This window comes from Argiope bruennichi, chromosome 9 (assembly GCF_947563725.1).
Source record: "Argiope bruennichi chromosome 9, qqArgBrue1.1, whole genome shotgun sequence".
NCBI classification, from domain to species: Eukaryota; Metazoa; Arthropoda; class Arachnida; order Araneae; family Araneidae; genus Argiope; species Argiope bruennichi.
In genome coordinates, this window is record NC_079159.1 from 27,191,990 (window position 1) to 27,264,078 (window position 72,089).

General features: G+C 26.0%; 3 protein-coding genes across 3 annotated transcripts in view; 1 reads left to right on the plus strand and 2 right to left on the minus strand.

Annotated features, from left to right (window-relative positions):
• Positions 1-4,741: 4,741 nt before the first annotated feature.
• Positions 4,742-26,270, minus strand: LOC129983802 (transcriptional activator protein Pur-beta-like). The gene is made up of 7 exons (XM_056093438.1): positions 26,164-26,270; positions 17,550-17,671; positions 13,928-14,030; positions 12,241-12,359; positions 11,558-11,678; positions 9,721-9,827; positions 4,742-8,852 (listed from the first exon to the last, which is right to left on the minus strand). Exons 1-7 carry the CDS (start codon positions 26,204-26,206, stop codon positions 8,724-8,726), a joined length of 744 nt encoding a protein of 247 aa, XP_055949413.1. The 5' UTR covers positions 26,207-26,270; the 3' UTR covers positions 4,742-8,723.
• Positions 26,271-26,914: 644 nt separating this feature from the next.
• Positions 26,915-55,002, plus strand: LOC129984317 (UDP-N-acetylglucosamine/UDP-glucose/GDP-mannose transporter-like). Its single transcript, XM_056094178.1, has 12 exons — positions 26,915-27,317; positions 28,898-28,931; positions 34,024-34,110; positions 35,072-35,139; positions 44,453-44,524; positions 44,901-44,969; positions 45,817-45,919; positions 46,131-46,223; positions 46,813-46,959; positions 47,402-47,484; positions 50,833-50,932; positions 54,821-55,002. The coding sequence occupies exons 1-11, from the start codon at positions 27,109-27,111 to the stop codon at positions 50,921-50,923; spliced, it is 1,056 nt and encodes a 351-aa protein (XP_055950153.1). The 5' UTR covers positions 26,915-27,108; the 3' UTR covers positions 50,924-50,932; positions 54,821-55,002.
• Positions 55,003-66,370: 11,368 nt separating this feature from the next.
• LOC129984682 (glutamate receptor ionotropic, NMDA 3A-like) overlaps positions 66,371-72,089 on the minus strand; it is a 332,243-nt gene continuing 326,524 nt past the window's right edge. The window contains exon 14 of the mRNA XM_056094615.1: positions 66,371-71,187. Within this exon, the coding sequence (XP_055950590.1) occupies positions 70,443-71,187 (745 nt within the window). The 3' untranslated portion in view covers positions 66,371-70,442. The remainder of the gene's footprint in view (positions 71,188-72,089) is intronic.

Consider the following 72,089-nt stretch of genomic DNA (forward strand, 5'->3'; position numbering starts at 1 on the left):
AGTCCAGAAATATAGAAATTCATATAAATCTCGAAGTCAAAATTTGTGAAATAAGAAAACGTTCTCTGTAGACGGGGCGGAACCAGTAGGAGTGGTTCAATCCATAGGCACTATCCACCCTTTCCCCGTATAAAAGTTGGTCAAGTCTGTGAAAGGTACAAGTGCTCATATTTTCATTTCCAGACTTCCACACATCAGCGTTTTGTACTTTGTAATATAAATATGGAAAACGGATATGCCTTTTGGAAGCTTCTCTCCCAAGCTGACTTAAATCAAATTTTTTTAGAACGGCAATTTTAGTAAAAATAACACTAAACTACTTTCGTTTGTGTTTTCGAATTTACATGCTCGCAAAAACCCGAGAGACGGTCAACCCTCGTATAGATATGATTGTAACTTAGATATAAAAAAAAATTATACTTTAGACGCTAAAACTATATACCAAAGTTCATTTAAACAAGATGTCGCGTTTACATCTATAATGAAGTGCAGATCGACCACTGGATGAGTTAAGCTCAAAACTGCACCATTAAGATGCTAAATCTGTACCAAATTTGACTCATCTAACCCCTTTATGTTTAGTAGTAATTATTCTTTTCTGTTTGCATAGCTAGACTTCCTATGAATGGCTTTCGCTCGAAATAAGCCAACTTGGTGTAAAGATCGTGCCTCAAATTCCGTCAGTTTAATTGAAAGTGAGTAATAAGACAATGTGTTTTAGACAATTTAAGAGATATGCATTTCGGACTGAGAGAGGCTTGAAGCGTGGAGATTCGTCAAAATCTCCAGTTCGAATTTCCTGACGCCTGCGATACATTTCTTTGTAAGCGAGAAACTGTACAGGAGGAAAGGACTATCCGAAATTTTCTTGAATATCCTCCAATACATCTTATTTCTTCATAAAACCGCGAGTTTTAAGAAAGTCGCTGGGCTAATAATAATTGCGAAATATAGATCTTTGAGTAATAATGCCAATCGATACCGCGAATACGTATTCTGGATGCCGTTTTTTTCCTGGCCGATCACAAAACTATATGCCGAATTTCACTGGTTTATGTCATTGCGTTTGCATACAGGCGAAAGTATAGTCTATCAAAACCTTTCACAGATTTAATTCAAAATCTGTTAAGAATGTACATTTTAGATGCCAACTCTGAGCACCAAATTTAACCGTCTAAGTTTTGTTGGCATTGAGATCATCTGTATTGGTACAACCAGGTTCCATCCGAGTTATGATTTGCTCAAAATGTGATAGACATAAAAGAATTTGGTATAAAGATCACATACCAAATTTTATCTGTCTAGCTCAAAGCGTTTTCCGAGTTATCGCCTTCACAGACATGCATAATGGCAAACAAGCATTCTCCGAGTTCATAGAGGTCTAAAATGTAGAGCCGCGAACATCTCGAGTTCGTATTTCTTGACGAAATGCATTCCGGTACACTTCATATAGGAAGATGTAAAAAGGCAGATAACGAAAATAAAGTTTTGCTTGTGATTGAGACTTGGTATCGGATACATAGAGAATGTCGTCGATACAGAAGAAAAACTATATGCAAGACGTTCTGATATTAAGCAATGCTCTCTTCGATCGACTGCAACAGAGAGTACTGGCATATCCCCGTAGATTTAATAAAGAAATGAGCTCAGCAAATTTGGTACGCAATTTTCTGCGCAACATACGACGGTGGCAAGGTCTTGGCCATGTGACCGGACTACGCTCAATTCGAAACTCAACCCTACTTAAGCATCGACGCGTAAGTGGACCAGTGCATGTTAAATGACGGGCCCAACCAAACATCCTTCCGCTGGTATGGCATGGAAATTTGGAGAGATCCACCTGTTGCATCCTAAATATAATTCTGTCGCGCAACTGATGATAAAAAAAACCTTTTCCAATTTATTATTTTATTCTACAACCAATTTCGCATTTTCCATAGCTTCCAAATAAAATTTTTTATATTTTGAGCAAATGAATTTCTTTTCCCCAAAGTTGTAACGGCCGACGGAATAAGTGCAGCGAGCCCCTAACCCGGTTTAATGGACACTAAGACAAAGAATTTAGAACGTTTATTGAAATATTATTGAGGGGCGAAAAAATAGCGATAAGCCACTTACACTTATTAAAATATTGATAGTGGAAACAAAAATCTTAACGCCCTGAGCATGGGTATTGATTTCCTTTCATATTTCATACTATGAACAACTTATCTACTATGTCATTTTTCTAAAATTAACATGCATTTAATGTTAAAAAAACTCGAATTCTCCTTAGAACACGACATGTATAAAATATAATTTCTTAAAAAAAAAAAAAAATTAAATGCATTGAACAATCATGCGACTTACCAAGTGTTTACTTAGAATGCAACATAAAATTTTGTTTGAGAAGTCGTGGGGTAAAGTTTCGGTTTTGTTGTCAAGTAGCACGAATAACTCGTCGAACATACAAATCAGATACAAGTTAAATCCATCGGGATCTCGCATACAACTGGTTGTGGTCTTCGACAATTGATTATAGCTAAATTACGCGGTTCATTTCAAAAAATTCCTCGATATTAATCAGATAAAATAAACTATTCCAAGTTCCAATAGATCAGAGATAATATTTTATGCAAAAAATGTTAAAGTTTTTCAAAAGCGATGTTATAACTGTTACCTCTTTTATTAACGTGACCTATAGAGATAGCATAGTTCCGTTTTTAATCGTAACTATGCAAGTGGATGAAGACAACCCTGTCTAAAAGTAAAATTCATAAAACGTTTCAAGGATGTTTATACTTTAAAGTTTCCAATAATTAATAGCGATGGGAAAATTTTTTTGGTTCTAATCATAGAGGAAAATATTTATTTAAAAAAAAAACAAAAAAAAAACAGCAGTTAGAATTTTCCTTTTCAGTTGATTAGGGGTCATATTTTCCCTGAGTATTTGAAAACTCGTTTAATAGAAATTGACTTCCATAAGACCACTTCCTTCCTTCAACGCTTCGAAACTTTCCGCCATATTTAAAGAGCTATTTTCTTTTGTGGAAATGCATGGAATTTACCCATATTACTAAAATACTTAGCAAAGAAACAGCATTAACAGAGAGTCAGATAATTGAAATTCTACAGCAATCAGTAAAACAGTACATTTAATTTCGTTAAAAACACTAACAGAAAATGTTATTTTCGAACATGTACTTTTTCAATAAAAGTAGGGTCAGAGAAAGACAGCTTAATGTAAGTGGCATAACAGACAAAATATCCGGAGTTTAATAAATCAACTTGAAATGCTATAATTAGGCAACACTAGAATCCTACCCACTGGGACTAAGGAATAAATGAATTGAGTAATAAAATAAAAATTGCATTGAACATCTCAAAACTTAAATTACAATCACAATTCATGGGGATTCTATCTACAATGCAGTAAAATATGCCCTCCGTAATTAAAACAGTGATGAATTTATATTTTCCAAAGTCACCCACCAGTATGACGTAGTTATGCCACAGCTTATTACTACACTTATGCTTCAAAATAATCAATATTTCCAAATTTTTGTATATTTTAATTATTTATGTATAATATAAAAACTTTTCTGAAAAGATAGAGATGTCATTTTCTAGACAATAAATAACTGCTTACCCACAATAATATTTGGGATTTCCAAAATGTAGATTTCGCCATAGTTTTTAACTAAGAGCTAGTGCTTCCATTACTTTAAATAATAAACAAAAATTAGTTTTAAAATTAAGTAAGCAGTATATAAGAGGACAGGATAGTTAATAAAGAATTGAAAGCATTTTAGATCAGAACCGAATTTTGAATATAACATTTCTTCATGTGTTTCTAGAAGATGAAAATTCAAGGAAAAATTATAACTTTTCCGTTTCTTTTTCTAATCCACTAAAGAAAAATGAAGTCTAATTCATGAATTTGGCTCTACCAATTATAATTCAACATGAATGAATACAAGAAATCAAAATTAAAATAAAGGAGTTTTTGATAAATAAGCACAGAATACTATGCAAGAAGATACAAGGATAATTATGATGAAATGCAAAACAAACATGTTAATAGTTAATATTTGAATAAAAAAATTATTACAATTCAGCTTTTTGAATACTTACTTCTCAACCTTGGAAATTCAGATAAATATTAGGCAATTTTTAATAAAAATACTATTTCAAAGTCAACATGCAGATTCAGCTTCTAAAAATATTTTAAAAATCGACTTTGATTTTTTTTTTTTTTTAAATATCATATTCTATACACTTTAAAAACTAGTAATGTGCAGTTGAGTTATATTAGGGACAAAAAATAAAATTTTTGAAACATTAACATGCAACTTTCTATGCATACAATACTTGACAACAATGATTAGACTGCCCCAACAGATTTGTGTTAGATGCTGAAACTGGTTTGGATGACCTGCTAAATACGCTTTGCTCTATTTAATATGAGCTTCAGCAGTATAGGTTTTGCAATTTGTTTAATTTAAAAAAAGTCAGAAACATAACAGATAAATAATTTTAGAAAATAATTTAAAACACAGCAGCACTTTATCAATACAAAAAGGGTACATTACTTCATATCACACATGTTGATTATTTATAATTTCTAGGACAAATGAATACTTTTGCTTTCATTACCATTTAATAATTAAAAAAGATATCACATCTGAACTCAAAACGTGTGTATCATATGAGAGATGTGAGGCAATGTACAGTGTATGTAGTTAAAGAAATACAGACTAAAAATAGAGGAATATTTTTAAAACATAGTAAGTTACATAAAATTTCACAAATATATCTACAAATGGTTTTACATAAGTCATAAAACTGTGCAGTTTTAACAATATCCCCACTAATCTCTTCCTTAAAGCTCTGATGTGGGTGAAACAAAAGTAAATAAACACTGTCAGCTTAAGTAATATAAAAAAAATTAAACCAATATTATGAAAAAAAAAAAAAAATAATAGCAAGGGCAGACAATATCCATCCCAATACATAAAAAATTCACACTGAGAGATCATATTCATTGAAGTTACATTTTTTTTTTCTTCTCAAACAGCTTTCAAATATTATATTTTTTACAGACAGAAAAAACATTTAAAAATGGCAACAAGCAGACAGGAATTCTACATCTCTTAGGATGAAAAAAACAAAGCATGTTTCCAAAATGAATATAATATAGAAAATAGAGAAATATATTCTTAATATTTTTTTATCTACAATAATAATAATAATATAATTAGGAACAAAAGACAACAAAAATTTCTAATATATACTTTTTGGGTTTTTTTTTTTAAACTGGGATAATTTAAAAAAATAATAAAAAATTTAAAGTTTCCTAAATAAGAACAAATCAACAGATTAAACCTCTTCCAAGAATAAAACAAAAGAAATACTATACACTATCTGCATTATACAAAAACTGAAGAAAAACACCGGGATTGATTTCTAAAGCTACAGGACACCACAGTTTTTAGGAAGTCTATCACAAATAGACATCTTGCACAACATCTGCCCTTGCACAAAGCAAGAATTTTAGCAATCAGATTTATATAAGGAAACAATAGATAATTGTCAACAAAACAAATCTATAGTGCTGCACTAACATTTATTTTACAACAATATAACAAACAAATAACTAACGTCTCAAATTCTCTAGATGCGCATATTACCGGGCATAAAAACCCAGTAAATTATTTTAGAGTGGCAGTGTGATTGCTATGTTACCCCATAAAATAATTCCAAAAAAGTGTTCCATTTCAAGAAGGGACACACAGATAACAGAATGCTGAAGAGGGGGCCCACATAACTTTTGTCCAAAATATTTTCAAACTTAAAACACTCAGCATGGTATTAGAATTAACATTAAAGTTTTTATTTTTTTATGAAAAACAGCAGCCTGGCAGTAACTGCTAATAGAAAAGTATAGCTAGCAATGGCCGGTGTGTGAGAAATAACTCTCTTTGTCACTGCAAACAGACTTATGTAACAACAGCATTTGACAAAGTTCATTTAGAATTTTGTAAATAAAATCAGGTGCAGCTCACCTAAGGACCACAATATCTTGAACTGCTATAGATAAGTCATTCAAACACAACTATCCAGAAAAAATAACGGCAATTCCAATGCAATTGAATATATCTTTCATATGAGTGCCATGCTTACAATAACTTCCAGGCTCTTACTTAACAGCCCAGTGTTAAACACTAATTACAAAGCACAACGTCAACATTAACAAGACTCAAAAACTTATTTCTTAGCAGTAATATTAACATAATTTAACACGTCTTTATATCAAAAGAATAGATACATCTAGTTATACTGACACACAAGTTCAGTAAAATTCAAAAATACAGCAATTTTGGAATACAAGTTATACACATATCGGCTTGATATTTTTTTGTGAAATAAAATCAAAATTTCAAAAACTTTAAATAAATCTACTACACTCAACAGAAAATTGTTAATACTCGATAACTCAAAAACAAAATTATAGCTTGTGACATAATCTTTAGGGCTTCAAAAATATCAAAGAAAAAATACTTTAAAATAAATTTTGAATTCCAGTAGGTGAGCTTAAGAGAAACAAACAAAAGGCAATATATAAGATCACTTAATACACAAATATGTACATACAAAATACAAGAGCATCTTAGAACTTAATATATTCGCTTTGTGGCTCCTATATCTTTGAACCATATAGTTAAAGAAAAACTTCAAACTGCCCATAAAAATGTACAAAGTTGTGTCCTAATTTTAAGTCAATCCAAAAAGACTTTTGATATATACAGAGAAAGACTGCTAGTAAGTTTTCAACAGACTAAAACTACAGTGAATGTAGTAATTTTTCACTTTCAATATTATCTTTACTGATCCCACCCAAAAATTTTACATCGTAGGAGAAAATACATATTTCAAGATTTTTCTTTTCTCTTTTGATTTGGGTTAAACTTCTGAACATATTTCTGTTCAGCAAATAGTTCAAATAGTGTAACAAGCAACAACTTCTTGAAAAAGCAGCTTTCTGTTTCATCAAGCTCTTAAGCAATCAGCAAACGAAGCCAAAAAAGATTCACTGGGATCTGTATACATATATCTGATAGTGATTAAAATGCAGATGGTTACAGCAAAAAACAGCTGACAAAGCATAGTAAATATTTACTTTGGATGCAGGCAAGTTTAATTTACTTGCAGCATGTTCAAATCTACTATACTGTCAGCTCTATGTACATAATGAGGTTTATATACCAGTGAATCCTTATGACTTCACAGCCAAATTTCAATCGAAACCACTAAAACAGTAAGTTGCGTTTCCAAAATCTCATTTTTAACAGTACATTCACTAACTTATTATACAAATTCTGAAAGACATATTAGGTAACAAGTATAACTAGTTATTTCACCAAATATTTAACAGGTATGATAAGTATCAGAAGGCATTCTGCCATTTGATTGTTACACATTTTTGTAGGTCTTTTTATACCAAGTGGCCCCACATCCAGTTTGCAATTCAAACCTTCTTTTAAAAGCCCTAGAGCAAATATTTTTCAATAAAATAAAAACGAACTTTCATTTCTAATATATCTTTTGAAGATTATCGTCCCATTATCACAAAATGTTCCATAATTTCATCAATAACAAATGACTTCCTCGAAGCATTAGTCATGAACTATAAAATGTTATTAAAGGTCTGGAGACTTTAGAAACGCAATCCCACTCTGATAACTTTTAAAGCTGAAATTTAATGATAAAATTTTTCGATGCAACATCAGGCTGCTTTTGAAGGATATGCTAAGAGAAAGAATTTAAATGAAAAAGTTGTAGTATTAACAGTGCGGAAGCAAAAATTTAGAGAATTTTAAAAATTGGAAATAAAAAAATATATAACACACTACACTGCAGAGGTAATCACAAAATTCACGAGTGTTAAACTAAGGTCTTAAAGTAACATGCCAAAATATGGAATAAAGAAGACTAAGAGGAAGATTTACCTATTAGTCTAAGATGAAATAATGAATTCATTTTTTTTTTTCAATGCTTAGGTTCAGACAATAACAATAAATCTTCAAGTATAATACTGTCTTTTCACATTTAACAATTCTGAAACAGTTTTATGTCTTGCAGTGAACATTCCAGAAAGGTAGATGTGCATACAAAAGATCTGTAGCAGCAGCATACATTATGTATGTACATGTACAAAAATAATGAACTACAAACTGAAATCCTGTATCAAATAAAATTAATAAATTTTTAAAATCTAAACAATGCAAAGATATATACATACATACTCTGAAAATGATCACCCGTTCAGTGTAGAAATGAAATCTTCAAATTCATCAAGTACAATTCTTTTTTTTTTTTTTTTTTTAAACTAAGTTTTGAAAATAGCAATTTGACATAATTATTCACCTAAATGCACTTCTGCAACTGTTCATACTGAACAATCTCAGAAACCAATACTTAACAAAACAAACAACAGCTATAGCATCCATATTTTCACCGGGTTTCTGGTCCATAAAGACAAGGCCCAGCGTAGCATGGGCCAAAGCTTTTGTTTTAATATTTATCTCTTAGCGACGCAACAAAGAAAACAGTCATTCACCGGGAACAAATAACAGCACCTAAACAATCACCAGCGGGACAGTCGGAATCTGCAAAGAACGTGTCGCATACTACTAATGTCTCTGTACAATTGATTTTGCTCAGGATGGGCACTAGATAGAACTTCATTTACCACCTGTAGCAGATTTCTCGGATAATTCTTTCATCTTGTCTACATAGTCAGCAAATATATCTCGAAAGCGGGACCAAGATTTCTCTGGAATGGTGATGGCTGTTCTCAAATTACTCTTAACCTATACGGAGAAATGATGGAATAGTTAAATCAGAGGGGTTCTTTTCTTCTACAAAAATAGAAATTTAAAGGGTATAAGCCAATAATTAACCATCTGCCACAAACAGTTAAAGTTCTGAATGTTTAAGATTGATTTGAGAAGTTAAATAATTCAATTCTTGTGTAAGGATGACACAAATTACATAAAGGAAGAAGTTTCATTGGCATGTACAGCAATATAATAATAATTCACTCACAGTACACATTACCTTTTTTTTTGGAACAAAGAATTTTTAAAGATACGTTTTGTAAGTTCAGTAAAAATAAAGTCTAAAAGCAGTATAAAACAAATAAATTAATGCTCTTTTCAAGATATGAATCCAATTATTTAAAAACAACTTAAATTTTATAACATACTGATTACAAGAAATTGCTTAGTAATTTTCTGTTGGACATCAACACTAGATCCGAAGTGGAGCCGATGCAAATCTACTGAAGACCAAGATCTTGTCTTCTTAAGATGCAACTATATTTTATGAAATTAATATTAGTAAATTCAGCAAATCTATTTAACTTATTACTCATCCATTTATTAAAAAATAAATTAAATATGAAATTTATCTATTCATTTAAAATTAGAAATGACATTTTTCTCTCTCAACCAATTGAAAACACTTATTGTGATTGCTTCTATTTGTTTAAAACTACAAATATTTATTAATCTAAAAATGGTATTCCTAAATACTTTTTCATGTTCCGGGATATCTATTTTAATTCAAAAATTGGACATGCCTTATCTGCAAATTTTACTAAAATGTTACGAAATGTAATTTAGACATTTTAATAATAAAAATTCATTAATATATTCATTTCTGTGAAAAAGTTCTTACTTCTGATATACGCATATAAATTCCCCTGCTGTTTTGTCCAATATCAAAATAAAAATTTTTATTTTCTACTCTCATATGTTGACCTTCTGGTAGTTCTCCTTTAAATTCTGAAATATAATAAAAACACAGCATAAGAAGCAGACAAGAGACAGGCTTGGAACAAAAAAAGGTAAGCTTCATAAAATAATTAACTGTGGCAAATATAAGCACTAAGAAGTAAAATAAGTATCATTAACTAAATAAGGAATTTATACAAAAAGTGCTCGAGTTTCTCAAATATTGTAGAATTATTACATACAATAAAATAATATCAAGAATAATAAATCTTGATTTCGAAAATGCTAAAATCCATGGAAATGTCAGAAAAGTAAGTAAGCATAAGAATTGCATCTAATGCAAATACGTTTCCATAACTTTAAAATTACTTTTAACATTTTCGAAAATAAATTGCAGACTTATCAGAAACTTGCAAAATAATATCCATTCTGGTATTATTACTAAGTTTTCTTGTCATCCTTCAGACCACAAAATTTCAAAAACAATTTTATTAATAGCTACAAAATAACACTTTATTATTTAAAAGTAAATTTGTATAAAATATTTTTTGTATCTTGAGGACTGATGACATAGAATGAATGAATGAATGCATTTTTCTTAAAGATTTAAAAACTGTTCTTGAGATCATGTTCAAATAAAAAGGAATTAATTTACAAGTTCATTTTTCTTTTGAATTTCATTATGATGCAACTGATTTTCTTATACTCATAACAATTTGTTCTGCCATTTTTTTTTTTTTTTTTTTCATTTCGTCACTATTAATGTAAATTGTCAAACAATATAATTCTACAATTTCAAAAGACCAATTTTATTAAAATAACAATAAAACAAATTCAAGATTAGAAATAATAGGATGAAAATAATTATATGATTTTAAAAACTGCTTATATTTTTAAGAGTTGCTTTTAGGAATTGTTGAAGAATCAATTCTTCAACAAAATTAAAATGACTGTGCTGCTACCTAAATAAAAGCAAGTTTTTACACAAAGGAACTGACTCTTTAAAACATTTTAAATAGAAATTTTTCAAACAATAACTGAAAATTTTCATTTTACTTTATCATTTAATAGAAGAAATAAATCTTTTTAAGGGAGGGGGGAATCTTTTTCACTTTGAGTAATAGATCCAATATGCAAAATAGTAAAACACACGTAATGGGTAAACTGGTATTTCTAGCAGAAATTTGAGCTATGTTATAAGCACCAACAAACACTATTATAACTGATTCATAACTTTAAAATTTGCAGAACAGAATTTCTTTAAAAACAACAACATGGTTTTATAAATATTTCTAAAGGAGCCGATAACCCATCAGAAACAAAACTTCTATCACCTTAAAAATAAATAAGTTAGTAAAATATGCAAAATTCAAAGAAGAATATTTTTTGAATAAATAAATAAATTAAAAAAAAGTTTCCACAACCAAATGATTTAATCTATCAATCAAGGTCATGAATAAATTTGAAAATTTCCAAGCACAGATGAATAAAGAAAAATTTATATAGTATTAGTAAATATGTTCTAGTCATATAATTTTTTCCCTTATAGCAACACATTCAAATGAAATTTAAATGTACTGCTTACTCTTTTGGCATGATTCTGCTTGATACATGTTTGCCATTCAGTCTGTTACTGAATGGTATACATACCATGCCTGCAACATCAATGTTAGAATGTTATATATTAGTAAAAAAAGCTAAGAAACAAATTTGCAAGTTTTAACAAAGAGCCCATATTCACAATAAAATTATTACAAAAATGCCCTTGCACTTCAACCTACCTCCATCATCAGTTCCAAATTCTTCTAGCAAATCAGTGAGAGCATCTCGAAATTCTATCATACCTTGGGCTGGTATCGCAATTTGTGAACGTGGTCCACCTCTGGCTATGGTTTGGGAAACCTTAAAATATTTCAAAATATATTTAAAAAAACAAACAAACTCATTTAAATATGTAGATGAAAATAATAATTTTCACATTTATTGATTATATTCTCAAAGAACTGGAAAAATGCAGTTAAAAAAACAACAATAAATAAACAATTTCCCCACTCCCAACTTTTAACAACAAAAGTAATTAATGATAATATAAGCCTTGAAAGAACGTTTGAAGAAATTAATTCGAGCATAATATTTTAAAAATAAGTTTGATAAATATTAGCATTTTTTTTCATGGCTATTTTAAAAGGTTTCAACAAACAGAAAGAAAACTTTATTTAAATCTAAATTCAATTAATTAAAAAAAAAAAGACCAAGCAGATCTATATTAATTTAGTTGCAGAACTATAAACAAGCAAATCAAAAATTAGCAAGCAACTAAAGAGAAGAAGATAATATAAAGCAAATTTTTCAAAATGTAAAAACTAGACACAAGGGATTAGGTAGCAATATTTTTTGCAAAGATAACAGCTGATGATTTGGAAGATCAATAAAAAAGAATCATGAAGAGAATTTTGCCCATTACCCTTAGGAACCTTCCACGAGAATTTTCTTTGAGGTCCAAATAATATCGCCTATTATCTTTCACCATAACTTCACTCTTTAATTTTCCATCTTCTGGCAAATTATCAGGATTTGGTGGACCTATTAAAAATTAATACATGAAAGATGAAACTTTTCCTTAAGAAATTTAAGAAGCCCTTTTTCAATGTAATAATATTTTTCAGTGTACGAAATAAACTATCTAAATTTTAGCACACTGCAAATTTTATATTGGAAGTATTTGACGTGCAGCAGCTATGCAACATTTATTTATAATTTTTGAATACCTTGTAGCTATATTCTAAATACTATAATGCTTAACTTAATATGATATAAAATATTTTATTACAGTTCTACATGAATGTCAGAAAAATATGGAAAGTAAAAGATTGTTTAAATGGTTTAATGTAGATGAGCTGGAAAATGACACATTTCTCAATAAAATTTCATTCAGATTAACTGATCTATTCTCCTAATATACGAATATTTTTATGGCTTACATTTTAAAACAATATCAGTTTGTAAGCTTAAAAAATTGTGTAAAAAAATAATTCCAAAGAGCTATGTAAAAAAATAGATCTAATAGACTTAACTAACAATAAACATTTTGACATATAAATAATGATAAATTCCTATTATATATAATAAAAAAATTACGATCTTTCAAAGCAGCACATATTTAACTTGCAAGAAAAAAAAAAGGCATTTTCCAAATTCTATTAAGTACAAATTCCTATGGCAACTTATATATATATATATATATATATATATATATATATATATATATATATATATATAGCCTTTTCATTTGTAATTAATAACAAACTAAATCAAAATAATTACACCTCAACAAAACAGAATTTAATACTGCATTATTATGTGAATGTAAATTTTTGATTTTCTTCTTACAGCTCTTGCCTCTTTTATAATAATGAATATTAATTAAAAAAAAAAAAAAAAAGACATCACCATATAACAAAGCATATTTTAAACAAATTTTTATCCATTTTGATAAGTTTGCAATTTAGAAAATAAAATTTTTATAATTCAAAGCTTTTAAGATAATTTTACTTTTATTTAGAGATTCCACAACAGTGTAATTAACCCACTTCCCCTTGATTATAGTCTGTGAATTTTCTGTAGGCGGTTCAAGGTTATATTTTCTGCCTTGTTATTGGTTGTCTGGTACCAGTAATGCGGTAGAAAATGTGACCTTGAATCGCCTACAGAAAATAAACAGACTATAGGTAGTGAACTGCAGCAAAATCCAAAACACAAGTGTTACAAATAAAAGGCCTTTAAGGAACTAAAGTGAATTTTTCTTACAGAATCACTTAAAATTCAAATTACAGTCATTACTTAACTGGCATATTTAATATAAAAATTTAAATGCAATAAATTTATATTATTGAGAGCAAAAATTTTTATATAGACATTTTTTTCTCTGCCTTTAATTTTAATCCTTTCCAATAAATTTAAAAGGCTTATTGCAACTCCAGAAATGTAAAGTATATAATTGGACAGGTCTCTCAAGGTGAGTTAAATATATTTTGCATGTTTCAATAAATCTTATCAAATTCATCAAATTGAATTTGTGAAGTTCATTTTGTGAAATTTTAATCTTTTACATCATGATATTATATATAAGTTACAATTACAAACTGTCTCACCTAAAGAAGCATAAAGTTCACTAAATGAAGTTAAATGGTCTCTGAATTCAGCAGCTGTAGACATTGCTAGAAGTAGTCTACTCTTCCTTCCAGCAGCGCCAACCTAAAATGACAATTTATTAAATGCACATAAATAAAGAAATAATAAACGCATAATTAATTTAGATTTTCACTTAATCCTTCAATTTATTTTAAAATTAATTTTGTTCTCAAAATTTGAAACAGAGAAAAAAACATGTATCAAATAGAATGATTTTGCCATACACTCTAAGAAAACATACTAATATTTAAAGAAATTTAGAGAACTGAAACCAGAGATTAAACAAGAAACTCAGACCTTGTCTACGAAATCATAAAAAAATCATTTTGAAGGAAGAATATAATAAGATATTTCTAGTTGATAATGATGATCTTTACAATATTCTGCTTTAATAAATTTTCTGATACCTTTATTTTAAAATTAGCATATCATCTAACTTTGGATACTTGTGGATATTTGTAGTGTATATACCTGTGGATATTTATAGCACCTGTGTTTTACTGCCATGCAAAAAAGAAAAATTGAAAGACTTGCATTATGAATGGTAGTGCCAGGCTATCTTGGTCCTTTCAAATAGAATCCTTGGTGAATCCGAAAATCACGAAGAGTACTTTGTCTTTTGGCAGAAATTTATAAATTATATTTTAATTTTGAATTGATACTAATATATCTTGAACATAAAGGACGAATTTTAAGCCTTTAATGCAACTAAAGCATTAAAAGTCAATAAAAAGCTGCCTTAACAGCACAGTATTTTGCTGAATAATTAGGAACACATGAATATTATAAAATTTTCAAAAATGTTTATTAAATGATTAAATAAATCTATTTTAAATAATAGCATTAAAATAGAAGGAAGATTGAAACTTTTTTTTATTAGAAGCTCTACTTATTTTAAAAAATGCTCAGTTAAAAAAAAAAAAAAGTAGTTTATACCATAACTTTAAAAGCTATACTTAAAGAAATTATTAAAAATTCCTATTTGCAGTTAGCTGAAATCAAGTATACAATTGAACAAGAAATATACTACATACTAACTCTTCAAAACAAAGAAAACAGAATCTGTAATAATGCCATTACTAAAGAATGGAATATTACAAAATAGTTCATGACAAGAATAAAAATAATACAAAGATAAGATTATTTCACAGAAGGGTACTTAAATACACCTTCTCAATGTCAAATATACGACCTTCAATAAGAGAAATATTAAGATAGCAAGAACCTAAATAATGCATATCGTAGAGTCTCAACTATCCAGATACTTTAACAAATCATTTGATTCCCAGCTCTAGAAAACGAAAAAGCTTTCAATTTTGATTATGTTTTCCTTAAAGTATAATGATATATAGTTGAATATAATGATATTAGTATAATGATGCATAAATGTGTAATAAAACATGTTGAAATAACTTTTGAAAGTATTAAGTCTACATTTATCTAATTGTTTTTGTCATTTTAAAAGAACACATATTCATTTTAAAAATGTATACAATATTTTTATTCTCATATTGACTTCTAATATAATTTTTAAAACATCCATTAAGTATGTAACAAACATCCATTAAGTACTGGCTTATACCGCGAAGGCAGAAAATATGCATAAAAGCAGATTTTGATAGGGAAAGTATTTTTCATATAAGTATTTGTAAAATTGCAAAAATTGTTTTAGGTAGGATAGTTGGGAATCTACCGTGGCAAAAGATATAGAGATGAATTCTGCAATATTACGAGAAATAAATCACCAATATAAAATATGATAACCATTGTAAATTGATGAAATTTTTAATATGTGATCAAAATAATATTTTAATAACTAAATGAATCTTTACAGTCTTTTAATCAGCTCATGATTACTTCAAAGGACATTTTCAGAATTCTTTATAGCTCTTGCACTTTATTTTCATCAGATAATAAACCAAATTACAAAATAATATGAAGCAAATTAAATTTTAGACAAATACGTTTAAATGGTTTTCATATATTTAGAAGTCTTCATTCATTCATGAATCATTATTCAGCACTTATTATAGAGGATAAGAAGACAAACCAGTTACAAATCCAAACAACGTAAAGAAGATATAAAAATTTCTTATATAATAAAACAGCAAAATGGAATAGACCTAATTTAGTGGTTTTTATATTTATAAAAACATTTAAAGAATAGTCTGATTAAATCTTTCGTAACGTACAAATACTATTAAAAAATATAGGCGAATCATGTCATAAAATGTAAGAAATGAACAATCTACAAGGCAAAGACATAAACTTTCACTTTAACATTACAGTTGAACAAATACAACCTATTTAAGTATTTTTACTGGTAACATTGGTAAACAGTAAAAATAAATAAAATAAATATAGCATTTCATATTTAGGACCGTTTTATAGGCTTTATAATATCACTTTAACAATTTTTTTAAACAAAAATCTTATTCTGCTTATAAGGCCATAATACAGTGTGAAAGTCAGCAATAGCAAGAGTAATGGTGAGCTTCAGTTTTCTTATAGAACATGATAGTAACGCTATTTAAATTACATTCATTCTTTAACATTTTACTTATTAAATGAATTAGATATGCAAATATAGTAGATATTTCTTACATATAGCTAATGTAAACAATTCTATGTGATATGACAAAATTTACAAGTTAAACATTTTTTCCTTTTCAGTGAGATAACTTTAAATTTTACAAGATATAAAAATTGTATCTTAAAATTAAAAATAACCATCCTTCATTTTAACGGCTTCATGTCTCATTTAACAAGATTTTGAACACTTAAAAAACCTTAGATTGTAAACTGTACATAAATCAGCTTTTGTATACTAAGTCTTAAACATACAAACACCACAAAAACTTTTTAATTTTTAAAATTGAATATAATTTTCTACAAAAAGATTTATGAAATTTAATTACATAAGAATGGCAACTTTTATGAAATATCCAATGCACGGAGATTAATCTTTTCAAGAGAACTGTTGAGATATCCACAAAATAATACAATATACTTGAAATAAATGACTTTTTTAATAAATTGTTTTATCTATTAATTTATTTGAAAAACAAAGTGAATTTATTCATTACTATTTATAATATAAAAAAATACTAAAATTATAATGCTAAATAAACACCAAAATCTAAAGACTTCGCAATTAAAAGAAAGTGATTCCTAACTAATAAAATTTAAATGGAAAAGCAAGAGAAAATTAAAAAAATTTACTATCTTTTAAATAAACAGTTTCAAAAGGTTTTTGTAACTAATAAATAATGCAATATTAAACTGGCACAAGGATATATTACAGATTCAACACATCTCATGTAATAATTCAGATCTATGACTTAATAAAAGTAAATAGATACTATATATGCAATATATGTCTATTACATACAAAGTATGCAAAAAAATTAAACTAGCAATGATTTTTTTTGTGGATTTATATAAAGTTTGAGGAATACATTTAGAATCACACTCAAGAATTAGAAATGAATGAATTTAAAAATACTTCTTTTCATTATGCGAGTTGTTACCATTTTTGGTGACATAAGAAATATATATTTAGGAATGTATAATTAGAAATACCTCAGCAACTTTAATAAAACGTCCTCTTCTGTTTTGTTTAACATCCAAATAAAACCTTTTTGATTGTATTTGGAGCATTTTCGTAGCCAGCTCCTGCTCCCCTTGAGGCACCATCTGCCCTCCTATTAATAAAATAAAGTAGAAAGAGAATATAGCAATTCTATATAACTTTAAAAATATGATCAAATTTTTCAAAGACCATCAAACACACCAATTTCTTTCTTTTAGTAATTATAATCAGAACTGCTATAAAAAATAAATTTAAAAAAACAAACAGAATTTAAACTTTTATTGTCTATAAATTTACTTAGCAAATAAAATGGAACTAACTAAATTCATCCATAATGCTTCTAAACATTTTTTTACAATTTTATAATCTCAAAACAGTACATAAATATATAGAATAATTAGCATTAATTCAACAGTTTACAGTATTCAATCCCTCCTGCTGTATTTAAAAATTCTTAAATAATTCAAAGCTATCAGAAAAAATATTTACCTTCCATGTTGTATTTTAAATTCATGTATTTCTCTTAGCAAGGAAAGATATAGGAAAGAATGCAAGAACTATCCTTGTATCTAATTTTTCATTTCATGGATTTTCAAAAAAATACCAGATGTTTTCCATATTTGACAAATTTGTAATATCTACCCTCAAAACAGAATTATATGATTTTCTTAAAATGCTTTAAAAAAACGAGAATAATCCGATTATACTCCTATTCCAAATTTACAACAATTCATTTGATTAGACGAGAAAAAAAAATTATCACAATATAACACACATATATATATTCATAGAATACACATATTTTTTTTCAATACTTCATTTCAGTTTCATATGTTATTTTTCTAACACATTCCTAGCATATAACCTTGTGTATCACCTAACAGATATCAGATACCGCAATCTGTCTTCTGAAAAGCGCCGAAGTATTTCAGAATGAAACAATCTCCAAAAAATTCCTCATTTTCTGCAACAAATCAAGAAAATAATGCGCAAATCCGTAACAATCTTATGATCGAACTTAAATTACGTAACCAAGAAGTATAAAAATGGAATGCCGGCAGTATAAGAGACGGAGAAAATGGGGGGAAAGATAAAGATCCCAGAGAGAGACCGAGCAACCCTTCATTCTCGGAAAGAACACCTTTCGTCATACCGCGGCGGCCATTGACCCCGCCAGACAGTGCATTTACTATCCGCGCAGCCGTCGCCCTACATTTCCGTAAGAGTTAAAAGGGATGAAGGCCAAATGACTGGCAGAGACCTCAAGTAAAACCGTGTACTTTGACGTCGATCCCCTCTCACCAGCCGTAGAAAGAGGTTTTTAACAGGTAATTTGTTCGACCACTAACTCAGAGGATTAAATTTAGACGTCAAAACGCACACGGCTAAAAAAACATTGGAAATCTAGTTGCACCACCGGCTAGAGATTAAGCGCGCGCCCGGGAATAAACGGGGGTTCGCGAAAAGATGTCCGAATGTCAGCAATTGTGAAACATAACGAGAAAATTAAAATGTGTGTCGAATCCCCAGTTAATGAATGAAAGCTGGAAACAAATTATAAAAAAAGAAGAGGAAATAATATAACCTTTTTTCACTATGTATTAATTTTTTTTTCCTTCCATAGATACATTACGGGTAGGATAAAAGAAAAATATACTATTTTTTTCATTTCACAAAGAGGATAAAAAATATTTAAATTACATTCTTTATCAATACAAGGATTTTTTTTATTAAAGAAAATAAGTTTTTTAGCTTTTTTATACTACAAATAAATAATGAATTCGGTATTAATACTTAAAATTTGAAAAAGAGTTGAATGGTGAAACTATCATATTTGAATTACATAGATTGAATTCTTAACTTGACATATAAACTAACAAACCCCTTCAACAACAACAATAATAATAAAACCTTTTCCTCTTTGTAAAATAGGATCGATAAGCACTGTTAAAACATCATTTAATTATAGGCATTCATATAACAAATTAAATTTCAGAAAAATAAGTTTTTCAAGGTCAGTTTCACTTATGGTCTTCCTGAAGAACAGTTAAACAAACATTACACATGAATATTATATATCAAAGTGTTTTACTTTTATAGGAGCAATAAAGAGAGGGGATGTAAAAATTGGCAAGCTTCAATAATTTTTAATACATACAAAACTATGGTTATAATCAACTAGATGATTCAAGATGAAGATCAACTTTATTTAAGGATAAGTTTTACAAAAAACCAGAAGAGATAAATGCAGTATCAAAAAAAGAATATATCTGTAGCCAGAATAATAATAATAATAAAAAAAAAACAGATATGAACTAACATTTTTGCTCTTATGAAGAAAAAAAATTAATTATAAATTCTTTCCCTTCTCTTCAATTATGTTAAAATCAATTAAACAAAAAAAAAAAAAAAAAAAAAAAAGTATACACTATATATATATATTTTTTTTAACAAAATTTTTCAGCATTGAAACGTTTTTATAACTGCAACTAAAATATTTTGACAAATGACTTTTTTATTTTCATTTTTTCCTCTCTTCAAAATACAAAAGGCAGCTTTTTTGCATCTTTAAGATCAGTTCAGTGCTATGTTGATTGAAATTTTAGTAGAATAATTATAGCAAATTTATTATCAATCAGGAAGGCTATAAATATATTACATGCATAGAATAAAAAACACTGAATATAAACTCATTTCAGCAATGATGGATTTTTCCTCCTTGTTAATTCTCCATAAAAACATTATGATGAAAACTAATTCTACTGAATAATTGATATTTTGCTTTTATTTTCTACATTTAATCAAGTATGGGCAATACTTTTTATTTAGTGGCAACAGTTGTAAAATAGAGATAAAAGTCATATCACTTCACAACACCATTTAAGTATGAAATTTTTTTTATTACTCTTGATAATTCAAATAGTTTGAATGGTACTATTTTTCTATTAAATACTATAGAAGAAATTTACTTCTTCCCTGACTATATAGTTTTTGAAATAAGAATAGTCTTAATTATGCTTAAATAAAGAATAAAACTGATATTTTAGTTCAGAAAAACGGGATTATATTTTTCAAAACTAGCTATCGCAAATTTTTAATTATAGAAACATTCTAGATGATAAATACCACCAAATGACCAACATAACCAGTCAAAAATTTTATTTCATCTATACCTGAAGAGATATCTTTATAACTACAATTTTCTGTTTTTATGAAACTGTTACTTTCCTACATATTAAATCATTATAACTACCCTAAATTAGCTGCAATCTTTACTCTTTAAGACAGTTTTTACAAACTAAATATTCAGAAGCAAAATAAGTTTTAACGATTCAATGAAATACAAATTAAAAAAGTTTTAAATATGTGCGAACACTTGTGTGTATGAAGACGACTAAGATTCAATTAAACTGCATTTTAACAATAAGAAGATGAAACAAATTAATGCTATGGTAGATTTTAAAAAGTATCTGGTCCTTCAGAGTAAGAGCATTCACTTCCAATGTTTATCAAAATAATTCAATTTTTAAACCATGTGGATCTTTGTAGTGTTTCTTATTATTTTAAAATAAATTTCTGTTACAATATAGCAACTATCTATATTTTTTACTATCATATATATTGATGTTTTATTTCTAATAAATGCTAAAATCTTAAGTGATATATATATATAGTTCATGAGGCAATTAACTGCCCCAAGGTAATATAACTAAAAGTTTGTCACCTACCATTAAAAAAAATGAGAAGAAAGCATTTATAAAAGAAATAGTAGCTGTTGACTGTTCCCTCTCTTTTCGTGCATTTAAAATTTCTGAAATGTTGCATATTTGAAATTCAAATAGTGGAGCTGAAGAAGTTCTTCTAATTCAGTATAAAAATTTCCATTTTATGTCTTTTATTAATCTCCTTCATCGTAATTTCTTATTTTTACATTTATGTAATAATTTATGGATTTGCCAGACTGCCCCAAAATCTTCCATGCCTTTAACACATAAAGAATTTCTGTTTTAAGCAGTTCAAAAAATGTTTGAAATAATGAAGATTCTAAATTGAAATTGGAAATTTTAAATATTAGTCCAGATAATTCAATACACATTGAAATGATACCACTAACAGTAAAAAGAAGTTTATGTATGTCTTCTTAAAATTACAATTTGAAAAATATATAATTGTATATCATGAAGTAAAATAGGTAACTTATAATCCAAAGATTAAATATTGCGACTTTGTTGAGTTTTGAAAGACATATAAGATGCAGGAATATGTAGATGTGTAAAGTATGCAGATATTATATATAATTATGAACTTAAAAATTAAAATTATTAATTGTAATACTAAACAAGTTATTTTTAGATCTTATAATATAAAAGTTCCATCAATTACACTAAAGGATTTATGTTTTACATATTAAGAGGTTAAGAGTTAAAATTACACTTCTGCTGCACAATTAATATTATCACTATATAACATTTTATAAAAGTCCAATTAAAAAAATATATAATCTTAAATGGAACTGCATTCCTTTCACAGAGAATTTTTCAATATAGCCAGTAAAGCAAACCTATAGCTATATTCAAATATTTTGATGTAAATTCTTGTAATCTTTATGTTTCAGATCGAATGCTTGTAATCTTTATGTTTCATCTATTAATAGTATATTTTTGAAACAAGGTCTAAACTGATTTATTAATTTTTTTTTTTTGAAAATTCCCCTTTTTTATCCAAATATATTTTAATTCTATTCACAGCATTAAAACTTAAGACAAGTTTGGGAGAACATAAAGTGTCATATTAAGTTATTCAAATTAATTGAAAACCATTTAAGATAGACTTTTAAAAAAAATTAAAACTCAAAATGTCAGCTTTAATGTATGATAAATCAGAAGAAATTACAATTATATTTTGGAAAAACCCTTAAAACACGATGGAGTAAAAGTACGATAAATTTAAATGCAGTAATCCACAATTATTTGCTGCTGTTAATCCTGAAATGTTAAAAAACAAAGATATTTAAAAAATCTTGTTTCATTAAGTCATAAGTAAATAACTACTATAAATAATTTTTTTCTCCTAAAAGGATTTCCATGTTGATTTGTGTCCTTTTTTTGGCCACTTTGTGAATTTCATATTAAATTCGTATCCTGTAGTTGCAATACCACCCGATTTCAAGATTATTAGAAGATGCACAACATATTTTAAATAATAATAATATTTAATTTATATAATGTTACATTATTTTAAACGTGCTTGTCTTCTTAATCTACTATATATATTCTTGTTAACCACAAGTTGAACAGACGTGACCAGAAAGACATTTTGATGTACGCATAATGCCCCCACCCCAATCCTTTAAATATTAGAATTTTATGTTAATAGTATTGGAGAAAATAGGAATAGAATGGTTTGTGGATTTTTAATAATTTGTTCCATAATGAGAAAAAGACGTCGAGAGCTTTTCTGATACATATATTTTGTTGCATTCCTGTTTATTGAGAAAATATTCAGTAATCGGCACAGCTTACTAAAGATTATTATCCTAAGATGTTCTACACTCTTTTATAATATAATTTATAGAGTTCGATACATTTTATGTCCAAGAAAGCTAAAACAGATTTAAATGATTTTGACAACAATGAATGCTTTTATTTCCTATCTATTAACTATCCTACCTAGCTTACATTATTTTATTTGATTAGCTTATACTATGGTTGAACAGCATTTATATATTTTAAAGCCCAAACTGTTCTACAGATAATGATTAGATGTATCTAATCCGAGTACATTTTTAATAATTAACCGTCCTTTATTTTTAATCTACAATGTATATAACAAGGATAAATATATATATTCCAATACAATAAAAGAAAAGAAACAAAGTATTTTAATAAATTATACAGATCACACAATAATTTAATTTGATACTTCAAATGACAATTAGTTTTACTGCATTGAAATAAAATTTATATTCAGTATTCCAGATTCTAACGCAAATAATTATTTATTCTTTTATTTCAAAATTTTCCTCATATCAGTGATAATGTAACCACTGTATACAGTTCAAAGATTTCAAAGTTGAGATTTAATTGCATAGCTACAAATATATAATTTAATATATCATCTTGCAAATGAGATTTTTTTAAAAATAAAAATTGTCTTTTAATATTAGTAATATCATTGCTAGTGTTGCAATATATTTCAGTTCAGAATGGATAATATTTAACTTGTTAAATTTACAGCATTTCCTGAAATCTACATTTGTAAGCTGCATTGAAAAATCCAATTACCTACAAATTAAAATAGCTAAGACGGGGTAAATCTGTCAGTAAAACAAGAGAATTACTGTACTAGCTTTCTCACTAAGGTGCAAAATTCTTTAAACTTATTTTTTTTTTAAAATTACAAATTGACGCTATTTACAGCATGTACCCGATTCAACTATGTGGCCGATCAGCTCCCAATTTGCATCAGTAAATCAATCACCTTATGATTATTGGTACTTTCCTTTTATAAAGATTGCAGATATAAAGGGTAAAGAATATAATTTTAATGTAGCATTATTTTTAAAAAAAATCATGCATATATTTTAATAGCACAGCTCTGAAAGTCTCTTGTCCAAATAACATTAAAGCACATAAAGAAATGTCCATATTTCAAATGAACAACACAAATATATGTATTCCAATGCCAGATGTAAAATGTTTTATAATAAAAAAGCACAAAAGTAAACGAGTGATACAATGCATTTTATTTTGATTTGAAGAATTTTTTAAAAGATAATTTGAATGCAGCTAAAACCGTAAAATTTAAAGTATTCTGCCTACATTTTATAAATCAAAAACTAATTACTAGTATTTAATTGATATATGATTTATTTAAGAAAGACCCCGTCTTAAAAAGTTTTATATCATAAATTTCACAAGCTAAAAAAATAATGTTTGCAAATAACGGCAGGCGAAATTTTAAATCATAATTTAAAAACTTTCAAAATAATTTTTTAAAAAATTAATGATATATTAAAATTGAAAAGTGTGCTTTCATAAATGTTTTACAATCAAGTAAATGTTTGAAGAAGATATAAATGATAAGTGGATATCGATTTATTACAAAAACTACAACAAAATTTTAATTAAAAAACCCAGAGCTAATTAAATAATATACCATAAGAAAATAAATTCTTTTTCAGAATTTGTGAGGTTTGATTACTATCTCCTAAACATAAGTAAACAATGGAAAAGAAATTAAAACTATATAGCAGAATAATTAACCTATCAACTTTTTTTAGTAACCTTAAGAGCATTAAAAATATTTTTTTAAAAGTTCAATTTCAAATGATTTTCATGAAAATTAAAATAATTTAGCTTTGAAAAGATTTAATAATTATACTTCATATTAAATTTGTATTATATTGCAAAATTTCAACTTTTTCTCTCATTTATAACAGATTTAGGTAAATTTAAAGAATATCTTATTTAAACAGAAATAAGCTTTAATTAATAAATAAAATAGATATTCTAATTAAGGTTTTAAAAACAAAATGATTCAAAGAGTACTGCAGAATTGGGTATAATTAATTTAAAACAAAAATAGGTAATCTTGCAACAAGTTTTAAATAGGAAAAATGAAAACCAATATTAAAAAAGAGTAAAATTGCAAATCTATGAAAAACAAAAGTTTTAGAGAATGAATTGAAGCAATAAATATTTTATGTAAAAGTTCTACAACTAATTTACACATTCTTGTATGCTTACGATTTTTTCCCAATATCTATGGATAATAAAATTAATCATGATTCTGAGAAGTTATGATAAAAAGTCTACTTTAACTTATGTTGCTTTTCTATAAAGATACCAAAAATCCGGCAAATATACTCATAAGATCAGTTTTAATATTTCTATGCTAGTGAATACTGCATTAAAATAAAACATTTTTTACATTTTAAAGTTTCAGTCTAACGAATACTTACATACTAAAAATTTTAGTTACGTAATTTTTATTATTACTAATTAAATGTAATATAAAAAGCAATAAATAATATAACTTGCATAATAATTTAGGAAAGAATCGCGATTATCAAATATAAAAATGATTTTGATACATTTTTAAGAAACATGTGGAAATTTTTTACTTATTATCTTATTAGTTTTTCAATAATTCATTCAAATTGAGTTTTACTACATTCAAATTCAACTTTGAAAACCGAGCACATTATCAGTAACTCTTTAATCACATTCTAAATTTAAAATAGATTTTATTAAATTTTCTATCGTTAAGGCTTCACTAACTTCGGTAAACATATTTCATCGAATAATTATATATATTAAAACAAATTACTTATAAGTGGACATGAGATATAACCCCGCAATTTAAAAACAAGAATAGTAAAAGCGATAAATAAAAACCCTTTCAATCTTAAATTTATACTATGTAGATGAATGTTGCCTTCTTCGCCATGTTTGCTTAAAACGGACCCGCCAAATGATACAAAGTTGCAAAATGATGATAAAGTGATCACTACGGTAGAACTGAAAATAAATCAGTTTTCCTAACTTATAAAAAACATATTGAAAGTGAGTAGATATAGAATAGTATTGCTGAAAAACATACTTTGGGCAGGATGCTGTTCATCCCCACTTTCTCGGTCCGACATTATATCTTTCCACGAATACTACTTTAACCTCGAACTAGCATTCCCTTCTGAAAAGAAAGAAAACGATTTTTTTTTCTTCTCTTTTTCAAAATCCTTCAAACACTAAAAAAGGGTTTTAAAAAAGAAAATGAAAATGAAACGTTTATTTCAAATATTAACTTAAAATTTAAGAATTCTAAAATCATTCATCAAATTAAAACCATTGACAAACATTAAAAACGGAAATTAAAAGAAAGGCTATTAAAAAAATTATGAAAAGTGAATTACTTTTCTAAATATCTCTTTAGTTTTTTCTATCGTCTCACTCTTAAAATTAATAATCAATAAAATATATATTTTTTTAAATTTGAAAAAAAAATGAGAATTAACTTACAGTTTTTTGATTTGGTCTAAACATATAAATATCTCAACAGAAACAGAGTTCTAAAAAAGATAATTTTATGTGATAAATATGAGTCAAATTAATGAAATATGATTTATGAAATAATATTGAATTTCCTATCATGTATTTAATTTATGTGATATAAGATTGACAAAAAATTAAAATACTTTACAAATTAAATATTAAAATGGAATAAAATTTTTATTTAAAAATTTTTTTAAGCATTTAAATTAGAAATATGCAAAAATAAATTAAATCTTCTATCTTTATAAGATAATTAGTAATTATACAAATCTTTCACTGTGATTGCAACGGGAGTGGATAGGGTTTGTTTACATTTCTGTGTTGCTAGGATAAAATAATTCCAATAGTGCTATGCGTCAGAGTCAAAATTATATGAAATGATTTATCGTCAGCTTTTAATTGTCTCCGTATTGAAGTGTATTGTAATAAATATCTATCTTCATCATATAACTTATTTTTATTGTTGACGTTTCTGGTTAGTAGTTATAGAATTGTAATGAATGAACATGGTCCAAAACCTTTAGACTTTCCAAATGTGCCTAGTAAAACTCATCATATCCAAGTTAAACTGCCTTCAGAGAAAACGGATGCATCTGAAATCGAGAAAGCTAATTTGTATTTTTGGCGGATAGTTTCTGCTGTATTTTATGGTTTATCATCTTTCCTTGTTATAGTTGTGAATAAAATAGTTCTGACGAATTACAAGTAAATTTTTTGTTTGCTTCTTATTCTTAACTGTGCTCATAATATATAGTTATACTTTTAATTTTATCAAGTTTATTCAAATATTTTTATGATTAGAAATTATAATATTTATGCCATTTTAATTACAGCATAACATATATATCATCAACATAACAAATCGTGAGCTTATCGATTGCAATACACATTCGCTTTTTTTTTAGTTCTGTCAATAAACCTGCACTTCTGCAGAAACATTTAACATTTTTTTCATATTAAACAATTTGTTCATTAGAATAAAATCTGCAGTTTAGATTTCTTTTTTGATTCCTATTTGTGATAATAAATTAAAGAGTTATTAAAGTTTAAAATTAATGCTCCTATGCATTTTTTTGGAAGAGAATTTGTTAATTTTTAATACTTTTTCTGAGGAGGTTTTCTATATTTTAATAATATTGCATTATGCTGGTATTGTATTAATTTGAAAAGAGCTGTTAAATCCTCAGCTTGCATAAATTATAATATTGTGAATGAAGTTCAAGCTGAAAATTATGCTATTACAGTGTTTATTTTATTAAAATTTAAGAATAAACATTCATTATTCTTTTTTAAAAAAATATTTGAAGAAGTTTAATTAAACCATGTATTGCATTCAGGATTAAAAAAAGACAAACAAACACTAATTTGAGATTTGTTCTAAATTCCAACCTCCCCATTCTACTGCAAAAAAGAAAACGTGAAGTTCTCCTTAAGAGGTAATAAAAAAAAAAGTCCAATTATCTTATAGTACTTAATTTTAGTCCTGATTTGCATTTTTTCAAAAATTTAGCTAGGGGTAAAAATTTAAGAAGCGTGAATTGAATTATTATAATACTTAGTGATTGTTCAGAAAAATAATATTGACCCTAAGTTTTAAAATTAATTAAAGCAGCTCTTTTTGTAAGTATTGACTTTTACCCTTAGCAAAAGACATCGATGTAAAATGGTTGAACTTGGTCTTTGAAAATGTTTATGAAAAAGAGAAAAGAATTTAAATTTTTATGAAATTTTTTTTGAAAGTTCTGTATTTTAAATCTTTTGTATATTATATAGTTGAAATCATAATCAATAACCAGTAAAAACTTGTGTAATGATGAAAGCTGGTAAGAGGGAAAAAATAAATACTGAAAACTGGTTGTTCATGAAAATATATAGTAGTACAATTAAAAACTGTAACCATTCTATTGTTATATTTATCGTTTTGAGTAGGTGTAGTATCAAAGAAATTTTTAGTATATCAATGGATTGTATTTATGCTCATTTTAATTTGTCTGTATACCAAAAACCACCTTTGTTATGAAGGATTATCATTTCATTAAATCTTGCTTAAACAAACCTATTGTAGATATAGAGTATGCACATTAAATAACTAATTGAATAATTATGATTTGTTTGAGGAACAATGGAAACTAGAATTATTGTGTAATTATTAAATAACAAAGTATATATTTATATGTTTCTTTGATTTATTTCCAAATTACTAGTCATATTTATAATTCTGTAGTTGACACATTGTAAGCATTTTTCAAAAATATAGTTTTAATAGTTTTTTTTTCTTCTGATAGATTTCCATCAGCTCATGCACTTGGTATTGGACAGGTACATTTTAATCATCTATTATTTGATATTAATGCTTAATATTTTTCAAGAATAGCTTATATTATTTATTTTTTAAGTATATATAAAATTAAGATTTCCATTATAACATAGTTTTTTTAATTGTTAGTAATGTCATAGACAATGAAAATGGGGATTTTTTTTATGAGTTATTCAAATTTATGAGTTTGAAAACTTATAAATTTGAAATTCTAATTAGCTGAATTAAAGTTTTTTTTGTGTCTTTTAATGAAATTTATTATATGTTTAGTATGCTTGTCTTCAACAAAAAATAATAATAATAAAAGAGCAAATGTATTAAAAAATGTACATATTAAAAATGGGAGAAAATATGAAAATATATGAAAATATATGAAATGAATGTTATTTACATAGAATATCATAATATTTTAGTTTTGTTGGAATATTTACAAATACAGTAAAGAAATATTTATAATCTTCCAAAGGATTGACATAAAATAACTCACAACTAAATCATATTTAATTAAATTTTTAATTAGCAACTTTGATTATTAAAAATTTATTTTTTAAAAACAAATTAATTTATATGTAATAATTTTAAAGTTTTTAAAAGATGATGCTGTTTATTATTATAGGGCATTGAAAGCAAAAATTAAATTTATGACTAAACATTTATTATAAAAACAAGAATCTTAGTGTCTATTTATATATTTCCTAATTTATAGAAATTATAAATTAGGTAGATATTTAATTACAACTCTGTCAATTTCATTCTAAAAATTTCATTGTAATGTGATGTGCTTTTATTTATGAATATTACACATAACTTTATAAATCAAACTATGTTCATTGAATGAATTTTCATTAATATTTTGATAAACAAAATGAGTTAAAATGTTTTTGACTGAATTCAGAATAACTTTTTCACATCCTGCAGCATAAATTAAATTGGTTAGACAGTTTCAATTCTATTCATTCACCAATGATATCTATTAGATCTATTCATTTCACAATTAATTTACTCTTCAAAAGTGATTTTGAAAGTGGCAAGAAAAACAAACATATAACTGAAGTTATGTGCTTTTATGTAAAAGTACTTTTTCAAGGATTATGATGAAACAATATGTGTAAAAATAATGTATGAATGAGAGATTTTAAAAAGCACTTTAGTTGCAATTTATCCAGAAAATGCATCTTGCACTAGAATAATACTCACTAACTTGGTCACTTAAGTATTTTATAGTGCAGTTTTGGTATTTTGCAAAGAAGGTAGAATATTCTATTATTAAATCCTAACAAATGGATTATTTTTTTTCTTTTGTAGAACTTTACAGATTGAAATTTGTTGATAATATTATCAGTTTAAAAAATTGTAATTGCAAATTGCTCTGATTATTGCTTTAATATTTTATTGGATTGGACAATTAGAGAAAGTAGATGTTTTTGTTGCCACATTTTTACAAACATATGATATTTTCATAAAGATTACCTAATTTAAACTCATTAAGATCAAAAACATAAAAACTAAGTTTAGACATTTCTTTATTTAATGTTTACTTTTTGAATCATGGTTATAGTTGAAGAAGTTTGATCTAATAATTATTAAATACTGTAATACATTAAATTAGTTAGTTATAACATGCTTTATTGGATCATCTTTGATTCTCAATTCATTTCAGTATCAAAGATGCTGAATGTCTCATTTATTTATTTTTGCTTTATTAGAATAGAATTTAACTATTGATATAAATAGCATGCATTTGTTTAATATCCATTTTTCAAGTACACATTAAAAAAAAATATATGGATCATGTTTTTAAATTTTTGTGAGTTGTATTTTGTTTTATCAATTGTCTTGTTTATTTTGGATTTGTTAATCAGACTAAAATTATTGTCATCTGTAAAAATCTCTTTAAAAAAAGCAGTAAAAGTCATTCAGAATATGATTTATTCTTACTGTTTCTATTATATTCTAGATTTTGTTTTTTAACTCAGTTATTTTCCATGATTAGCATATATTTTGCAGAAAATTTTGTGCCCAGATTTGTAATCTGTGTCACTTGCTATCTATTTACTTTCCTAGGCTTCAAAATTATTCTTTTCAATCATTATAAAGATATTTTCAATCCATATTAAGAAGATCACAAGCCAGGTTTTCAGCTAACTATATAAATCTATTCAACTAAAATAATTCATTTAGAAATTCCATTGCCATAAATATCAAGATAAATGAAAGAGAAATTACAAAATGCTCCAATTTGTCCTGTCATGTTTTTTATCGTTTTAAAACCATTTGTTTTACCGTACACTCCCACCTTTGACTATACACTATAACCAAACCATTCTTAAGATAAATATCAATTTTCAAAATAGAAACCTTAAATATACTTCAAATTAAAATTATAATTTATAAAAATAGGATAGAACAGCTCAGTTCCATAAATTTGAGATTCAAGAATTCATGAATTTCAAAATCCCTTTAATATTTCTACAACTTTTTGTAGTCCACCACATTTGTTAGTGATATCATCTTTGCTGTTAATCACAGTATCTTTTTTGATCTCACTATTTCTATCCACTGATCTTATCTCTAGAGGATAAATCTATTTAATAGGATGTAATATGTCACTGTTTGATATTTGGAATTTCACTTCTCAAATTGCTTTCTCTTTACCTGAATAAACTACAAGAAATTTAGTCATTGACCAAAGTAATTTCTTCTTAGAATCATCTTTTATTAAGACAATATCTCCTAATTTTACTTCATAATAATCGTATTTTTCAGATTAACAATAGAACTTCCAAGTATTTACAAAGAAACCTATCTTTTAAGTGTTGTCTAAGGCTTTTGTGATGTTTCTAATGCATTTAACATCATTATCAAATGCTTCTAAGGTATTTAATATCAGTGCTTTCAAATCTACCCAAATCTAGTACTTCCGTATAGAAATATCTTGTTTAAGCATTAATGAGATAAGAGAAATTAGGCTATTAGGACCTTCATATAAATATATAAAAAGTTTTCAGTTGATGACTGCTTTACAATTATATAAGATACTGACTATCACTTCATTGTCTAATATTTTTCAAAGAATTTTTTTACACCATTTTTTTAGCATTTAGCATCCCTCCCCCCTATTTTACCATTAAAAGCACTTTGCTAGGGGGCAGAGAGAATAAAAGATAGGATAAGATTTTTCAGTTAACTATATCAATTTATTCTACAAAGTTATTAACATCAAGATAAATAAATGAAAGATAAATTGCAAAAAGCTCCAATGCATTTGCTCGTGTTCTTTATCATTTTAACACTACTTGGTATACTATGCAGTCTCTGAGTATGAATTCATGTAATGTGGTATGGAACACCAATAGAACCACAAACACTTCCATTTTCTTTCAGAATCTAAATATTCATATGCAAACATAATTTAAAAAATAATCTAATTTATAAAATTTTCTGAGTAACCATTTTTAAGTTTAATTTTAATTTTTATTAATTAATACTTCATGTTCCCTTGCTTTGCTGTTGCTGCAAGTTTTTTTTAATAATGAAAATAGGATTGCGAAAATTCGCATTTCTCTTTTCTTGAAAAAAGGATCTTGAAAGTAAAAAGTAACAAGTCCTGCTTTAATATATAGTTCTATCTTTACATAACACATGAAGCATATGCTACTTAATCTTTTATTTTTATAATTTTTCTGTTTATAATATTAAAGCCATTGTAATTATGCAGTTCTGATAATTACAATTTTAGTGGCTTTATGCTTCCAATTTCATCTGAAAATTCTGTGTATTATAATGTGTAATTAAACTAATTTATGTATATAATACATAAAATATAATATATAATTATGATACACAGAATTATAATTCTGTGTTTTATAAGCTAATTTTAATGAAATTATAATACTCATTCAGTATCACTGGCCCTTTTTTCTTTTTTTTCCCATCAAATTAAAAAGAATAAATTTAGAGTTTATCTAATAAAATTTTAATGTTTATAAAAGGGTGAGTATAGATTTACTATTTGAATTGATTACAGTTTTTATATTTGGCTTCATTCTGAAATCCAACAAAAATTATTAGTTATAACTATGCAGTGATTTACTTTTCACAAAATATGAATAATTCTGATATTTTTCTTTAGAATAAAAAAAAAAGATAATATTTGATTCCCTTTTCTTAAATTTGGTGAGAATCTTAATAAGCTATTTTTATAAAGCTTTTTTTTTGATTTACCAATTATAATTTTTTTTTATTTTTGCATTAATGGAATTTTTTCTTCTACATTAAAGTTGAGAGTGAATGTTATTAAACAGTAATAAAGCATTAAGCGTATTGTCTTTGTGTGCTAGAATAAAGATAAATATTAGCATTAGTAGAATTTTAATGGCATATCTGTTAGTATCTGAAGTTTCAAGAAGTTAAATAGTATTATGTAGTTTGATTTATATTTTTAGATTTAGTTGAGCACAAATAGGTTAGAGCAGTTTTGATGTAAAGTTTGCCATAGATGTTTTGATTTATGATAAGTAAAAATTAATTTACTGTAGTTGGGAGACTTTTTTTGCTTTCCCTGAATTACTGATATTTGGATATGTATGTGTTTTTGTGTCGATATTAGATATTTGTGAGAATTTATGTTTCCAACAAAGGACTTCATTTTTTTTTTGAAATTCATTGCTATCTTCAATTCTTGCAAATTTCCACTTTTTTGTTAGATAAGATGTGGGTATTATTCTGGTGCTAGATCCTTTTATAGGATAAACTGCACCAAAGCTTAATTTTCAGAAAGTAATTGTAATTGTATTCAGAAAGTGAATTTAAAACCACAAAGATGGAGTAAAACTAGAAATGAAAGAAGTTTAAAAAATTGTGTGAATAAAATCAAATATCATAAAACACCAGCTTCTTTTAAGAATACAAAAATGTTGATGTTCGCTTTTTGACCAGTTAGGATGGCAGACTACAAATATTCGAGTTAAATTGCTTAAAACGTTATGAAGTCAGCCTTGAACAATCTATTAAAACATGTTGTATAGTTAAAATGTTCCCACAATGATTGCATACTTTTTATTTTGAATGATTGATTATTTTTTTATATTTCAGATGACTGTGACAATACTTACCTTGTATATTGGTAGATATTTAAATATAGTTAAGTTTCCATCAGTATCCAGTGATGTGCCAAAAAAGGTCTGTAGAACTGAATTATTTTCCCTAATTAAGTTTTAATGTTTATAAGTTATTTTAATGCACGTTTTATAGATAATTACATTTTATGACTTATTATATTGTTTTTTTTTATTCATTATTATAGTAATCTTGTATGTTTTTATAACAAGCAATTTTAGTTGGTGCTTTTTTAATATTTTAAGTGACATACAAGATTTCATTATCCTAGCATATTAATTTCATGTGAAAACATTTTTCAAAAGTTTGTAATTCAAAGTTTAATGTTTTCATATCAAGTTATTTCTCTACTCATCAGCATGTTATAAATTTCATAGTATGTGGTTGTTGTTGATAAAAATTTGCATTTGAATTTTTTTTTATATATAATTTGAATTTAAATTAGGAGTTTTATATTTTTCTTATAATTGATTGGTAGTTTAGCTATGCGAAATGAAATGGTGGATAATACTATTTTTTTTGTCACACTCTTGTTATATTTTTTGATATATTTATATTTATGGCATTTCTATAATATCCATCTGGAGTTTACCTTCCCTCCCCCATTATATGGCAGCAATTATCTTATGGTATCCAAAGGAGGCACTGAAAATTTAAATTATCAGTGTATTTTAAGTATCAGAGAAGACAGTTTTATTTGTGTGCATAGTTAGTAATATTGGAACGAAGGGTAAATCAGTATTAACTAAATACTTATGTGAAAGTTAAAAGTAATTAAATAAGTGCACCTTTATGTATGTGATAACTTACAAAATCCCATTGAGTATTTATTAAATTCAAACTTGAATATTAATATCTGGTTAATAAGTTAAGAATGGAAAATTTAAGAAATGGTATTGATTAATAATGTAGCTGGTTATTAAAAATTTGAAATTACTGCAAACATATTTTTTTTACCTTTTCTTGTTTTCTTCTTTCTTTTTCCCTTTTTAACCAAAAATTAGAATTCCGTATTCTTTTACAGATATGGCCTCTTCCATTATTCTTTATAGGAAATCTAGTATGTGGACTGGGAGGGACTAAACATCTTAGGTAACAAATCAGAACTTTTATTAGCATTTTCAGCATTTTATAGATAAATAAGCTTTTCTTAAAAATTAAATTTATTTTAACTTTTTATTAAAGAAAAATTTACTTTTTTAAAAAATGAATAGCATAAAATTTATGTTATTCTTTATTTGTAAAATAAAGAATAAGGTGTATTTTGAGCATTTATAAAAAAAGATGCATTTTGAGTTTTTTTCTTTGAAATTTTGGTTGGTTTTTGTTCTGTATTTATTGCTAATTGATCATTTTCCATTTGTTATATCTTCAAACTTTTTATATATGATATAATATATATCCTACTAGTCGTTTTTGGCGACAAGTTTGCTCACCTGGATTATTGATTTTTTAGGTTGTTTAATTATTAATATGCGATTTATTTCTTTTAGAAACATTTTTCCTTGTAATTTGATGTGAACTAAAACACATGAATTCAATTGAAGTAATTTACCACAAAATATAAAGTGTATTACGAAATAAAAATGAAGTGAAAATCCTACTACTGATTTAATGATTGACAAAGGCACATGCTTGAATGCTTTGATGGAGAGTTTGAATTCCATCATAGCATATAAAAACATCGCTTCAGATAGTGTTTCAAATTTAAGTAAAAATATTATCAAAGTTAAATAAAAACTAGTATGGAAATGAAATTTATATAATTAAAGGAGTAAATTTTTTAGTCTTAATATAATACAAAAAAGCATTTTTATAATTGTTTTAAAAGATATGAGGCAAAAGATTTTCCGTAGGCAATTTATAACGATTTTGGCTATACTTAAGATTAATATACAGGGGCCAAAATTGAAGCCTTTTACCAAATATAAATGTGACAATTTTTTATTGCAATTTTAAAAACCATTTGTAAGCATTTCTGGTATGTACTCAGGATTGTAGACTTTCTGAGATTTTTGGATGATCAGTACAATTTTCATGTGCATAGCGAGAAACTGTACATTAATCTTATCATGATTGCTTATCAGGCAGTGGTTAAGCCTATATTTGAACTTGATTGAACTTTTTGTTTGAAGCTTATTTCTTAATTTCCTCTGACTTAATGCCCTCTTTGGTGACATGTTGAATTATCTCTGGAACATGTCTAATAATATTTTGGAGCTCCATTAATTTGCTAAGTGAAGCATTTGATTCAGTACAGCTATAAAAATATTTAATGAATGAAGCAATCTGAAATTTGTATTATATATATAACAATTTTTGAGCCCCCTATATTTTTGCTACTTTTACTTACTAAATGTGTTTGGGATCCTATGGATCCCAAACTGTACGGTGAAACTGTAAAAAATTAATAAAAAATAACAAATGATGTTTGAATCAAGAATTTTATTTTAAGTGAAAGCACATTCTTAAAGGTTATTTTTCTTGAAGGTAACATGCCAATTTGATGATCCAGGGGGTCGTAAATTACTGAAAACGAAAAAAAGTAGTTTATAACCCTTATCTGCAAAAATATTAAAGCTTGAAGAAAAATAAAAGCTTGAAAATGTAAGAAATTTCATTCTCTTTAATTTGATATAAAGTGTGCATTAGGTGGACTGAGGAGATTTTAATGTATTCAAGAAAAACTAAAATGTGTACCAGGAAATATTGCTGCAATATCGGTACCGTTGTTTGCAGAGGGTATTGTCAAATTCAAAAGATGAATTCAGGGAGGTGATAGTAGGCATTAAGGAGATGAAAAATTATTATAAAACATAGAGTTTCAAGTCACGTTTATTCGGTGAAAATCGCATAAACAGATGTCGAAAAGTAAATGAGCCTGTTGAAAAGAATGACCCGCTGTATGCTAGGATTAGGAACAAGGTAATCGAAAAGAAGAAGCCTTTTCGTATGTAAATTTTTCATCCATTAGAGAAAAATAAATGCAGCGAGCAAGTATTCATTAATGATGATGATGGTTGTTTGATGGTTGTCAAACTTCATTCGCAAACAACATCTCAGATTTCACGAATGTAACTAAAATGTGCTGGTGTACCACCATGCATGAACCAAATGTTCTGGCGTACAATACAACAATAGTAAAACTGGAGGAACGTACTGCAAGAAAATAGGGTACTTTGTGCCCTTGCGGCATTCGGGCAAACAATACGGTCCCAATAGATGACCCAGATGTTAATATTAAACTTGTGTTGTATGATCGACGAGATAGTGATGTGGGGATTTTCGAATGACCAAATATGAGCATTGTGCTTGTTGAAGAAGTTTTTTCTCATAAAGCAGGCTTCATCTGAGAATAAAACTTTCGCAGAAAAGTGTGCGTCTTCCTGTATGGCATCAAGCATCCCGTGCACGAACTCCGCTCGCAGTGGGTAATCATCATTGCATAGGAGTTGGACTTTTTTCAAGTGAAATGGGTGCATGTTTTCAGTTGAGCTAGATCATCAAATCCGCATATTACCAGCATGAAAATTAACCTTTAAGAATGTGCTTTCCCTTAAAAGAAAATTCATGATTCAAACATCATTTGTTATTTTTTTATTAATTTTTTACAGTTTCCTACAATTTTTGGGCTCCCTGTATTTTTGCAATTTTTACCTACTAAACGTCGTTTGGGACACTATGTTGTATAGTGATTCTTAATCCTCTTGATGCCTACTATCACCTCTCTGAATTTGTCGGTCGAATTCAGCAACACCCTGTATGTATAAAGATTTTTAAAAATTTGCTGTGCATCTTCAAATTTAGGTTTAAATATCATTCTTTACCTTTATCTTAAGACAGTTAATGATGTAGAAAAGCAAGTGATGGTGGAATAATTGAGAGATGACAAAACATTATTTTTATTGTGGGGGAAAAAAAACAACCCTGGATGCATTGTATAATTTAGAACAGATCAACATAATTGGATTGGTTTAATTTAAATGCTAGAATTTCATTAAAATTATTTTTTTTTCTTTTAAAGATTAAAATATTAAATTGAAATAATGCCTGCATTAATTAGATTGTGGAATGATGAGACAATAATACTTGAAATGATGAAACTGAAATCTCTATTTTTGGAGAAAACCGATCAAAGCATTCTGATTGTATAATTAATCTGCTTTAAAAATTCAGTTAGTATTATGATATAAGGTTGTTAAAACATGTGGTCAGAATTTGCCTAGTTAGTAAAAATAGAAACAACAAAATATACAAAAATTGTATGCTTGAATTTAAATTGAAACCTTCCAAGTATTCTGAGATAATAATTCATTTAAATTTAGGATTCAGATATGATTCATGTTGGAGATAAGCATAAAAAAATGTCTTCTAGATAATCATATTTTCTTGATGCATCAATATCTAAATTTATTAGAATTGAAACTAATTAATAATTTATGAATGCACTTAAAAAAACTTGTTTGTAAGAAGGAATCTAATAATAAAATCCATATGAAAAATTATTGATGCTGAGCTATAGTTTATAAAGCTGTAGAATTGAGAAATAAAATTAACTCTGTTATGGCCCTTTATGCTGATATATTGTAATATAATTCAAAAGTTGACCAGTATGAGCTGACACAATGATAATTTTTTTTATAATCAGATAATCATTTGACAGAATTAAAATTTTTTTTGGTTTATTTCTGTGTTTTTTTTTCCTTTTTTAACTGTTCATAAAAGTATTTATACCATTTTTAATAGAATTATTTTCCATTGTGATATTTTTATTACATGTGTGTGTGTGCATATTTATATTTGCACACAGTTAAGAAACACAGAAATTCAAAATGTACAATTTGTAAATGGCTTCTTACTTTGTCCAGTATTATGAGGTTTATATATGAAGTTTCTGAAAATTATATGTTATTACAACCCATGATTATCATAATCTTGTAGTTGCCGGAGAAGCACAGTTGATATAGCAGAAGTGAAGTGATGAATTGAATACTTATATATTTTTAATTATAAACAAGAACGATTTAAACATTTTCTGTGATATTAAGTTTTAAACTTGATAGAATGTCAGACTTTTATTTTATATCTTTGATACTTTTTCATATTCATTTTATGCTTTTAGATAAGTTGGATTCAATGGTAAGTTTCATCATAAAAAAAATTTCAAAGTAATTTTTACATTAAAATTTCAGTTACATTCTATTGTTAGATACTGATTAAAAAATATTTTTAATGTCCTCTAAATTTATGATTGAATACATTTTCTTTTCGAATGAGCTTAAAGATTTTATTTCATAAATATAAATTAAATCGTATTGTAGAATCTCAATGTATTAGTAGTTACAGTTTCATAATGTTTTATTTTTCTCTCTCTTGACATGAAAATTCAAAACATATGTAAGACTATTTTGAAAATTGTATGGAATTGTATTTTTGTGTTATTTTTAAAACTTGGTATATATTATCTTTATTTGTATACATAGGCAATGTTGTTTCTATTGACATATTTCATTTTTTTCTTTTGATATATTATTTAAAATGTAAGTAAAGTTTTGCATTTTTCCATATATGTAATTTTTTAAAGAAATTATCTCATTTATATAATTTTAAGAAATTCTAAGAAAGAACTACTGGTTAGTATTATGTATTAATTATCTCCAAAATTTAAATAATCTGAATTATAATCTGAAAAGAAAAAAGTTTTATTTAACAATTTGATTATTAACTTTCCATCTTTTAATTGCTATAGCTTTTTTATTTATTTCATAGAATCATTAATGTTTAACAATGAAAGATTTTGTAGATACATTTGTATTTAGAAGATACAAATTTATGGACATTTTATATATTACTATGATCAAAAAGTATCCTGGATGCTTCATTCAGAATGCATTTATAGTAGATATTATCTGCAAACTTTTATAAGAATTTTTTACAATTTCTATAAACATTTGCCAACAGTCTGAAATTTATTTTGTATGGAAATAAATTTGTTTTTGATGAAATATGAATTTTTATTTTGTTGATTTTCCAAAACGAAGAATGTTATTAAATAAAAACATGCATAAATATTTTTCCAATGGAATTTTTACTACAAAATCATTTGAAATGCTGGAAAAAAAGCATTGAAAGACGATTCTTTATCAAAACCAATAGCTTTTGTTTAGTATAAAAAGTTTAAAGATGGTTTATAAAAAAACGACAATTGTGATCTGGTAGACTGTTTACTTCAATTAATGATCAAGTTATTGATTATGTTAGGTAATTGGTGGCTGGTGATTGTATCAGTAGTACTTGATGGCAATAAGGGATTTTATTGAACTAAGTCTATAATCATTTGAAAAAAAAATTCATCTAATATTGTTATACTGAAGTTGTAACTGAGTTTGTCCAGCAACAACAATGTGATCAATTGGCTTGAGAGATGTTTTCATTAGATAATTTCTTTCTAAAGGGCATTATTTTCAGTGATGAAGTTTGGGTACATATTTTTGATATAGAAATAGCTCAACAATCAAGTGAATAGCAATTGAAAGGAGAAGCAGTACCATAAAGACCATATAGAAATCACTAAAAAAAATCAAGGTAATATTGACTGTTTTCTTTGATTGTCTTGGTGCTATGCATTATGAAATCTGATCAGACAGTCAATAAAGTTTATGGTTTGAGTGTTTTGGGCTGTTTGCATGAAACAATTTTTTGAAAACAATCAGAAAGATGGTGAGAAAACTCATGGATTTTACGAAACAATAGCGAACTATCTCACAATCTATTTATTATATGTTATCAATCATGTATTAAATAAATAAAGTTCCATAAATTCCTATTAGTCTGATATTGCACTTCATGACTTTTTATTGTTTTTCCATGGTTACTTTTATTTATTATTTTTCCTTGGTTGCCTCTATTTATTATTTTTCCTAATTGCCCCTTTGTGCTCATTGTATTCTTCATTTTGAGTCCAATAAAAGAAAATTCATTACAAACTTTGAAGGGGCTTCAGAAAAAGTACTTAATGACATGTTTAATAGGAAAACAGCATTAGCAAAAGTGCATTGTAATTGGGTGAAATTACTTTGAAGGATATGCAATATGTTTTGACTAATGAATTCATACCTTTTGTTCTTTGCTATTAATTCCGGATACTTTTTGTTCACAGTAGTATATAGTCTAAATTTTTGAATATTTTTATAGTAAAATCATTTCCAGTATTATTTAACATTATTTGTGAATGGGATGAGCATGGAAATATATATAATTCATATGCTAAGTGCTTTGATGGTAGTTTATTGGTACTGATTATTCATGGAACATATTTGGCAAAATTATTGTTATGAGCTGAATAAATTAGTAATCCATATATCTTTATTATTAGTGTGAATGTATGAAAACAAATTATATCTTGATGAAATATTGCTATGAATTGATTAATAACGGATTAACATAGTTGATTTTGACATATTTCAATCTTTCAGACCACATTTAGTCCAAAAATCATGTTTTTGGAATTATGTCCATTTGTGTGAATATGTTAATTTGAGCTTGAAGGATGAAATTTGTTTTTTAGTGTTTACAAAAATTTGTAGATTTCTATCGCATTCAGAAAAATCCTGTCTATTTGGCTGTCTGAATAGAAATTAGCATGATAACTACAATATAAAGAGATCTAGATAGATAAAATTTAGTATACAAATTTAAAATATAAAGTGTAAAAACTTATCAAATTTGGAACCAAATCCAATCAAGAAGTTGATTGTGTCAACATGCACTTTCATAAGCCTGTAAAATCGATAACTCAAAAATTCAATGACTTTAATTTATAAAATTTGGTATATGATTCTGTGACCACTATTACAGTTCTGTATCCAATTTATTGATCAGAAAAAGGGTGTTCAAAATACACATTAAGTTTTCTATTGCTTTTGTATTAAATTTGTTTCATAACTATATTTTACTAGTGGCATACTATTAATTATATAAGGGTTCAGTATTCTATTTTAAATGTGGAACTTTTTTACATTATATAATATTAAAAAAAAAAAAAAAAGTTCAATATTCTATTTTAAATGTGGAACATTTTTACATTGTATAATTAAAAAAAAATAAAATAAATAAAGTTGTTATATATATATATATGTAATGATATTTTAATATCTAATTTAATCTAAATTAATTTCCTAAATTTTTTTTACCATATTCGGCCCATGTTCGGGTCATTCTAAAGTGTTCTCTTGTTTCCTGATCCCCATTCCATGTATGAAGCTGTGTAAAAAATACTGCACAATCAGCTCTAGATATCAAGTGAAAATGATCCCTCCATTGCCCTTGTCAAAGGTCAGCATGTGGATTCAATTGCCATGTGGCCAGAAATCCCATGCTATATAAGACTAGTGATCATATGTTTCGTCCCCTTTTCTTACTTCTGCTTTTGTTTCGCACTGTTGGGAACATGCCTTGTCCGCCCCTTCTTGTAAATAAATTGCTTTTCTGGAATGGATATTAAAATTAATTAAAAAAGGTAAATTGTTTCTTCAGTGTCTTTGAACCTGCATTCCTTCAACCAAAATAAGCTTACATATATATATTGATATTTTAAAATTTCATTTAAAGAAAAAATCATATTTGGCTTAAAAATTGTTGGTTAATGGCTCGCATACCAATAAAGAAATTCAGAAGAGTTTTTTGAGAATCAGTTTTATTTCTCATGGTAATTGACTGTAAAGATTGATTGACTTTAAAGATAACAATAAAGATTTCAAATACTACTTATTCCATGTCATTATTTCATTCCATTGTATGATAAAGACGCTTGTCTGCAATCTTGTAAGTGTATATTAAAAAAAATATTATCAAAAGTAAACCTGCACTATAGAAGTCATTATTTGTGCTGAATTTGTTTATATTTTTAGACTTTCGTCTAAATTATTACGTATCATATTTTCATAAAATATGGAAGAAATTTAAAAAATAAACATTATTTATTTTTAAAATTATTTATTTTTTATAAATATGTAGTCCCATTGATGAGATTTAGCATGCAATTAATAATCAGTGTAGAATAATGTTGTGACTAGTTATCTATAGTATTTGATAAATGTTTAAAAAAAACATCCTGTCTAATTTTTGAAATTTTATTTATATCATGATTTGTATTCTTTAAACAAGAAATTTATTTTATTGTAGAAGGAATTGCAATCCCCCCCTCCCGTCTATTTTATTCATTTCATTTCTTTTAACATTATTATTTGCCAATGAGAAATTAATGTAAATAAATATTTTTATCAGTTAAAATGTAACTGATGCAGACACAAATTTGATGCATAAATATTCTTCAATCTCTGTTTAATTTTAGTTTATATGAAATGCATTGTTAATAGATAATGAATGATAGAAAAAAGAGCACTTTTAACAAAATGCAAAATGTTATGTCTTGTATGAAATTTGCCAGATTAATGTCATAATTTTTGTTACATGACAATATTTTGCTGTATCATAAACATTTCTTTAAAAAGAATTAACAAATTTTGCTTATCTGCATTTATTAATTATCATGAAATATATATTTATATTATCTTATTTAAATAATTCTCTTATGCCTTAAATGTAGGATTCAGTTAGAGAAAACTCTGAAACTTATTTAGCAATATATAATAGCTTAAAAATACTTAGCAATATTTTATCGGAATTTTTTTTTTGTCAATAGTATTAAAAACACATTTTCTTTTATATGATATATATTCTTAAGTATGCTTTTTCAAGATGCAAAATTAATTTATTATATTTTCAAAATCTTTATTTATTTTCAGTAATTTGAGCAACATACATCTTTGATGCATAAGCAAGCAATATATATTTTTATATTATGTTCATGGAGCTTCAAAATTAGTAAAAAGAAAAGAAAAAAAAAAAAAAAAACTTTGTTTGTTAGGTTGAATTAAATTTTTTTTTTCAATTGTAATTACTTTTTGAAAACTGTTATGTATTCAAATTGAAACTTACTTCAATATTATTTTGACATTAATTTGATTATAGTGGCAGCTTAAAATTCACCTTGAGCTGCAAAATGCATTTAAGACAGATCATTTGCAATTTTAATTGCATTAAAAATTATTTGAATTGAATCATACTTCGTATATATTTAATAATATTTGTTATATGAAAAGTGTAATAAAAATGCATATGAAACAGAAAATAATTTCATCTGATCTTTTTAAATTTTATAAATTTCTTGCTGTTGATTGACAAAATTTGTTATTGAATTACTAATTATGTTCACAAATATGAAGTATATTATGTTTAATTAGAAATTTGATTTTTAATATTTAAATAAAACCATTTTAAATCTCATGCATTTTGAAGATGCTAGATATAATATTTTTATGTATTTTTTTCCTCTTTTTTATAGCCTTCCCATGTTTACTGTGCTGCGTCGCTTCACAATTTTGATGACGCTCATAGGGGAATATTTTATCCTTAAGTATGCATTTTATATTTGTTTTTTCTCAGTGTTATGAAATATCTAAACATACTTGTTTGAAATTTCATTTAAGTAAATGTGCCATGCTTACAAAACTATATTTATTATTTTTCTAAAAAAAGTTCAAATTAAAAAATATTTGCATGATAAAAGTTTTACTTCTGTGTTTATTATGTGTTGCTGGCTTTCTGATATTTATAAATACAAATTAAAATATATTATAATAATTTTAATTCCTTACTTAAGTATTATTTGAATTTTGTATAAACTCCAGAAAAAAGTTCTTTTTATTTAAAAATTATTAAATTTTAAAATAAATTTGTATAAAACTATTTATTTTAAATATTATAACTAATGATTTGTTATATTTTCCTAGTACACGCCAAAGTTGTCCCATTGTAGCAACTGTAATTGCTATGGTTGGTGGTGCCATAATAGCTGCTGTGTGAGTTACATTTGAAATATGCTTTCATTTTTTTTGTGTGTGTTTTATATAACAATAACAATTTGAATAAGTTATTTGCATGACATAAAATAAAACTCTTTAAATATGTTAAAGCTTATTGAGCATACAAACAAAATTAATAATCAAAATGAGTAATTTTGATTTTTTTTTTTATGTAATGTAAATAATGCAAGCAGCTTATGAAATTTTATTTAACTTATTTTTAACTGAAATAGCCTTCAGCCTGAGAGAGGGAAAAACAGTTAGAATTTTATTTAGCTTTGTTTTTTGAGGTAACAAATATTATTACTTTTTTTTTTCTAAATAAGTGTAAGCAACTGTAATAAATCTTTGCTGTTTGGTCAGAAAACAGTAATAATTAACATTGATATAAATGAAATATATTTAATATTAGATTTTTAATAATTTTGGAATTAAGTACAAATAATATTTATATTTTAAGTTATTATGTATTTCAATAACTTAACTGCATTTTTAAGAATGATTCTATTTTTAAATTATATTTATGTTTAATTTATTATTAAGCACTCTAGAGTATTTCTTTTCTTAACAGTCATGTTGCTTTGTTTGCCTTAAAAATTATTCAAACAAGTATTTTGGTATCACAGTTTGCAAAAAAAAAGAAAAAGAAAAAAAAAAAAAAAAAGAAAAAGAAATTTTAAATTTTATAGCTTTTTTTCATAAATTTTTCTTACAAATAACATAATGCAACTACGTAAAAGGAAAATTATTGGCTGAAATAGATTGTTAGTATTTCTTAAAGGGGGAGGGGGGAAAGCAACAAAAAATTAAGCCCTTAATTAAAAATCTTTTATTTCCTTAACAGAGATGACCTTTCATTTGAAGTTCAAGGTTACATGTTTGTTTTGTGCAATGATTTCTTCACTGCAGCAAATAACATTTGTGTTAAAAAGAAACTAGATGCCAGAGTGAGTATTTAAGTTGTCATTCTCCATTTCAATTAACCTAATTTTTTTTAATTTGAAATTCTGTTATATTTGTTTAAGAAATGTTAGAATTTTTTTTTTTTTTGTTTATGCCATCCTTCATTTAGCCTGCATATTTAGTATAAATAAATATTCATTGTCATTTATTACTCTCAAGTAATGAAACACAAATGTGCTTATCATACATTTATAGGATCTAGGAAAATATGGCCTACTGTTTTACAATGCTTTGTTCATGATATTACCCCTAACTTTGTTATGGTGGTACTCTGGAGAAATTGAAAAGGTAATCATAATTTTGCTAATATATGTCCTGACAGTATTTAAAAAGACTATAATTGATACTGAAAATAATTAAAAATCATGACTTTTTAGTCTTTTGTTTTGTCACTTTTTTTACATTTTGATGAGTTTAAAGACTAATTGTCTTAAAATATTGTTTCAATTTTTCAAAAAAAAAAAAAAAAAAAAAAACATTTTGGATTAAATGTGTTGCATTATTTAATAAATTATTTTTTATGATTCTGAATCTTTCAAAATTTGTGCTGATAAAGTATTAAAATTATTTAAATGCTATATTTTTATATGATTATCAGCTTTAAATGTTGATTATCCTAAAAAATTATTTACATAATTGCACAAAATTTTATATTTGAATAGTGAAGCAAGTGCTAAATAAAAAATAATATTGATCTTGAAGAATATTCAAAATTAAGTATATTCTTAAAATAATGCTAATGTTTCATATTATATAGATCATTAACTGTTTTTATTTTTCATAACTTTTGGACGCAAATGGAGAAATAATTAATAAACCTTTTTTTTTTTTCTGTTTTAAATACTGAATTGTTTCTTTCCTTTTAAAAAAAATTTAGACAATGGCATATCAGAGGTGGTTAGATGTTACATTCCTTACTTCATTCCTTCTTTCATGCTTCATGGGTTTTGTTCTTATGTATTCTACAGTTTTATGTACAGCTTACAATTCTGCTTTGACTACTACTATAGTTGGAGTAATAAAAGTAAGTATGTTTCAGAAAATTTTCATGAAATGACTGCATAATATAATATAAATTAAAACTTTTTATTTCTTTTAGCTTTTGATGTAACAATTTATCTGGTGTTAGAAACCATTAATTATCTCAATTATTAACTACATATTCATTATCTGTTTTATAACTTTAATGTTGTTGCTCAGTGAAGTTATGGTTCCTGTTAATATTTTTCTGTAAAATTCTGATACATGCAAATGAACACATGTTGTATTATTTCCTTTATTTAAAATTATGTTTGAAAATATTCCTTGGACATATGCTAAACTGCTGTCTATTTTGTTCAATAAGTTCAATGCATTCTGTAAAGTGTATTTTTCTTTAATTACTTTTCTGTTCATATGTGCTATTTTATTTATTTTACATTATGTTGGTAAGTTTTTAAGTATTGTTTATATATATATTTTTTCAGAATATTTTGGTCACATACATTGGAATGTACTTAGGTGGAGATTATATCTTTAGCTGGGCAAATTTTATGGGATTGAATATCAGGTAATTCTTTATGCATCTTTTGAAATCTGATATTTATGTAAATTGAGCTTAAGGGGAAAATGATGAAAACATTTGCATAGCTTCTTATGATGTATATAAGAATGTTGAGGTTGTAAAATATGTTGCAAAGATAATTTAAAGAATATTTAAATATTGCATCTTATTAAAATAACTTTTGTCTATTACATTTATTTATTTTCCTATTCACTTTTTTTTTAACTCTGTGAATTCAAAATTGTCAAAATGTGTTTTCTATTAGTCAAGGCTTGATAATAGGATTAGTTTTGATATAAGATAGATCAATTGTAAGCTATGTGCATGAATTGTGTAACAAAACTACACTCAATTTATAAAAATCACTCTTATTCCCTTTAATATTATCATGCTATTTCTGGAAACTGGTTTGTTCTTTATATGTATTATATTCAGGGATTTTGCAGTTCTAGGAGACTCCCCCCCCCCTTCATAGTTTTCCCTATTCTAAATGTTTTTCTAATTAGGGTTGATAATTTTTATTTATCATTCAAATAACTTTATGTTCTTTAAGTGAATGGAATGTTTTTTCAGGAAATGTCTCATTGAGTTGTGCTATTATAAGTTATTATATAGCACTACATATATAATCATTGGACACCAATAATAAAAAAAATTACTATTTTATTCTTTTGATAAGAAAATATATTGCCATCATGGGCCCCTTTGATTCACTCTTTTATATCTAATGTTCTTTTAATATGCTCCGTTGCAAGATTTTATCAAAACAGTCTTGTGAATTCCAATTTTATCTGTCATACTTTCTAGTAGCAACCCTTGGATTTGTCAAAAGCTTTTCATTTATAATAGAATCTGAGTTGGCATAATTTGAATTTATCATCAGCACATTTGCAGCTGTTATTTAACCAGAAATAAACTTTATTTTTAAATGGATAAATATTATTATGGCTTGAAACAAAAATATAAATATCATTAGCAAAGTTTGATTTTTCAAAATATGATTGCCAATATAAAAATATATCTTTTCTCCTCTTTCAAGGCAACTTCTTTTCCTAAATTTTAAAGTTCCAAAGCACTATCCTAGTTTTCTTGGTGGTACTCAAGGCCCTTTATATTTGGCAATTTTCAGTCATGGGAGAATTCTTACTTCTAAAATAGTTATCTTTTGCTTTGACATTGAATTCAATTTAATATTTATAATTTTGACAATTTAAATCAATTTACACATTGAAATATTTTAGAGAATGAAAGCAGTGTTTAAAAAATAACTTTGATAGAATTGAATATCTAGAGTTATGACTATTATGGAATTGTTCTTTAATCTTGTGTGCATGATTTGATAATCATTTATCAAATTGTTATTTTGCATACTGAATTTAAACTTAAGAATTCTAAATATATACAAAGGTACAAAATCTAACATCATGCAATTTCTTTATTTGACTTATGAAATACCTGACAAATTATTGAAATTTTATGATATAGTTTTGTATTAAGTAAAACTCAATGATGTATTCTAAAATTTCTGAAATAATGCTTAAAGAAATATAACACCAAGAATTATTGGAACTCTCTGTTTATGGAAAGCATATTCATTTAGTTCCATGTCTAATTTTCTGTTAGTTTGCATTATCTAAATGGAAGAGAAAATTGTCTTTTTTTTTGTCTTATGATAGAATAAAGTTATTTAATTCAGAAACAAATGAATAATCTATTTGAGAACAAGTGATATGGTAAAAGAATTCGTTTTATATAATGCATCTATATAATTCTTTTATATAATGCATCTGAAAGAAAATGGCATCAAAAGCTTTGTTAAATAGTTTTCACAAGTTAAAAATTTACACCAGAGTTTCAATTATTACAAATTATGTATTTTTGTCCTATAGTCTTTTCAACTATTTTAACACACTTTTCATTACAAGTATTTCCTATGCGCTGTGAAAAAGACTTACTTTTACATTGTCAGAACAAAATATAAGAAAGCAATGCTTTAGAAATATGAAAAATATTGTTCCAAACATTTATCTGGTATAATTTAATTAAATATTTAAGACAAATTTGTCATTATTTGATCGAAATAATTTTCTTGAAACAATTCTGAAGTTGTAAATTTATGGTGCATATTGAAAATTTGTATCTAGTAGCTTTCAAGCATTTTGTATTGCCTATAATTTTTTGTTTCAAAATTGGGATACATTCTGAAATTCATGCATTTGCTTTTAAGTTTTGTTAATTGTTATTATAATGTTGTAATAAACTGATATGCATTTTTTAGCAGAGACATTTTTTATTAAATTTATATTTTTGATATGCAATTAAATTTATATATCTTGAATTTATGATACTGGAATCCCATATTTACTAGCATTGTTGATTATTTCATTATGTGAAGAAATAGAGAAATATAAATTGCAAAGCATTGTTTTCTAGATTTTTTTCTTTTGAAAATATTTCTTATATTTTGTTGCTGTGAAGATGATAAAAATTTTTTAAAAATAAATTTGCATTATGCTAACTCTAAAATCTATCATTACAGTACTAAAAAGTATTAATAAATCTGTTTGTGGATTCATTTTTTGAAACTTTCTGAATGTATGTCTTTTAAACTATGATATATAAAAGGATGATAAATGTGCATAGTTATTTAATCTTCCTATCACTTATAGAGTTTTTAGTTTATTGTATAATAATTGCCAGATGATAATTTCAGACTGATGTGTTTAAGTGAATATTATTATAACATATTGGTAAACTGAAATGCAGTTATGCATTTGATATTTTGGAAAGTTTTGAAACTAACACTTTGAGCTTTAAAATATTTTTTAACTACTCTGATCAATATTATAGTTTAAATTAATCCTATTTTTCTTTCTGTGTTAGAATATGAGGTACAGAGATTTAATAGTTTGCATCAAAATTTTGAAGAACATAATTTGGAAATGAAAGCAAATTCAAATAGTGTTCTCAAAATTCTATATACATAAAAATTAAAAGTAAATTTTATTGTTTAATAATTTATGTTTAGCATAAAATATTATATTTTGAAGCAAATTTTCTTTGAGACTCTTAAGTAAGCTTTTAAATTGCTTGATAACACAAATTTTCAATTTTCTGTCTTCATATAAATTATTCTGTTTCAAAATAGTTTTTATAATCTATAGATGTATGGAATGTTATGCATTTCCTATTATGCAATTTCGTAAAATTTAAATATTAATGCTTTTTCTGGAAAATATTTTAATGTAAAATACTTATTTTACTGATAATGCCTTTTCTAAAAATTTAAAAGTAAAACTGCTCAAAGATGATATGCTTATTAATGTAGGTTTCCTAACATTTTTTATTTTTTAGTATGGCTGGTAGTTTAGTCTACTCATACATAACTTTTGTCCAGAAAGAATCTCCAAAAGCAAAAGCTGCAATTACTGTAAAAAAGGGTTAGCAGATGATGGTGAGTTAATATTACTTACAATTTATATATTTTGCTTTTCAGCTGAATTATGCAAGCTTTGTTAAGTTCTTGTTTTAATTTTTATTTTAAAAATATTCAAAAAATTAGAAGTGTATTCTAATCATTTTATTAATGAGCAGATCTATAGGATATGTTCTAGAACCATGCTAGGTGCTAGGATTCTTTCTAGTTTTTACATTTACTTCTTACAATTTTTTTTAAAAGAGAAAGTTTCATTTGCAGTCATGCATTTGCGCAGTAAATTAAAATAGAGTCAAATAACTCCTAATTATATTTTTAAAAGGTAAAGATATAATTACAAGTTATTTGGCTATGTTTTGATTTTTTATATATGTCATCTTATTAATTATATGGAAAATAATATAAAGTAGAAATTTTTCATAATTAAAACTTTTGGCATGATAGATTAGCTGATATTAAATAGTTACAATCATACTCTTTAGCATTTCTCTATATATACTTATAAAGAAATGTAATGATATCTTTTAATTTAATTTAAATCTTAATTAATTTTGCATTTTTTAATCTTAAATTTTCCCATGTTTCTTTATTTTAAAATGTTCTCTTATTTCCTGATCTGAATTCTTCTTCTTTTTTTTATTTAATTATTTTTGACAAGTGCTCTAAAAATTACTGTCTCTTTGTTTAGCACGCCAGAAGTGAAGGGATAAAAATGCTTAACATCTACACATTCCTTTCAAAGATACCTGAAATTTTGTTTCCTAAATTGACACTTGTGAAAGAAATCTTAGTTGGAATTTCTTAGTGAATTTCTTAGTTTTCTTAGTACTTCCTCTTAGTGAAGTCACTAAAGAGGAAAATATCTATCATTTTGCTCTTGTCCTCTGGTGCGAACTGAGTGCACCAACTTCATCCCCATCCAAAAATATGTCTTTCATAGTAAAATAAGTTGAAATTAAAATTTCAAAATTTACCATCTTCTCATTATTTACCAAATTTATATGTATAGTACAAGAATGAAGTGATAAGCAAATTGATGTCTGTTTACATTGTGATTCTAAGACTAGAAGTGACAAATTTTTTCCTTTAGTGATTTTACTATAAGATTCCGAGAAGAATTTCTTTACCACATGTTGATTTAGACAATTGAATCTTAGGTATCTTTGAAATATATGTGTGAATGCTAGGGATTTTTATACCTTTGTTCCTGCTTTGGGAACCACAGAATCAGCAGTTTTATTGTGCATGTTAAAATTAATTAAATAAAAAAACTGGGAATTGGATCAGAAAATAAGAGATCATTTTAGAATAAAGTTAATATGGACTAAAATTAAGATAAAAATTAGAAAATTAATTAAGATTTAAATTAGACTAAGATATATATATATACAGTGGTGGCCAAAAGTGTGGACATTTTTGAAAGTTTCATGTTTTTCAACTTTGCTTGCTTGTAGAATATATTACTTTTCACTTAAATACAAATGTTTATATATCAAATTGAAAGTAATTTAATGTAGAATTTAATAACCAAAGAGCGATATTTTAGTCTCATTGCTCCAGATTACTTGCTTCCATTCATTTTCTGACCATTTAATGTGTTCTTTTGCCCACTTAACTCGTTTTTCGTGTTGCTTTTGATTTAAATATGGTTTTTTCCTTGGAATTCTAGCTTGTAGTCCAAATCCTGATAACTTTCTTCTTATTGTTCTTTAACTTACTGCAATACCTGCTGCATTCATTTCACATCTAATGGCATCTGATGAAATTTTTCTATCTTGAAGGCATAGCCGTTTAATTTTTCTATTGGCAGTAGCACTTGTGCATTTTTTTCGGCCTGATTTGGCCTTATTTTCCACTGGTTTCGTTTTTTCATAACGTAAACAGAACTTTCGTACACCAGAACAAGTCACTGAACCACCAACTTGTTTTGCAATTTCAGCATAAGAGAGGCCATTTTCTCTCAATATGACAATTCAGCTTCTTTTTGTAGATGTCACCAACAAGAAGAACTGATTGGACATTGTTTAAAATTAGTTTAATTAAAAAAAGGACTTAAAATATTCAAAAACGGCAATACTCTATTTAATTGTACTAGTATGCATCATTCCGCAAAATATTTCCACAACAATAACTCTTTTATCATCCAAATAACTTAAACTATAGTTACAGGCATTTGATGGGTCCTCAGAACAGTGTTTGTGATTTGCTAGTACGCTTTTATACAAAACACGTCATTATTCAAAACGATTTGTGTTTGTTTGTTCTACTAAAATGAGCTTAACCTTTTTTTTGTAATACAGATATTGTAATACTGTTTTTGTTATTAAATTCTACATTAAATTACCTTCAATTTGATATATAAACATTCGTATTTAAGTGAAAATTAATATATTCTACAAGCAAGCAAAGTTGAAAAACATGAAACTTTCAAAAAATGTCCACACTTTTGGCCACCACTGTATATATATATATATATATATATATATATATATATATATATATATATATATATATATATATATATATATATATATATATATATATATATATATATGCAATGTTATTTTTAATGTATAATATGTAAGATAATATATTGTTTTTGTTTATTTTTCTTATGCCTTTTTTTTACCATATTAAATATTCAACTTTTTTTTTTATTAACATTTCTTTCAGAAGTCAACTTAGCAATATATATATCATTGGACATTTTTATAAAGCTTGTAATTTTTTTTCTGTTTAATAATTTTTTTTTATACATTTGAGAAGAAATAGATGATTTTCCTTTTTGTTGTAAGCTAAAGGCTATTTATCAGTGATTAAAATTTGGCTGCCAATTATGAATTTTTTAATGGCAATTTAAGTAACTTATAAATTAGGTTATTACTTTATGTACATTCATTAAAAATGTATGAAGAACGTGCAATAAATGTTATACTCATTAAATATATATTAATGATTCTCAACTCGAGGTTTTTAGAGCTTATATATATATATATAATGATATCTTTTATTCTAAAACTAAACTCAGCGACACGACAGCCCATGTAGACCCAGGCCTACAGTGCCCATATCTGCTTTCTTGACCGAGGGTTCTTGGGTGCAAGGCATATGCCCTGGTTATGTGGTCTGGAACCCCCAGTGTTTAGTTCCCAAGCATGCTCGGTCCTCAGTTTATCGACCCACTAAAGGGATGAAAGGCTGAGTCGAACTTCACCAGCCCAAAGATTGAACCTTGGACCTATGCATTGGGAGCGCAAAGCGCTACCACTACGTCACTAGAAATAATCTTTTATTCTAATTTAAGTCAAAATTAATTTCCTAATTTTTATCTTAATTTAACCCATTTTAACTGCATTGTAAAATGTTCTCTTATTTCCTGATCTAATTCCACCTTTTTTATTTAATTAATTCTACATGAGTTCTATAAAACTACTTTAATTGGCAAGTTTTCATGCTCTGAGTGAAGGGATAAAAATCTGTCATGCTTAACAAATTCTTTTTCTTTACCTAAATTCCCTTTCCTAAATTGACATTTGTCAAAGTAAAAACTATCAAAATCTCATAGTATAAAATCACTGAAGAAAAATATTTTGCTTTCTTTGCTCTTGTGCGCACTGTAGATTGACATATTGCGTTGCTCCTTTATTGTACATATTATGCCTCTCGAGATGGAATCAATCGAGTTTAAAAATTCATCCATGAAACTGCTTAATATATATATAATAATGGATTTTGAATATGAGTTTGGTCATATGAAAATGAATGGTCAAAATGAATTTGTATATAGATTTTGCATATTATTATTTATTTTTACCTAAATTTTTTTGTCTAGTTTAATAATACTACAATTGACTTTTCTGCACATGTTTTTTAAATTATAAAAATGTTTTTATGTTTTTATTTCAGAATTCTAATTTTAAAAGTGCCACCAATGTGCCTATATTTATCAGCCAAAGAAAAGAAAATCAGTAGTTTTAGAAATTTTCATGTTAATTATTTTCACTTAACACATATAAATACTAAATGATCAAAGCTGTTTCATAAAACTATGTAAAGCATTAAAACTTATGTATTTTTTAGTAAAAAAGAGTGCTAATGCAAACTATAATAATGTTAATAATCTCAACTTTGCATTTTTGTAAATGTGATAAAATGATTCTGATTCTGAAAACTAGAAAAATGCTTCTACAAAAATGAATTGTTAAGTATATAATAATAAAAAGAAAGCATCTATTTTTTTAAAAAATTAAAAATTGTAATTTTAGTATTTGTGTTAATGGAAATATTTTTGAAAAATTATACTTAAATGATTTTTTTAGGTAGATATAAAAAAACACATTTAAATATTTTTTTCTTCTGAAGAATGAAGAAATTATTTGTTTTTATTCAGATTTATTTTCTTTTACTTAATACTGCACAAAAAAATGTCTGTATCACTCTGTTGGAATTTGTTTTTTCATAGATATATTTTACTTATATTCTACTTATTGCAGTTTTGCTTAAAAGAATGGAACTTTTCTGGAGATATTTTAAGAAATATGTTAAAAAAAGTATTTTTTATACATTAATTCTGTACTTGTAAAAATAACTGATATCTTAAGATTATTAATTTTTATTTCTACTTTCAATCTTTGTAGCTATGTTTTATATACCTTACTAAGTTTATTTTGACAGTAAGACTTTTATTAGGAATAATGAATTAAATTTAATTTGAATAATTTATTGATTTTTTTATTACTTAAAATTCTTATTTATATCTTTTTTTAATTAATGTTTATATTTTCTCTATGAAATATACAAATCATTATTGACATCAAATTGTTCGTTTTTCTTAAATGTAGGGTTTATTGTGATCTGGTTACATTTTTTATTATATTGCAGTATGAAAATTTCAAAATATCTTTTGTAAAAAAATTAGGTTTTTATAAGATTTATAAAGTTTATCTTGCTTTGGCTTCTTTATCATGATTTTTTCCTTATCAGATTCAGAAAATTATTTTCACAAAATGCTAAATAAATGTATTTATTTTCTTTTGTTTTCCACAAAGAGGTTTCAAAAAGAAATTAGCATAGATTTATTTATTTTGCATGCATTTTAATTAATTTCCAATTTTGTCTGAAAATATTGTATTATTTTTATAATAATTTTAAATATTTGAATTATAAAATTAAAAATGTATGTATTTTTATTGTATTGATAAAATATTTATTATGATAATGTTCTTTATGAAGAGTTATCAGATTGATAAATAATTTGGCTTCCAAAATAATTTTTTTATTTATTTCATCTGAATTTATTTCATCTTATTAAAATCTTATTCTGCAATAGAGTTAAAAATTATTTCTTTTTTCACCATTTGAATTCTGCTATTATTTTGGCTGTCAATGAAATTTAATTAATGATGACAGTAGAAATTAGTGATATGCACAATCATTAAAAATAAAGCAGCAATTATTGCCAATGACCTTTTCATGGTGCATAATTAAACATTTTCATTTGATGAGCTTTTACTGGCTATATATTATGTTACTGCAACATTTTGAATTGAAAAATAAGTTTGATATCATAGTAATTTCATTAGAGAGGATTTCTTGATAATTAGTAGAAGTCATGCTATTGCCTTTGAAAATCTTACAGTTTCCATTACATAAACTTTTATTATCTTTTTTCACTCAGAATGATGTTTCAAATTCTTTAACAGCTTCTTTTTTTTTAAATGATGTAGAATTTTATTTATTAATTGTTGTTTAATTGAAGAATGTTAAATATCACTTATCTGTGTTTTAATGACGTAAAAATATTCATAATTTTTTTTCCAATTTTTACATTATGTGTATTCTTTATTAACCTGATAAAAATTTGGTTTCTTTTTAATTTATTGTAAATAGTCTCTTGAATTAGTCCCATGTTATTTATTTCCATTCTGAAGTATTTTTGATTTCTTTAATTCACTTTCTTTTCTCTTGAATATTTCTATCATATTAATTAATACTTAAAGTAGTTTCATTATTATAATTTTTTCATGCTAAACAAATTGGTCCACTTTTTAATAATTAGAAAATGAATCCCCCCCCCTTTCTATTGCATTTTGAATGCTTAGTAAGACTAAGTTAATAAATATTATGAGAAAGAAAATACATTTTTAAGATGGCAAAGATATTTTAGCTCTGTTACTCTTAGAGCTTCTGAACCTTTTTTTTTTTTTTTTTCTGTAATCAGGCTTTAATAAAATGCATATGAATACTTATTTTGTGTCAAAGTATATTTTTAAATGGAAGCATTTATTTACCATATTCATTTTTATTTGTTGTTACAATGGTTATTGGAATTTTAAAAAGATATTGGAAACTGTAACCCCGTTTTTACTTATTTTCAATTGTGTTTGTTTTTGTTTATTGTATCTTAACTTAAATATGCTGTCTATATTGAAGTTTTGATTGAAATAATATTATAAATTGTGTATCTATTTATTTAAAAACGGCATGCTGTCATTATTTTGTATGCATGTTAATCATTTTTATTATACAAATTAACAGTTTTGTATTGTGTTTGTAAACAATTTATGATTGAAAAAAAGAAAAAAACCCTTCAAAATTAATGTTTTGAGTTTTTTAGTGAGGATATGGTTTAAAGTAACAAAACCAAAAGAGAACTTATATATTGATATGTTATTACACCATGTTTCTTATTTAGATCTATGTAATATGAATTTGATCTGAAAAATTTTGGTAACTATGACATTCTCATTTTTTATTAATAATTTGTTTTCATTTAGATTAATAAAAACTTCTACATTTTCATATTATTTTAAATTTCTTTTTCAAATGTTGAAAAATTTCATGGATCAAATTTTGTATTGTAACTATGCAATTTCACATGTAATTTCAAATGAATGTTTGAATGAATGAATGTCATTTAATTAAAAAAAAAATATTTTGATTGCAACAGATCTGATGAGTCTACTCAATCACTTATATGAATGGCTTTTTTTTATGATTGTTTAAATTGTGGTACTTCTTAGTTATGAATTTTTATATTTCATATTCTGTATACTGTTTTAATTCTAAAACCCGTTCATTCCAAAATTTTTATTAATTTAAAAAATTGTAGAAAAATGGGCCAATTCAAATTTTTATCTCTCATTATATTAGTTTTGATCATTCTAAAATAAGAAATGGATGGATGGCTTAATAGCTGTTGAAAGGTAACATACGATGCTTAGTAATAATTGTAAATTATTATAAGAAGAATTAATATATGCATACTTTTAAAATTCTATCACAAGGACCTTTTTCTTTTCTGGAGATAGCACTTATGCATAAAGGTATTTAAATGGTGTTGCAGAATACTTTGGGATAGGTTTTCATTTTTTTTATATTTTAAGTCAAAGTACTATTTCAAAGTAATTTTATCCATAACTGTGTGCATTCATAGTTATGAATGTTTGTTTTATGTCATCTGTGCTTTTGGTTCATTTTGTTAATTGATTTTCAGTTTTCACAAATAGTTATGAAGCACAGTTATTTACTTCAACATAATCGTAAATTATTCACAATGATGTATATTTAATTAATATAATTATTTTAAGTTATTCACAATTGTTGAGCTGAAATGGATATACTTTCTTAAATGAATTAATTATAATTTTATTTGATTGTAATATTTGCCCTAATTTGCCAATTTTAAAAATTACTTTAATGCTTTTTATAGAGCTTTAATATCATTTAAAGATATTTATAGAGAAGTGATTATACATTTTATTTTTCTTTATTAAGTGTACTGCTTAATTCTTCATGTCAATTTTTGGGATGCTTTTCTTGCATTTACTTTTTTTTCTACTTAAGATTTGTTTCTATTATTAAGTCATTATTTTTCTGCAAAAGAATTTATCTTTCCAATGATAAGCTTTTAGTGACAAATTATGAGTATATTTTATTCCTTGTTTTGTCTTAATCAAGTATAGAAAAAGATATATACTAATAGGGTTTGTAGGAAACTTTTTGTTAGAGATGAAGAATTTTGAATCTTTTTCCAAAAATTTCCTATAATTGTATTTGAATTTCATTTTATTTACTTATAATATAAGGCGGAATAAAAGTAAAGATTTTCTATTAATTTGTAACATTTAGTTTATAGAAATATTTTAATTAAAAGAAATTATTAAGAAGTATAATAATTCTAAATATTATAGAAATGATAATTTAAAATTATTTATTTTAAGTAATTTTTAATTAAAATTCAATGCACAAACTTTTATTATAATATCTTTAATTCCTACTCTGTTTTGTATCGATTATATATGCATTTAACACATTTATGAATCTTTGCAAAATTTATATATTTTCTATTCAATCAAAGATATACATTTTGTTAAGTTTGGTTAATTTTTTTTCTTCCTCTTTTTGTTTTGTTTGTAATATATATTAAAATTTTTATATTTAGAATTGAAGGCTATTTAAAAAATGCATTAAATTGATATAAAGTGAAAAATTTTGCTAAAATGTAATTGTAAGTAGCAGATTTTATATACTTGCATCATGCTTAACAAGCATCCCCCCCATACACTTTTTAAATTATTGAATGCATTTATTTCCAACCAGTTTTGTTTTTATATTTTAAAATTAATTTAATGCATTTATTTAATTTTATGCATTTCAAAAAACTGTTTACCACTGTATTAATCAAATCCTATAGTTTTTGGAGTGCAGAAAATGTATTTCAGTGATTAATTGAATTATTTTTTGCATATCCAGATATAGATAATTTGAGCTCATAATTTGATTGTAAAAATTTTGAAAGATGATTGAATGTGATAAGAAAAAGTAATTGTAAAATGAGCTTTCAATTTTCAAAAAATGAGATATTTTTAAAATGTTTAACCATTTTATTTAAAAAATGTAAATACTCTTCTAAACTGTTATGAAAACTTCTGTGATATTCAATGTATGTAAAATTAAGACATAATTACTCGGATATATTATTTTGGATTTAATTTCTTTTAAGTATATTGATGTTGTATATGTATATCTGTAAATTTAAAAATTCTTAACTTAAATTTTGTAATTATTTAATATAAAGTACTTAATAATATTGGAAGTTGTTATTAATAATCTTTTATTGTTGGGAATCATTCATTATTAATTATGAAAGTTTGTTATGGCTATATAAATATGGATGGTTTTAATTTAATGAAAAAAAAATTTAAGAATATCATGCATATATAGATTTTAATAAATAAAACTTGAATATAAAATTTTATTTATACTGATTTTTCATTATAATTTGATTACACTATAGTTGATTAGATCAAGTTTGATTGCTTTTTTTAAAGTAAGGAAAATATTAAGGATATAATATTCCATTTTACAGGTAGAGGATTTGGTATCTTTGATTACTAAAATTACAATCTTTCTTTTATCAGTAATAATGATTTTATTAAATATTAAAATGAGATCGAGTTTATTGAGTATCTTTTAAAATGAATTCTGATATTCATTATACATTTTCTATCCAACAAAAGATATTTTCATCCACTAAATAGTATTAGATATAAGTGCAATAATAAAAGCTCATTTGCTCAGAAGTTACTTTTTTTTCCCTTTTATTTAGATTTTCTAATTTATAATTTTTTTCAATTGATCTATTTAAAGGATTGACTATTTCTGTATCCTATCATCAAACAGTTCAGTATTACTTTTATTGAGATGATAAGATACTTATAAATGTGAAATTAAATTTTGTACTTCTTGATAATTATATATTTTGTATTTAATTTTCTTATGTTTTAAATACAGTAAACTCCTATCTGTTCAACTTGATGTGGCAGAAAGATAAATTGGGTTGATAGAAGCTCTATAAATGCTCAAAGCATATTCCACCTGCCCTTCTAAAAACATCGTTTTAATACCAAAATTGGCTTTTATTTATATTTTCAATGTTTGTTATAATGCTGTACTGGGTGTTAAAATAATTATTGAAGAAAAAATAGTTTTTGCATTTTAAGATGAATTTTACAATGGTCAAGTTAATTACAGAGAATGTAAAATCAGGTATATTGTGTAAAATGACAGATTTACATATATTAGGAGGCCTCTCTTTTCATAACTCGTCAATTTAGTTTCACATTTCAGGACATTTTTAATTTAATCAGCAAAATAATTTTTTATTTACTTAATTGTATATTTTAGTTATTTTTTAAAATATATATATATATTTATATATATATTTTTTAAATATATATATATCCTATTAAAAAGTATTAAATTATTGAACTTCTTGAAAGATTAATCTTTATTATTTGTTGATTAAAAAGATAAATCATTATTAAGTAATATCCTTACTAATAAAAACATTTAATTTTAGGTTACATTTAAAAAAAAATAGTGAAATTCGAGCAAATATAGCATAAAAATATTATTTTATAAGGCCTATTAAGTAGAATATGATGTAAGCGATTAAATGAGTAATTGATATTTCTATATATTGTAGATAAGTAATTATATATTAATTCATTTCATAGTGATTTTAATAATTAAATGTTAATATTATATGCATGCATGTTCACATTCTAATTCCTTATAATTCATAGAATCTATATATTTTTTATAAATTTGTTTATTTCTGAACTAATCTCTTTTTAAATCAATATTACTTGTATCCCCTTCCCCAGCCTAGGGGTTCTTGTCATAAATCTGCCACTGACAGTATAATATGAATGCATGCAATTTTAAAAGTAAATAAAACATTATATGAAATCTATATTTAACATCTTGAAAAAAAATTAAATTTATACTCATTGATAAATAAATGACTGCATTAATTTGAAAAGTTAATGTTGGAAGAATTCAAATTAACAGTATGATAGCGGATGCCCACATTTTAACACCTTAGCAAACTAAATTATTCCTAAATTTTTTGCAGAAATTATTATTGTTCTTAATAATTTTTGTTTATTAATGTATATTAATCAAGAGTTCACTGTATTTATATTGTCTTAAATTCTCTGTTGTTTTTTTTCCTTCAAAAGTGGTGATTGTGAAGAAATTTCTTTTATGTATCTATTCCTTGTGTAAAAATGTACAATAAAAATTTAAATAACAGAAATCATTGCTTTTATGTTCTTTATTTTTTTGATTGAATTGATGTTTTAATAATTCATGATTAATATATCTGTGGTCAGGCTTATTTTTACCATTTTGTTTATTTAGTTATGAAAGAAAATATTTTCTTGATTATGCAAGTATGGAATTTTCTGTTTATCTGCTTAATTCTTAATTCCCTTTGTTATCTTATTTTAAGTGTGTAAAATATCAGCATAATAACATCTTAATATATCATTGTAATGAATTTTAAAAATGCGATACATAATTGGAATTCTTTGGATAATACTATTAATATGCTTGTGGATTTTTTTTTTAATGGGGATTCTAATCTTAGTCTGCATATCCGGTCTTGCATTGTTGATCTGTGTGGTATCTTTTGTGTAGCAGTTATCAAGCTCTTACTAAGCATCTGAGATAAAAGGCTGACTTAGCTTCAATATATTGGGGTAGGTTTGCCTTCCTGCATTATTTACAGGATAAACTGGGGTACATTTGTGTTTTGTTCGAAGGTAAAAGAATATTTTTTTTCTTGTTAAAATGCTCCTCTACCTATCAATTTTTAAATAATGCTGATTAAGAGCACAATCAAAAGATAGAATAAATAACACTCTTTCTCAGATTCATGGTCATAAGTTACTCCATACCTTATTCTTTATGGTCTTATATCCTGGTCTTTGTTGCCAATTTTTTTTTTAATTTATAAATGGACGTATTTAAATCTACAATTCAATTGATCTCCGTGTTATAAAGATTAAATATAATATTTATCAACATTTGTATATTGCATTTGTTGGATTAAGTTGCTCATTATGCTCTACCACATAAATAATTTGATATTTTTCTGTAAAGAACATTGTAATTTAACTTTTGACATATTTTTAAGAAACACATATTTATTATCATGATGTTTATGAACTAAATGATAGACCTCGGAATAATTCCATTTAATCAGTTTTAATTTGTATTCATTTTTACGAGCTTAAATATTTTAGTTAAAAAAATCGTTTCTCTACTTTCTCATTCGATTGTGGATGATAAATATGATATTCATAACTAACAGAAAGAGACAAATTCTGGAATGAATTTGAATATATTTTAAGACTTCATGCTAATTTGAAAATTGTTTGATAGAAATGTTAGAATCCATCCAGTGTTATCGAATTTTAAACGGTAAACTTTTAAATTAAAAAAAATATTTTTGTAGGATGTGACGTATGAAGTATTGATCCAAATATGCAAAGAATAGAATGGCGAGAAAGGAATATTTGCATCGATTTTTGAAGCTGATTTCAGCATCAGTATGAACTGGAAAAGCAACGAAAGTGCATAAACAAACTTTTTATATGTTTTTGAACTGTTTAATTGTCATAAATTAAGGATATCAAACTTACAATGCTCCTGAAAAGAGGGGGAAATTTATCCTATTAAATTATGTCATAAAAATTAGTTTCATTAAAATTTCATTATTTTTTACATTTCACATTAACAGTTAATAGTTTTAACATTTAACATTAACAATTTTATTAAAATTTCATTATTATCTGTAATATTTATGTAAACCTTCGGTGTTATTTTTTTCAGTTGATAAAATGTTATGTGTATGCTATAATAGTGCAATTAAAAAAATTGATAGAGCTTTAATTCTTAAATGTATATTATTTCCAGTTGTCTATATCTAGTTCCGCTTGATTTTATTAAAAAACCTTTGTCCGTTTCCAAACATTCGTTGATAATCATAGACAATAAATCATGTATGAAAGAAAAAAAAAAATCATTACTTTTGGCGGTAAAATATGCCGTGTTTTCTTTTCTTCTTCTTCTTTTTTTTACATTTAATTATGGTGGGTGATGTTCAATGTGTTACCTGAAGAGATAGTTTCTATTGCCGAGTTCCCTGTAAAGGAGTGATCTATCTAATTGTTAAAAAATTACTTCTCATCTGTTGTCAGGTAAGTTGTCAATGTTTGATGTTGTATTTGAAAATTGTATTGAAAATTAGATACAAGCTAGATTTTGGGGAAATACCGTGTGTTGCCAAATGTCTACATACAACTTTTTTCAAAATAAATATACCATATTATTACTTGATTTTTTTAGTTTATTTTTTACATAACCTATGACTATTTTTCTATAATAAACGATTTTTTTAATTAAAAATAATCTTATATTTAAGGATTAAATAATTTACCCATCGATATTGGTACATCGATTCACACAATATATTGTGTGTAATATGGTTAATGAGATAAAAAAAAATTCTTCCTAGTCAAAATAACATCTTTATTCCATTAACAACATATTAGTTGTACAGTAATGGATTCTGTTACATACCAAGTTGTTTTCAAACGTAAAAGAACAGTTTCTTGCTCCTATAGAGCAGTCATTATTATGGCCATTATACAATATATTAGAAAACTTGCTAAATATGCACTAAGGCAAAAGGAAAGTGCACAATTTCAGGGTGGTATTTTTTTCCAATACATTTTCGTTTGTATTAATTTTTCAAACATTTTAACAGCAATTATCTGTTTACTGCTGTTATTGAGAATTTTCAGAAAAAAAAGGCAAGTGTGTATTTAAATAGAATTGGTTTATTTATAAAATAAATCAGAATCTTTTATCGAAAAATAACTTATTTTTTGGATAGAAAAGCATTTACACCACCTTGAAACTCTGCGTGTTTTCAACAGCACTTCATATCATGACTTCAGACATCATTATGTTTAAACTAAGTGTAACACACAAATGACAAATTAAATAACTAAAGCTGATGACTTAAGAAACTGTGCATGAATCATTGACATCGTTTCTATGCTGTCTCATAAAATCTGAAAAAATTTCCACTTCCCTCCTTTTTATTTTTCACTGAAAAAGAATCCAGTAAAAAAACTAAGCTATGAAAAGTTTTTTTCCTATAAAATGTTTATATCCATATAGTTTTAAATTATATTTTATATAATTGTTTTTCTCTTTTCTCGATGAATTTATGTATCACAGGAAATTTAAATGTAGGATAGGATGCACAATTTTTAAAAAAAATTATTATTAGGTATTAAAAAGTTTATTTATTAAACAATTAAATTGAGTAATTTTTAACATTTATACAAAATTTACAATTCATAGTTGGTGGAAATATATAACAGTTTTGTTTGCCTCTTGAGTCAATTAAAAATTGCGCATTTAATTAAGCTTTCTTTATATGAAGGCTACATAAAAGTGCATTTATTATATATGAAGACGAAATAATTTTATATCTTTTAGTTCACTAAACTAAACAAAAGTGAAATTTTGTTTACTGGGAATTTTTCATGTTTGAAAGAGAATTTTTTAACTTGATTTTGATATTATTAAGAATTTTATTTTAAATTCTTGAATTCTATTTTGAATTAATTTATATTCTATCAGTTCATAAAAAATAGTTAAAAGTATATGGTTAAATATTATTCATCTATGGATATTAGATCATATTTTTGAGAAATCTGTTTTAATTAATTAATTATTTAGAAGCAATTTTAAGAAATTATCACATGCTTGTTCATTTGTTTCTCCAATTTCTAATTATTCTTTTATTCCTCTAATTTCGCCTGCTTATTCTTTCTCTGCTGTTTTCGATTTAATTATTAAGTCGGCTTTTTTGAAAAATTTCACTTTTGTAAAAAAGAAAGCATTTTCTATATATTAAATTTAGTAATTTTAGTAAATTACTATTTAATATATTAATTTTTTAATTATATCTTAATTTTTATAACACTTTTGATTATATTCTAGATATTTTACAGAAACTAAAAACCCTTCCTATTAATATTTTTTTCTGTTCTGATAATTAAACTGTATTATCTTTTAGCATAAGACAGTAAAAGCATTCTTCAACTTCTATTCAGTTACTTTTATGACAATATTTGAAAATAATCAATACTGTTAAATACGAAATGTTTCGTATCTTTTGCATTTGGCAATATCCATGAAATTTAGAACGCTTAAACTATCGTTTGCATTTGTCACTACCATTGAAATTTAAAACTATTCAAAATATTTTGTTTGAAGTTCTCGGTATTCTTTTCTATTTTTTGCCACTTCAAGTTGTAAAGTTTCACAATTTTAATTCAATTATTTCTTTTTTATGTTTTTTATATAAACGTTTTTGCTATATTATATTTTTATATTCTTATAACATAAGCCAATATTCAAGGTAGTTATAATTAAAGTTCCACTTTGAAATGGCCATAAAAGGAAAACTACTATACCAAATGTTATCAAACTTGGTAATAGTTTAAAAGAAGTCATGGGTTTATTTATTAATTAATTTTTTTTTTTTTTTTTTTTTGCAGAAAAAAGTTCAAAAATTTACCTCTGAGTGTGAAATGGCATGAAAATAGGACATGAAGACATCGGTTTAAAATATGTTTAATTGTTTCTGAAACAAGTTACAAAGTATGCTCAATGTGTGTTATCTCAAAAGCACTATTTATGGTGATAATCTAAACAATTTGGCTGAACTGAAAGAAGCGATACACCGACATGTGCGTAACTTTCCTCTTGATATGCTAAGAGCTACTGTTGAGAATACAGTAATGCGATTTACTTGCTTTTAAAAAATGATGGACGCCACATTGAACATGCTTTGTAACACGTTTCAGAAACGATTAAACATTTTTAAACCGATATCTTCATATCCTATTTTGCTTAACAATATTGCATACAGCGCCATTTCTCCCCTGGTATTGAGTTTTTGAACTTTTTTTTGGCGGAAATGAAATTCCCATGGCCTTCTTTAAACTATTACCAGGTTTGATATCATTTGGTCCTGTAGTTTTCCTTTTATGACCATTTCAAACTGGAACTTTAATTATAACGACCCTGTATATTTTAAAATGTATTAAAGTTCCATTTCAAATGTAAATAATATATTTCCAAAAGACGTGTCTTCAACAAACCGATTTTCCTTTTAAAAATCATCCTTTAAACTGTTCTATTATTTGTTACAAGTTATTTGATGGCAAAATAGCAGGATACTGCCTTAATAAATATCTATATGGGGAGTTGAGTTTAAAAAGTATTTTATAATAGACGTTAAAATGTTATTGCCTCGAATAAAATATTGCTGTCAATGATAAGTGTAAAAGCCTACCCAAAAAATACTGTTCGATTTGACTACAACACTTAAATATTTTATAAGCAAGGTATTTTCTCAATTTTTTTATATCTATTATGTATATAATATAAATCTATTCACAAGTGACAGAGATCAAATCTCACACATATACATATATATTCCAATCTAAATTTCTGTCTTAACGAAAAGTTCAACAACTGGATTAGTTTCAACATTGTTTATCTTAAGAAATTAAACGTCTGAACATAGAAAGTTAAAATATATTCCTAAATTTTTACTAGTTAAAGTTTCTTCTAAACTATACAGAAACAATTTTTCTTGTTCCTAATTTTTCGATACATCTATCAACAATTTTTTTTCCTAATGAAAATGAGTTTGTTTTTTTAAAAAGCAACTGTGATTTATGAAGAATTATTGAACTTGCTGCTATTCTCGTTCCCTAAGGAGAAGTTTCGAAAGACGATGGTTTTTTCTCTAAGTTTTCCTTTCTATAATACTAAATGGTTTATGTTTTAACAGATATTTTTAAAATTATTTATTCAACAAATGTTCACTTGTTAAATACCTTTAGTATACACAAACGAAGGACAATGAAAAATTCTTTTAAAAATAAAATCCTTGTAGTCAGATGGTCTACTGATGCGATAATTTGAATAATTAACATCATATTTTATACATTTATTTTCAGCAATTAATATTCTGTATCAGATCCTTTACATGATTAATGCCAAATATCTAACGGCCCTATAAATCATTTCTGCATAAAACATGTATTTGAATTTCAGTATTGTTTAAGCTAAATGTAGCAATAATAAATTCCACTAGTTTTGAATTAAAAAATGAAATGAATATGTTGGATAGCTTGGAAAGATGACTATTCTGATGGTGTTCAATCCAAATCTCTGATGAATTGAAAATTTTACTTTTCATTTTAATGAAAACAATCATCATTGGATCAACAATTTAATGATCAAATCCAGTAGGAAGAAATATAATTCTTTATCTTTAAAATTTGAATTATTCAAAATGTAACAACGAGTTTCAAAATTTTCAAACATTTATAAAACCTTTTCGATCGTCTTTGCCTTTATGTATTTAGCCACCGCAAAAGATTGTGCATATATATTGAATATATTTGCTCCAGGTAAATGAGCCATCTAAATTTAATGAATTGCAGTATTTTGAATTATAGGATTTCTATATTGCTTTAAAAAATCAATTTTTAAAGAAAGGAATTTTCCAAGCATGCTTTTTTTGCAGCATCATTTTAAAAGAATAAATATTCTTCCTGAAATATTTTCGATAATTTCTCTTTGTAATGTACAAAAATTCTTTAATAATTAATTTTCGCCTTATATACAAATGGCAGGTATTTGGCTTTGCATCCCTTTATTTGGATTTAATATTTGTATGGTATTATTAAGTAGGTTTTGAAAAGCATCTAGAGGTTTATATTTTGTATTACAAGAAAATAATTAAAAATGTATCACTCATGTGGTCGATGTGATGTTTGTTAGAGAACTTCAAATTTCATTATTATTCTCAAGAATATTTATAAAGCAGTGTATAGAGATTCAATATAAAATGGAATTTATGAGCTATATGAGTAATAATTTATTTTTAGATTATGTTGTGTCACTCTGCAAGACTTAACAATTTTTAGTTATTTTTGATGAATAATTGTTAATTAAAAATTCAATTATTAGTTTTGTAAGGTAAATTTTAATTTAATGATAGCAAATATAATTTATACTCAGATTTTATATATATATTTATTTATTAAACAATGCATTTTTCTTCTTTGATGCCATAGATAGAAAGAAATGATTTAAGATTATTTTATTATTAAAATTGCCTTTTTCCTGTGTATAGTTGCTCTCAGATTTGGTTACATTTTTTAAAATTTTATTTGATATTTCCAACTTTGTGTTCCAGTTTTAATTCTCAAAATACAGTAATTCTTAATCATTAAAATTATAAACAACTGGAAAGCTAAACTAGTTTCAATAAGAACTAACTATTTTTTTGATTTAATGAAACCAGGAAAGGATACCGAAATTAATAATTAATTAATATTATTGTTTTGCATTTTAATGTTATAAATATTTTATTCACTTTGATTAACCTTCTTACTATAAACTCAGTCTAACCTGACCGTACAAGTTCTGTACTAGTGGACTGGTTTGGGACCGCTTCTATTTCAAACGAGGGGTGAGAAATGTAAAGTGAGTTATCACCAAGGTTATCCTCGCTTTGCATTCTGCAACCCTCGTATGAAACAGAAACCAGCCCACCAGAGGAGAATTTGCACGGCTTGCTTGGACCAAGCTGATAGTGGGATTCTTAAATAAATCTTGCCAGAAACGGATTTTTAATTGCTAAATTCATGAGGTTGTTCGACAGTTAAATATATTTGTAGGTAATAGAGTTTGAAATATATATCTTTCTAAATATGTGTTTACAAAAGTATTTTCTGAATGCAGCACTCTAAAATTTCTACGAGAAACGTTTCTAACTAGTCTTACTCTAGTAATAAAATTTGCATAGTACACTGGACTGGAGTTCCTCGAACATCTCATGATGTTGAGAGGTAAATGAAACTCGGTTCGAGTTAAGGCCTTCAACGGTTTGCATTTTGGCCACGATCTATTCATGATAAATTGTGTTACGTTAAAATTAGACAAATTAGGCAGGAATATAAAGGATTTTGTGCATATTATTTAATAATAGGTCTTTTAATTTTTTAAATATAATTGATTTTGATATTAGCTATGAATATGATAGCGAAGAATTTCCTTTTTAATGTTTTAAGTAAATGTGGCCTTTTTTAAAAATTTTTAGCACTTTCAAATTAAATTTCTTTTGAATTATATTAAAAATCTCATACATCGTCACGCAGATTTTTACTTTTAGGAAAATAAAAGATTTATACATGGATATTTTTTCTTTTACATTGTTGTACCAAATTTCGAATGTTTTTCTTTCTTTGGTTAAATAGTTATTAATATGCTCTATTTAAATGTGTAAAAAAATGTTAGCCATTGCATTAGAAAGTGGGGGAAAAAATTGTTAAAATTTCGTTATTTCCTGATGTGCAAAAAGACCCAAATCTCTTAGGTTCTCATATCCACAATATTAAACTCGTCAATATTTTAACGACAACCCCTTCCACATTGCTTCTACTCACTCGCTTCCTACTAAAGCCTTACGAAGTAAAGTGATCTATGTGCCTATCGAAGATCGATGAGACTTAACTAAGTCGTGCAATCTTGATCTTTCTCGTATCATTAAACTAAAGGATCAGCGGAAAACTCATGGTGGCTTTACCAATGTCTTCTGTATAAAAGCAAGCTTCTTTTCTAGTGATCTTTTCTCTTTAATAGCGTCTCTAAGCCTGTTCAAAAGCTTTCTTTCCGAAGCTTGCCACGAACGAATGATCTCTTCCTTGCTCATCGAGTACAGCAAAAGTTCGTCGACTTCCAACATTTTTCTGACGGCCATCTTTGGTTCTGAAGCTGTGGATACTTTTTTCCTTCTTGGGCTGTGGGGGTAATTTTTCTTCCACAGAATTTCATCTAAAGATCTGTGTCTCTTCAGTTTTCGAAAGTCCGTTCCTGCAGAATCAACCAACCTGAGGTCCTCCACGCTGATGCTGAGGACGGTTGTGTTGAAGGCAGGTTGCTGCTGATCCTCGCCACTGGAAGAGCTGAGGTTTTCGAGTGGCGAAACACTTCTTACCAGGCAGTGCGATCGTCGGTACAAAGGTGGAGAAGTGTCGAGTTGATTCACATTTAGGTGAAATCCTGATGGTTCTTCGTACTGCTGAAGATGGCTGTATTTCGTGTTCCCAAAGCACAGTGGAGCCCTTTTACACAAATCTGTCCACGAACTACCTGTTTTAGGCGGGGAGGAAGAACTCGGCGGTACAAAAATTAGACGTTCCGTGTCAAGTGGTCCAACTGGAGATCCAACTAACACTGGGGACCTTACTCTCTGAGGTAAAAGTTGAGGTTCAGCAGTAATAACTGTCTCTGGATTCTCTTTTTGTAGTCGAACCCTAAGGGAAAGTTAAATATTGTTAAGTTAATCTATCAATTAATTTTTTAAAACAAACTTTTGTGTATGTTACTGTGTAAGAATGAAATCGAGCAATTGTCGGCATATATACGATAAATAGCAATCATTACGTAATCGTTATTCCACATTCACCAGAGGATGGTTCAGCATGATTGGAAAATGTTGACATTTTATAATTATGTTTTTTTTTCTTTTACTGTAACAAACAGAAAACAATCATTTTGATTGTTCTGTAGTATGCATCTGATTTTGTCGTGATTCTTATACGGTTAGTTTTAGGACAACAGAAAAGTATTTAATTTATTTAGTATAATTTATATCGTTAGTACTTTTCATATTATCTTATAACTTTAAAAGAGTAGCAAGTATATTATATATATATAACATATTTTGGTTGAAGCAGAGTGCAAGTTCGAAGAAGTTGAAGATACATGTTATATTTTTAAATTAATTTTATTATCCGTTTCGTGAAAGCATAATATTTACAAGAAGGCGCAGCGCGGCACAAAAGCAAAAGTAAAGAAGTAAGAAAAAAGGGAAAAAGGGCCGAAACAAATGATCACTAGTCTTATATAATATGGGATTTCCGGCCACAGGCCAATTCAACACACGTGGTGACCTTTGATACCTTGGCAAGGGCACCGAAGGGATCACCTTCATTTGAGACGTAGATTGATTGAGCAGTATTTTTACAAAGGAATTAATTAAACCGAAAGTGGAATTGGATCACGAAATAAGAAAATATTTTAGACTGAAGTTACGATGGGCTAAATTAAGATAAAGTTTTGGAAATTAATTTGGATTAAATTAAGAGTTTAAAATATCATTAAACACACACACACACACACACACACACACACACACACACACACACACACACAC

Coding starts and splice junctions, on each gene's coding strand:
- LOC129983802 (XM_056093438.1), bottom strand. CDS start 26,206: ATGTCGGACCGAGAAAGTGGGGATGAACAGCATCCTGCCCAAA. Junction 9,828..11,557: donor ATTTGGAACTGATGATGGAG/GTAGGTTGAAGT, acceptor ATTATATTTCAG/AATTTAAAGGAGAACTACCA. Junction 8,853..9,720: donor TTTATATGCGTATATCAGAA/GTAAGAACTTTT, acceptor TTCTCCGTATAG/GTTAAGAGTAATTTGAGAAC.
- LOC129984317 (XM_056094178.1), top strand. CDS start 27,109: ATGAATGAACATGGTCCAAAACCTTTAGACTTTCCAAATGTGCCTAGT. Junction 46,224..46,812: donor ACTCTGGAGAAATTGAAAAG/GTAATCATAATT, acceptor AAAAAAATTTAG/ACAATGGCATATCAGAGGTG. Junction 47,485..50,832: donor TTTATGGGATTGAATATCAG/GTAATTCTTTAT, acceptor TTTATTTTTTAG/TATGGCTGGTAGTTTAGTCT.